The 72089-nt window shown below is 31.3% G+C and overlaps 2 protein-coding genes and 1 long non-coding RNA gene across 3 annotated transcripts; 1 reads left to right on the forward strand and 2 right to left on the reverse strand.

The window, feature by feature from the left end:
- Positions 1–3291: 3291 nt before the first annotated feature.
- On the reverse strand, positions 3292–41341 carry LOC123654544. Its single transcript, XM_045590443.1, has 14 exons — positions 41082–41341; positions 27465–27645; positions 22128–22189; positions 21845–22012; positions 20750–21723; positions 20367–20535; positions 8997–10233; positions 8790–8923; positions 8243–8393; positions 7260–7389; positions 4856–5022; positions 4440–4559; positions 4271–4341; positions 3292–3970 (listed from the first exon to the last, which is right to left on the reverse strand). The coding sequence occupies exons 1-14, from the start codon at positions 41339–41341 to the stop codon at positions 3292–3294; spliced, it is 4503 nt and encodes a 1500-aa protein (XP_045446399.1).
- On the forward strand, positions 28678–34457 carry LOC123654301. The gene is made up of 4 exons (XM_045590214.1): positions 28678–28937; positions 32092–32267; positions 33175–33341; positions 33980–34457. Exons 1-4 carry the CDS (start codon positions 28769–28771, stop codon positions 34173–34175), a joined length of 708 nt encoding a protein of 235 aa, XP_045446170.1. The 5' UTR covers positions 28678–28768; the 3' UTR covers positions 34176–34457.
- Positions 41342–48720: 7379 nt separating the features above from the next.
- Positions 48721–57341, reverse strand: LOC123654825. The gene is made up of 3 exons (XR_006743271.1): positions 57329–57341; positions 57038–57044; positions 48721–48814 (listed from the first exon to the last, which is right to left on the reverse strand). It is a non-coding gene; the product is annotated as an uncharacterized LOC123654825 (long non-coding RNA).
- Between the last annotated feature and the right edge of the window lie 14748 nt (positions 57342–72089).

Below are 72089 nucleotides of genomic sequence, written 5' to 3' on the forward strand. Positions count from 1 at the left end.
AGTTGTATATTAAACATTTTACTGTCTTAAAATAAAAATAACCGAAGATTTAAATTGATTGGTGATATTTTTAAAATTTTATGAAATTACACAAAAAACTTTAAATATTTCCTTAAAATTATTGAAAACGAACACTTTTTACATTATAAGAATTATTTTTAAATGTACAAAATGTTTATATACTGACCACACATATAATGTTTCAATTATATTCACCGATATGAAACATTAAATATACGTTAATGTTTTTAGATATTTGAAAAAACCTAAAACTTATTTAATATCGATGAATCGATTATATAATTGATTAGCGATTATTTTTAATGTAATTTAATGGTTTATGTATCAACTTCAGATTAAATTCATTGATCATACCTATAAGTCCAATGTGTGCAACCGAAAATAGACTTTATGTCTCGAATTATAATTAGTATCAAATTTAAAAAAAAAATCATACAGAATAAAATAGAAAATAGAAGCTAATTATCTAACCAGCAGGACTTTTAAACAAAATAAAATGTATTATAAATAAATAGAAATAAAATTTTATTATGTAGTCTTTTTCAGCAAACCGTTTTTAGAACTCGTAGGCATCAAAATCATAACGACTTATTGGTGTCAGGCCAATGACACACTTGTTCATAAACTACATGTATTATCATGCAGCAAAATTAGATGAGTTTGTTAAATGAGTACTTTTACGAGTAATACAATAATACGATTTACGCTATATATGTCATAAATATCGACAAATATTACTTCAATGAGTGATTTATCACCTAAGTAAAACTTAGTAGATTCCTTCAAACGTACCTATTTATATTTGTTTTTCATTTTTATCTACTAAAATATTAACTACTCTATATATTTTATATAGTATAGAGAGAAATGCATAAGACTTCAAATATTACTAGATGAATAACATCCAATTGAAATTTTAAATAATAAAATTTTACCGAAAATTTTTAGTTGGTCCAAATTGATTCAAGTTAGTTTAACCCGACCGATGCGACCCGACCGATGTGACTGGGTACTTAATAACCGACAATTTTTAAATTTCTAATAACTTTGAAATGTTGAGTTCTCTTAATACTTTAACTATTGTTCTTAGTGTCAATGCCTCTACAACGGAGTCCACAAGGGTCTAAAAATATACTTTTCCCAAGTTTTTCTGCAATGTTACACGAAAATGAACAAAAACGACTTTCACCCCTATTTTAACAAGCTTCTACCAATTAAAACTAAGAGGCCAGTTTAGATAAGGAACAGCTCTATCGTATTTCACATGAAAATAAAGACAGCTAACAGATATTGAACAAGAAGATGATAAGTAAGAAACGGTTATAACCAGCTGTTCTATGTAGAAAAAAACAAAACTATATAATAATTAATAAATAAATATCACTACCACACAAATACGATGATGACGTAAGTTCCTTAGAAAAATGGGCTTAATTTAATTTTGTATACTAAAAATAAAAAAATAAAAGTAAAACTAGGAAAAATTAATATTATGTCAGCCAAATTAACCAAGATTACAACTTGTTTTTGTAGTAAATAAAGTATTTTGTATAAATTATAATCATTATTATTGCGTTTTAATGTTAATACCCTAATATAAATTACTATTAGAGACATACAATCATAAACAATTGTAGTGTTACGTTCATGGTTAAGATATACCCGGCTACATCGGAAATGTTCTATTTTGCCGCCACATCGACGCCGAGTTAAACGCAAATCGGATTTTTGTTTATAAAAAATAATTTTACTAAAATAAAAATATACGTGCATAAATCAAATATATTAAATTTACATTAGGCACAATATAAAATTAAAAACTGAAAATCATAAATATAAATAAACAAAAGAACAGTCGTTTTTAATACAAGAACAGTTATGTGAAAATATTGCTTGTCAGTTTCATCGAGAACCATAAACTACTTAAAATAAGATTATTGAAAACATTAACAATCTATAAATAGGTTAAATAGTTTGAAAGAGGAAACGTCTAAATTAAAATCTAGGGTGCAAGTCTAGGATTAATTGTGTAACCTTATCTTATTTATTAACGTAAAATTGGCAGTACTTTTGCTATTTTACCTTACATCGTACGCTTGTTTTTAATTATACTAATATTTTTAACATGAATTGTCTAAATAAAATATTCAATATCTGTTAAGAGATAAGACCATTTTTTTAATAAATGTAAACAATACATAAATAAGAATATCTAATCTTCGTATAATAGCAATTTTTATAATTTCCAAAAATTACATTTATGTAATATTGCACACGTTTTCAAAACTTCAGATGATGAGAATAATTGTGAAAAGCTTATTAAATATAAAGTACCCTTTAACAGTTGATTGACTTGAGAATTAGTAACTGTTGCTATACAAATTCAAAAAATTGAATTATGACCTTACAGAAGATCACAGCTAAATAATACTGCTTTCAAGCAGTATTGTGTTCCTGTTGATAAGTAAGGTGACCAGAGCTCCTGGGGGGGATTGGGGATTGGGTTGGCAACGCGCTTACGATGCTTCTGGTGTTGCAGGCGTCTATAAGCTACGATAATCTCTTATCATCAGGTGAGCCGTACGCTTGTTTGCCGAACTAGTGATATAAAAAAAAATTGAATTATGAGAGTTTATTTCAACAAAATTTAGAAAAATATTTTTTTCCACTTTTATTAAAAATCATATTTTTTATAATAAAATTGAAGAATTGATGACTGGGACACAAACAATTTCCTGACTTAACAATAGTATATCAATAACTTCTCACACATAGTTTTGTCTTTATTATAATGTGCCTTTATTTCATACCTACAATAATGATTAAACTACGAAAAAGAAATATTCTATCGCCTACTAGACTAGGAATAGAATAAAGCACTTTAAATTTCCTGGTCACAGCTATAATTATTTTATATCAACACTTACATGAATCGAGCATAACCCGAATATAATTGCTACAAAATCTTAATAGTTTCTATGGACGTAAAAATCTCAAAATTCAGTATCTTTTACGTACCTTTATCATTATTTGACGCGATGTTATGAATAAAACCATTAAATAAGGCAGCATCTATTACACTTATAGCAAGACACTCAAACGAACACTAGTTGACTGACGCCTGCTAAACATTCGCATCAAAAAATTAAAGGTACCTTGACCATTACGAATGACTTGATAATACTCCTTGTCATCAGCGACTTCGATATCTATGAGAAACGTGATTTTTACTAAAGATTTCCTTTCCAGATAATCTTCTAAATTATTCTTTCATCCCGGATCTTGCTTCGGATCGAGATTTGCTCTCCTTTCTTGTAACGCTGCTAATAATGCTTCCTTTACTTCTCGCTCAGAGCTTCGCCATAATCTGATAAGTTCATCTTCTGATAATTGAGATAATTCTGACCTTGCACCTATTGGAGACATACGAGGATATGGTGGGGCTGGAGATATGTCAGATTCTTCAGATACCATTATTTCTATACTCGCTCCATGGCTCGTACCGTCTATAGTCAAATAATTAGGTGACGAGTCTGAAACATCCTGATAGGATCTAGTTGAAGAGCCCCCCGGTCTTCTTACCATAGGAGATGGTGTTCTAAGTCTAGTATTAATATCTGGAGGAGAGCTAGTTAAGAAACTAACGTCACGACTTAATCGCCTGCCAATATTTAAGCTAGTTTTTTCATATATAGATGCAGAATCTGATTCTAAAACGGAATCAGTACTGAAGCGCCGAACATTGAGTCCGGCGAGGCTACATCTTTTTCGTCGACTTCTCGGTGAACGAAGTTGTCGCGGAGATCTACTTTGTCGCGGCGACCGACTTGAAACTTCTGGAGACGGAGATAAGAACTTTGAGTCCGTAACTTCTTCAGAAACTTCTGACGTCTCAACCACAACGTTCTCTTTAATCGAATCTAAAGAATGATCACGTCCTTGCTGTACTCTGCAAAATGTCGAATGAAATAAGCTATGCACGATTTTTTTTTCTTTGTTATTTCTTGACGGATATAAACAGTTTTGCATCAGGATACGTACTTATATCAAGATATTTATCTAAAATTGTGAAGATAAATAAGCGTAATTTGTAATAAGTGTTAATAATCTATGTATAATATTTATATTCTATTATTTATTTATATTTTATTACAATATATATAAAACCATTGTATCATAGATATGTTTCTGTGTTATAACATATAAAAATTATAAAAAAAGTAAACGTTAAATACATGTTAAAGAATACCTTCTAATTTCTTGAATCATTTCGAAAAATTGGGCTTTACTTTTTCTTCTTCTGCGTTGTTCGTGTTCCTTCTGAAACAAATGTCATTCCTATCGTAATCTGATAATTTAAATTTGTACAACAACTTTTTCTTATTATAAATTTCATCTCTGATCAATTTAAGTCTTACCCGCTTTACGCTTTTCTGAAAAAGGGAAGTAAAATGTCCCTGACGGATAGTATTAACTAATTCTCTTGCTGCATGATGTGGTGAAACCAGTTCCACGCAGTTAATAAATCTATACAATTTCTGAAACAATAAAAAACTAATCTCATTCAAGAATGAATTGTAAATAGACGAGAAACCAGTAATAAAGCCGTTTCAAAGACTTTCTTGTACTTGTCTACAAGAACAAATGAGTCGATCAGTATCAAAAGCGGAATTTTTGTACGATTCTTTTCATAATATCTGAATAAACGTATTTTCTATTTTTACTAAAAAATCATTAATTTTAAGCGCTTTTAGCGTCTGTCGTATTACAAATTATTGTAAATTTGTTCTGTATAAGATTTGTACAATGTATAAAAATATATAGACGAAAATACCTGACTGAAAAACATTATATTTCTGCTCCTCCATATAGTTCCTTTTGGCTGATGACGTAAAACGGGAAGAGTATATTTGTAAAAAAGATGTTCCAAAATCAATATTAAGCATCCAACAATCATTCCCACTCCCAGCAAGATAAACACACCCGCTACCGCGGCTACGCCTAAAAACATAATTTTAGAAAGTGATTCATGATATTTAACAAGATTACCTTCAATTTGTACGGCAGCTCGTACAAAAATGTTTTCTCACATATAAAATTTGTAATGATTATAATAAAATATATTGTACGTGTGAATTTGAATGAATTTAAAGTCAAACACATGAGTTCACGTTATTTTTGGCGTAAACTTGTGGAGGCCTATGTCCAGCAGTGGACTGTATAGGCTGTAATGATGAAGAGAAGAATCTGGGATTACGGATACCAGTGCCACGGATTACGGGGAGGGGTGTGTGACACTAGCAGCTAGAGCAGTCCGGGTTCGCGTACCCGTAGCGGTTTCAACCAGTTATCGGATAGATATCTAGTGGCCCCACTCTCTGGAATTTAGTTATTTAGTCATGATGACGTTTGCATTCTAAGTACTTACCCATTTATATATTTTAATAGAATTTAACGTATGTAAATTTTAATCCGTGTTTATTTTAATATAAATCGTTAAAAAGTTATAATACTAACGTAAAAGCAACTTAGCATATTAATATTCTACTTTTTAATAAATATTTCCCGCAATATGTTAAGGTACAAGTGCTAAGTTATTCGGTGACCTATTTTACGTAGCACACTGACATATATATAACGCTGAGCTAGGCGACGTACTTATCCAACTCAACATTATCTATTCATCACATTTTTAACCTAAACACCTTATTTTCACTTGCCATTTCAATATGATTTAAATTTTTATCAAATTACAAGATTCAATCTTTACCATATAATGTATTGTATATATGTTAGTAGTAAGCGTCGCTCGCGATTATACTCACTTTGATATTTATAGGTACTATTTCACTTTGACGAGCCATATCATAATGTTTTACAGCCTATGTAACTTTTAGGTATAGAAGCTTCATAAAAGTGACATTATTATCAAAAAAAGATTTCATGTTTCATCGATTTTCCTTACTATAATATAATATTAATAATAAAAATGTATATATAACACCATATTTATACAAAATACTCGTGTATAACACCAATTTTAACCCAAGCTATGTTATATTTATTTTTTATCTACAGAAATAATCCGAATATATGCTATTTATTCAAAAGTTGAGAACATTTTTTGTATAGTTTTGAGCACTAAATATCAGAGCTATCAGCAAATTTCAACGTGCTGGAGCAAAACTTTAGTTGGCGAACGTACAATACCGCCGTAGTTAATACCAGTTGGAGTTTTATATTGTGAAGCAAGCAGTCAGAGTGGCAATTGCTATCAACTGCTATCTACGACTGACTGTACATGATGATAAATTCGCGTCCATAGCTTATTGCAAAGCCATTTTATCACTAATCAATATCTGACGATTACATCTTATTTCATTCAACAACAATTCTTATTATGTTGAACTTTTTATTTATAAGCAACAAAAATGTTATTTTAAATAAAATGTTTCAAACCCTAAAACGAAAACGAGATGGGCCAATCATGAAGTTAAGGCAAACAAGGTTGTCGTTAACGACATAAATGTAAATGATACTTCAACAACGTAATTCTGATTATAACACCACGTAAATTGAGTAATAACAGCCGTAAGCTTCATCCTTTCTACCATCAATCCTAAATTCTTAAGTTGGTCAAAATAAGAGGTAAACTTGCAATCACGTTTTTTCAACGATAAATTTAATGTTTAATCTTTTAGGTCGATAGGCAACACTCCCCTTCCTTCATCCGAAAGGGGCTGGATTAACGCGAGGGTGACGATAAATTCTAATGAAATTTCCTACAGAAACGAAACATCTGAGTACGTTAGTACCAACAAGATATTTAGATAAAATAGTTATAATAAAATTGATATATCAATTTAGGAAACTGATTCGTTTATTAATAACTATTTACCATTATCATTTTTAATCTAGTTAACAATGTAAGTTCAATATTAGTACGATGGAGTTCAAGAAAATATTTTCGAAACACAATCTCATATCAGAATCATAGAACAGTATTATTATTTCATATTTATTTCTAATACTCAGACCTGACAATCTGGTTATTTACTGTTAATTTGTTTTATCAAGGACGAACGACAGTTCACCCAATTCGCGATGTCAAGGAGTAATATATTGATATCAGTGCTATATTCGCCACTGCTTGCTCCAAAGATTTTTTAAGAATTGTAAAGAAAATATAGAAAATGAGTGAATTACACGATTCTAAGAGATTATGAATGTATACTTACCGAGAGGTTTCGGTTGAATGCCGTAATCCGGGCTCAGTTTGAAGCAAGGCAAAGCTCCATACCATTTCTCTGTTAAGATATCCATATACCCATTTGATGAGTACTTTGCTATTACTGCTGATATACTATCCTATAAAAATTAATACGTTAATTAAATTAATTTAATTACTGAATACGGAAATATTGATTAATCGATATTATATAGTAATCATAAAAAGAAATGTTACCAGTGTTCTTTGTTTAAATTAATTTTAACAAATTATGAGTCTAATAACGGTATAAAGTCTAATACTCGTAAATCTTTACAGATTTATAGACATCATTTAACTGTGCTAAGTATTAAATTATGTTGCTCATATAAAAGTATTTCTAAGTCTTCATCTATGACTATTTTTCAATAAGGTTGACGTAATATACGTATGTATTTGAAAATGTGAAACTTATAATATATGAAACCTAAATCTTATACGAAAAACCTTGAAAGTGTGAGTACACCAAGTAAGATAAGTTCAAACGCGAAATAAAAACTTATGATGTCGTTGATTTATACGTAGAGCTACATATTTCACAATGTCAAGATAAAATGGCGAGGAATCGAAGTATGAGCTACATGACACTCGGCTATCGATCACGCCATTAGGGCGCATCATCCATCAATCTTTCCACGCTAAGATCCAAAGTCGTTCCTGTCACTGAAGCCTATCTACGACCTAATTCATGTAAATGTAGGTAGATCTCGCTAGTATGAAGCCGTTACTCTGGGCGCCCATTAGCCGTGTACCCTTAAGAAATGATAAATACATTAACTAAGAAGATAAATACGACGTTTTAGACGATAAAGTGATTATTTAACTACTTATCAAAATAGTAATGAAAAATTGATAAATTTGAATAACCTCTTTTTAAGAGTAATTAATAAAATATATTGCAATCACAAAATTTACTTTTAAAAATTAATATATTTTAGTATGTGGTTAAGTTACCTTCAAAGGAAATCCTTTAGACATTCCTATTGCATAGGTATCTTGTATTAACGCGTGGTCCCCCACTCGCTGGAGTTTACAGCCATGGTCTGTGGCGCGATAATAGTCTAAAACAGTTGTGTCGGCTATCAAAAGGTCCAAAGTTCCATTCCTATAATACAATTTATGATTTGGTGAAAATTAGACTAATTAAATTTAGTATGTTCAAAACTTATACAGTAAACATAGAATAGAATAAAATACAAACATTATGAAAAAGTAAACTTAATCGATAATTCCTCTCAAATAAAATAGCGTTCATAAAACATCGTATAAATGTTATAATATTCGCATAGAGCACGGTGGGTACATTTAAAGCTATTCAAATTAACAAAATGAAGCTACTTAAACTAAGTAACAAGTTCCTGAAGAAACTCATTTAATATCGAGATTGGACGTTCGTCTCTTCCTTTACGAGTAATTTCTGTTCAATTATTTTATTCTTACGAATATTGTGTTTTGCAAAAACAAAGAATCAGTAAATTATTTGATTTATTAAAGTTCTTACCTAAGTCGCTGAATTCCTTCTTCAATATCTTGGAGGGCATAACGACGCATTTGTTGCGCCAGCTGTGGATTATTTCGTTGAACATAATATTCCGCTACTGAAGATCTAGCGGTTCCTACTCGTAAGGAGAGCCACTAAAATAAAAATATTTTGAATTAATAGCCAGTGCTCAATATAGTTATATATTTAAAATACTTCAATACCTACATTACTACGTCCTTGATAATCATCGACAGCATTGTGAAAAAATAATCCGGCTATAAGAGCGGCAATATTGGCAGTATAGCTGGCGACAAATATCACAGAAAATCCACCCCACACGTTTATGAGGAACTTATTAGGCCAACTCTTAGGTGCTTTAAACGCAACAAGATGTCCACAAAGTAAGCCCCACATTACCCACAAAGCGCTAGATATACTAAAATTTTTTGATCTTTGCCTTCCCCAGGGATTTAGTCCAAATGGAGACAGCCATTCATATATCGCTACAGCAATCGCTGTTACATTTAGTGAGGTGAATATTGCAATCCAAAGTTCTGGGGAAAAGGGTAGCAAGAATGCTAGTAAAGGTATATCTGGCCTTTGATTAGGAGCAGCTAGTATAGATATTCCACTAAAGAAGTATGGCTGACTAAAATCAATCACTTCTGCACGAGCGGCCGATACGCTAAGAGCTGCGAAGGACATATGAGCGGCTCCTGAAACTAAATCTCCAACAATGCCGTCCCATTTTTCAGATTTTTCGTCTTCATTGTCATTATTTATAATTTTTTTTCTGTCAGTAATTTTGTATTTATGAAATCTTTCATAACTATTTTCGGTATTATCATTTTCCTGATTAGACCAAATAATATTATCTATATTGTTTTCTTCGTAGATCCTTCGAAACGGCTTAACCAATTTTCTTGCACCATATAGACCATCTTCAACAATATATAAATGAAAATCAAACTCTAATTCTTGAGCAATGTTCTCCAGCAAGTCCATAGCGAAACCATAGCAACAGTGAGAAGCCATTTTAAAAAATGACTTAGGCTTTGATGTTGGAAAAAAGAAATCATCTGGGTCCTGATCACTTTCTCTCTCCAAGACGTTAAAAACGAGAGTAAGGTTATCACGATCGGAAGTTTGTGGGCGATGACAAAGCAAACCTCTTAGGCATTGACCATCTTCATCAAGTTCACCTTCCATAACGAAAGGAGGAGCTAAGGCAGTAACTATGCGAAATATAGTGCGGGCACCAGAAGATTGACCATGGGCAACAAGTCTACCTCCAGGCCATACAATCGTATGAAGTTTTACATTGCGTCCTCTAATACTACCGACTTCCCGCCATATGTTACCACGTTCGGGATTAGATATTAGATTTAAAAAAGAAAATGATGCTGTTAAGGCCTGCTCTGAGGCACCAGCTAACGCTGAAGCTGATGATAGTCGCATTTCCCTGTAATAAAATGCATTTGTAAATTATTTACATTTTAAAAGCCTGTTTAGAATGTATCTAATAATTACTGAATTTTTTTTCGTTATACATGAATTACATGCATATTATTTTAATGAGTTGGTTATGTATAAGTAAAATTGCTTCAGCCAATAGAGTTCTACTATGAATTGCCAGCTACAAAAAATAAGCTTTATATTAGATTTAGGCAGGTCGTCATTTATATAAACCATACCTGAAATAACCTCGTGTTTTAAAGGCATGGTTGCCACATTCGTTATTTGTTGGACAATCTTCAAAGGCATGTATAACATTTTTCGTCGTTGGTTGAAATTAAAATTAATGTGGTTCCGACACAATAGATGAGATTTTAAAACACATAAAAACCACTTTACTATTGACCTGACCTATATAGACGTCCTTAGTTTAAGAGGAAGAAAAAGGAAAGTCCGCTTCGAGTCATGTCAGTGAAAGGGCATCATTTTGTTGAGTCAGCGTCTTGAGTCTGGCTGTCGGCCAAAATTTGCTTCCGTTATTTCGCCTAATTTATGATAATGTGATCAAGTTGGATAATGTTAAGAAATAACAAGTTTTTTGTACTAAAATTTTGAACATTTAAAAAAAAATATAACTTGATTTTACGATGGTTAAAACCCTCAGGGTTTTATTTAGGAGTTGAGAAAACAAAGTTTTTTAGAGAGCTATCTGCTTTTCTACTAAAAAAGTTTTATCGCATATAATATATTATATTGTTAACGATTATGTACCTAATTGAAGATTAACAAAGCAAATTATAGATATGTCAATATTGAATCGTATCGTATCAAAAATTTTGGAATTGAGTAAAGAAAATATTTAAATTATATGTATGGCTATTAAAACTATGTATTGTTTTACAATTATACTATAATATTTACTTCATTATGGATATAGATTGTATATCTATAATCATATAAGGTTTCAGTTTATTTTTATTTAACTTGTCTAAAAGTAATCGGCATACTCAATGGCTTTCATGTTTAAATTACTTCGTAATGAAGTATTATATGTCAGATGATGGATGAACGATGCATAGATATTCTTTGCGTGAACGAAACTAAGAGTAAGGGATGTGACACCACAGTTCATGGGCCCTACACGGCATACTGGTCGAGAGTCCCCCAAACCAGTCGAGGCTGTCAGGGAGTTGGTGTGATTCTTTTCTCTCGAATGGTTGAATGTGTGATGGAGCATGAATGTATAAGCCCAAGACTCCTCTGGGTTAGGTTAAAAGTCGCACTCACTCGTTTGTTTATCCTTGGGGTCTATGCACTGACAGAGCTGTGCGGAGGTGGACCATCAGGAGCCCAACAAGACATAGAGTAATTTTTGGGTAGCATGAGAGAGATCTAGAATAACTGCGGAGAAAATGAACGGATCGTGATGTTAGGGGACTTTAATGGGTGGGTAAAGTATAAAGTAAAGCATGATGGGTACGTTTGGGGACAAGAGAGTGAATAACAATGAGAGAAGCCTGCTTGAAGTATGCTTGGAATGGAATCTTTGCGTGGCCAGCACAATGTTTGACCACAAAAAGATCTATTTATATACAAGAGATGAGGGTGAGTCTAGAAGTATGATTGATTTTGTAATAGTGGATGAAAGACTGGGGAAGAAAATGCTAGACACTCGGGCATACCGCGGTGTAGGCCTCGACACAGACTACTTCCTGGTCATAGCCCAAATGCGTGGCCTCTTTAAACGGTGGCGACACCGAAAGGCCGAGCCTACGAGTGTTTTGGACAGAGTGAAAGTGGAAAACCTACAAGAAAAGGAAAAGAAAGAAGAGTATGTAGAGAAACTGAAAGAAAGTTTTAAAGGCATAGAAGAGATAGGTGTGATTGAAGATTTGTGGAATAGATTTAAGAAAGGGGTCGTGAATGTTGCTATTGAGGTATACAGGGTAGATAAAAGAAGGAAGAAAGAACTATAATGTGTGGATGGATAAAGATGTACAAAAGGCTGTGCATGAAAAGAAGAAAGCGTGGTTGGATGGGTTAGCAACAAAAGCTAACCAAAAAGTAGAGAGGCAACGGATGATGAGATAAAGGAAGCAAGAACGAAGTATAAAAGATTGAAATTAACGGCAAAAGAAGTTGTGTCTAGAAAGAAAGAAGAACGAAAGGGTGATTTTCATAGAAGGCTCACTTAAGATTTCCAGTCAAACATCAAGTTTTTCTGGAAACTCATCAAAACAGCCAGAGGAAAAACCTCTACCGCGGAACTGAGTACAATCAGGAGTCAAGATAGGAGCATTATAAAAGGAGAAGAATGTGTGTTAAAGAGATGGACAGAGTATTTTGAAAGTTTGTTTGAAAGAGAGGAAGTGCAGGTACAACACCTTCTATGGAAGCGAGTATAAATGTTGATGAAAGTGAGATATAGGATGAAATAGTGAAAGCGTTAAAAAAGTATGAGATTAGGTAAGGCTGGAAGGTATGACAGGATTACCGTCAAAATGCTGAAGGCTGGACATGGTATAGTGGCTAGCTAGCTGTACCGCCTTTTCAGTTTGTGCTGGCGAAATGGGCAAGTACCGAGAGACTGGTGCAAAGCTGTTTTCGTCCTATTGTACAAGGGAAAAAGGTCACGGCAGAACTGCATAAATTACCGTGGTATAAGCCTCCTTAGCGTCGTCGGTAAATTGTATGCAAAAGTGTTCATTGAGAAGGTTGTGAATGAAACAGACGAAAAAGTATGGGATGCACAAGCGGGATTTAGAAAGGGAATGGGATGTACGGATCAGCTCTTTTCTTTGCGATGCATAGTCGAAAAGTGTTTGTCTAAAAACAAAAAAGTCTATTGCGCGTTCGTGGATTTAGAAAAGGCCTATGATAGAGTGATGAGGAATGAATTGTGGTCAGTATTGTCCGTGAATGGTGTGAGCAGTATCCTCATACCTGCATTGTAATCTCTTTATAGGGATTCTAGTGCTTGTGTGAGAATAAACACACACTGAATGGCTTAATATCGAAAAAGGTGTTAAGACAGGGGACAAGATGTGTAGCGCCACCGTCGCTGTTTAATATGTTCATGGACAATTGTTTGACAGATTTAAAAGAGAACGAAAGTGGGTTGAGAATGAATGAGTTACTTGTCAAATGTCTTCTCTATGCTGATGACCAAGTATTACTTGCGTCTTTGGCCGAGGAGTTGTAGGAGATGGTAACTGATATGAGTGGAGCCTTTGTAAGAAAGGGAATGAAGATGAATGTAAAGAAGACGAATGTGGTGGTGTTTGAAACAGATGAGGCAGTGACAGACTGCAATATCGTGATTGGAGATGAAAAAATTGAACAGGTGAATGAGTTTGTGTATCTGGGTTCAAAGTTTACAAGAGCTGGAACGTGTGAGAGTTATATTAAAGAAGAGTGAATGCAGGAATGAGTGAGTGCATGCTTTGCACTCCTTTATGAGCAGTCGGAAGGTGTCTAACAAGGCTCGTTTGGCTGTGCATGAGGGGGTGTTGATTCCGACACTCATGTACGGAAGTGAAAGTTGGGTATGGCAGAAGAAACATGAAATCAGAATATATGCAGTTGAGATGAGAGCGTTGAGAACTATGATAGGAGTTAAACTGAGTGACAGGATAAGAAATAGTGAGATAAGGAAACGTTGTGGTCTGAAAGAAGATGTAGTGACAAAAATTGAGAATGGTATGCTCAGATAGTTTGGTCATGTCGAGAATGAAGATCGATTGACAAAAAAGTATATAAGCGAGAGTGTATGGAAGGGTGGGAACGGGTAGACCTAGGCGGACGTTCCGAGACCAAATAAGGGACGTCTTGAAAAAAGGCCAAGTCAAGAGTTCCCTAAACCGAAGAGCATGTATGAAGGGAATAATGAAAGTGGACGAAGGGAAAGAAGTATGTAAGGATCGTAGCAAGCGGAAAGAAGTGGTCTCTACCTACCCCTACGGGAAAGATGCGTGATTATATGTATGTATGTATATATTACTTCGTAAATGCTAATTTAATCTGACTCTATTAAGAGCGATAAAAACATATAAAAAATTAAAAAGGTTATATATATTTCTTGAAAAAAAATTATAGGTAATTTGAATATAAATTAGGAATCTATATTGGTACAATTTAACTACAAGCTTTCCCTTTTTAATATCCACCCCTAAATCACATTTACTCATATGGAGCAATCTTTTTATATTTTCATATTTGCATTCGTATTTTGTGCATATATGGGCGGGGCAGTAAATATGTGACAAAGTTAAAGTTTTCCGCGGGACAAGCAACCCTTTTGCATATTTTATTATCTGTGATACCGAGAAACAAGTCTCATTGTACGGTCGTTGGACAAAGCATAACTCAATTCAAAATTAATTCTGATAAAATAAAATACAAATTTTTAAAATAGCTTTACGTTATTGCATGCTAATATTAAATGAGAATAACTAAAAATCAATCGGAAAAGCAGGTAAAAAACACACACACGGTGTTTATTTTTATATTCATACACACAGTCAAGTACAAGTCTTTTTATGATCAAAGACGTTAAAAAATTAAAAAAAATTACTCTTTTTAAAAACTTACTTATTTAATTAAAAAAAAAAAACTAGTTATATTCGCTTGCAAACGGAAACAAAAACCGACTTTATTTTAAATCGACCAGTAATAAAAGGAGAACATTGTCGACTCGAAAACTACTATAGAACTCTATCAAATAAACACATAACAAACACCAGGTTTCGAATAAATACGTGCATGCGATATAACATTACATTATAATGAACTTTAATTACAAAAAAAAAAAAAATTACACCTGTACATATGCAAAGTCACGAGCACTTTATTTGAAATTATTGACGTTATTTATACGCTTCAGCCTGTAATATCCCACTACTGGGCATAGGCCTCTTTCCCCATGTAGGAGAAGGATCAGAGCTTAATCCACCACGCTGCTCCAATGCGGGTTGGCGAATATACTCCCTACTATGAGTAACGATCGCTATCAGGTGTACATGATAATAACCGGGACTGACGGCTTAACGTGCTCTCCGAGGCACGGTGGGGAGACCCACAAGGACTGCACAAACACCCAGACCACGGCAAACACCTGTATGGCCGATAAAAATGTTTGTCATGTGCGGGATCGAACCCGCAACCGCCAGCGCAACAGATATAATCCATGGCTGTAACCGTTGCGCCAACGCGGCGTCACGGCCACGCCACGGCGGCGACCTTGTTAATTATATGTATTTTATATTTATTTTAATCTATACACTTCTCTGCAGATCTTGCTAAATTTAAATGGAACCACGAGACAAACACCAGCTTTCAAAAAAAAAATTCATTCATCATTCAAAACACATCGGTACGCTCGGTAATTTACGAGGTAATCTTTCTGTCGGTCTTCTTTTTTAATCGGTCTTCTTTTTTAAGTCGGTTATAACAACTTATATTATCATTTATTTAATAAATGTATATACATATGAAATAAATTTATAACTTTTTTTTTAAATTCCGATATAAAAAAAAATATTAGGAACAATCATAGAGGCATAGCCATAACAGGTTGAAAAAAAAAACAAAAAAAAGAGAATTAAAAATAAAAGTGTTTTAAGACTCAAATGGAAGTAACAATAATTTAAACGAGCAGTGTATACGGCGTAAAACTAGTGTTGGCAACATTTCACGAAACTGACCACGGAATAGGGAATGAAAATACTGAAAATAGAGTTTATAGCGTCACGTGATCTTAGTGACGTGATGTTTAAATCGTTTTATTTTATTTTTCCTGGAACCAATTTTATTTTAAAAAAAAGTAAGTATACGATATATATTTATACGAGATATATTGACGAAATACTTTTTACTCTAAATATAAGAATACTTTTAAATACGCAAAATATTTAAAATTATTTCTTGGCTCAAATTATTTTATTTTTTGGAGGTTTGCTTTCAATTCGGAACGCCCACAGTCAATCACTGCTCTGAATGAGTTAATTAATAAATTTCGTCCCTAATCATCGTCATCGTCATTATTTTATATAAAATACTCTAAACTGTTTCCGAATGTGCGATAACTTATTTTCTTACCCTCTTCTTACCCTAAAAATAAAGTTAGTTAAATACCTATAGTTTTAAAAAGATCTTAACTTTATAAACTTTAATTTTTATCACTGTTATTTACTTATAAAAACCCGAGCTACTTCTAAATGGCCTAAAAACTCGAAGCACAAAAGTAGGCTAAACATGACGTTCAGATATAAGAATTAAAGTTTATAAATTACCGGTAAAAAACTATAATTTGCAAATCACTTTAATTTTTTCCAGAACGTCCGAACTATTATTTTAGACCAAACATGCAATCACCTAATTTAGTTTTTATTTATTTTTTTTTTCTTCACACCATTCAATTTAAATTTTTCATACTATTCTTTTAAAAAGAGATCTGTCACAACTTTATTGCTACAAAATTAAACTACTTATAAGAAGAATTAAAAAGAGAAAAGAAACTTCAAAAAAAACTTAAGAAGAAAAAAAAAAATCTTATAAAAATTACGAAAAAATCCAACTATGTCTTTTGAAAGTGTACCTTTACAAGCGTTAAAAACATACAAAAGAAACCGCGACGCCAAGTCAGAAAATAATACACGGTTGAGTGATAACAGTCCAAACAATGAAAAAATAAAGCTTCAAAGGGAACAATTACGTATAACAAAAAAGACAAACAAAAAGTAATTAATAACCTAAAGTTTCCCCTTCCAGAAATGTCGGTCCCCGCGGAAGTATGTGACTAAAATCTCTGTTTCCCCAGGGAAGCCTTATACCCCGAGGAATCTTCATCCACTTGTGTATGCTTCACCAGCACAAAAGAACAAAAATATTAATATAAATTCAATGGGGAGGGACCACAATAAAACCATTCAAATACAGACAATTATAAATAATATACAACACATACATACAAGCCTATAAAAAAACTATCACGTGCGTATACCAAGCAATAAGAAATAACTTACGTTATGAAAACTACATGTAGGTACATGTACATGCACATATGTTATATTATAACAAATAATAAATATTATAACAATATTTAGAGATGATTGCTATACGTTTTATAGAACTTTACAAGACCATCTGTTTATATTTTAACACATTATACGATTTACGCTATTCCATTTTGTTTCATTGAAACAAAGCCTATGTCTCTCAGTGATTAAGAAAAAAAAATTATATTTGGTTCAGCAGCTTTTGAGTTTGTTTATTCAGTACAAACAAACAAAAAAAGGAAATCTTAGAATAAATTTAATTTGCTCATTTTTAGTTGGTTAACTAAAATAAAATCATAAAATAAAAAAAGTTATGTTTTTAGTTCCTATCAGGCAAGTTTTTTTAATTTTTTTCCTACATAACAACAACGACAGAGTCTAGAATCGATAAAATATGGTTCCTAACAAAAAGAAAATCCTTTCATATTGTTATTGCTCTCAGCAGTTGTTGTTTTTCAGTGTTTGGTCTTCATTTTCAAATAGTCTTATTTATTTGCTTTCTGATTAATAATTTTCAATAAAATGGATGGATTAGAACTTTATTTTAGCAAAAAATTTCTCGCCGGATGCCCTTAAAAATACTATAAATAAAATATACTTTTTAATATGCAACTATGAAAACTGTGTGGCTAGGGCAATAAAGCATATAGCCACCCTCTCTCTTCCCGTGGGTATCGTAAGAGGCAAGTAAGAAATAACACAGTTCCACTACTACCTTGGAACTTATAGAGCCGACCGATGGCGGGATAAACATCCAACTTGCTGGCTTTGAAATACACAGGCCGAAGACGGGCAGTAGCGTCTTCGGTGCGACAAGGCCAGCCCTGCGGTCACCAACGCACCTGCCCAGCGTGGTGATTATGGGCAACACACATGAGTTCACGTCATTTTTGGCGCGTACTTGTAGTGGCCTATGTCCAGCAATGGACTGCGATAGGCTGAAGTGATGATGAAAACTTGCAATTTTTTTGTATTTTGTTAAATGTTGTACCATCACAATGCACGATATGTTCAAAATATTCGTTATTCGATAAATTTACATAAATTACAGCAAACTATTTTATAGATACAATTACATTACTATTAATTAATTACATATTTGTTACTGAGTATTATACATTCTAAAAGAGAGAATGTCGTCATAAACTTTGTTTTTCTTATCACCTCGTACATCTCGACGTTCATGTAGTCATCTTTTTCATAAAATATGTGTATATCTGAACGTAACTTGCGATTTCAGTATATTATCGCAAGTCGTTTGAGCCAACTTAATGCTGGTTCTGATATAAACCGACCAACCTTCGCCTTTTAGATAGAGGGACGTAAAAGTAATCTCGTGCCGTTGTCGGACTCGCTAGTCAATTTGCTTTTATGATGATGCTCCACGATTGTTACCATTCTATTAAGTATTCTATGTATCTTTTTTTTTATGTGAAGATAGGAAAAAAATTTCTGGTGCTAAAAATTAAAATGTTGATAGATCTAATTTAGATTTTAAATATTGTACTAGCTGTGCCCGCAACTGCGTTCGCGTGGACTTTAACAAATAAGTTATTTAACAGTTCACAGAGTTATAAAATAAAAAATGTTTTAAAATAAAAGTAGCCTAAGGTACTCATTATTATATCAACTATCTGCCGGTGAAAGTCCCGTCAGAATTGGTTCAGCCCTTTCAGAGATTAGCCGGAACAAACAGACAGACAGACAGACAGACAGACAGACAGATAAAAATTGTAAAAAATGTTATTTTGGTATATGTACCGTGTATATCCATAATATGCATTTAGTAAAAAGTGGTTATTTTAATATTACAAACAGACACTCCAACTTAATTTATTTGTATAGATACACGAATATGAATATCTCTTTCTAATATCTTTGGAACTGTGTATCAAAATTAAAGATTTAATCGCGAAAAAAAGCTGTTATAAAATGAAGGGATATTTTTGTGTACATGTTATGTAATTGTAATTATTAAAAAGAATATTTTTACTTCTATATCTATATACTCGTATCAATTATATCAAATATACGAATATAATAAAAAAATGTCTGAACACACATTTTTTGTATATATTTTTACAGGAAAATGTCACCATACTCGTAAAAACATATTTCTAAATATTGCCTTGCCTTGTACATGTATCGCGCGGTAATCATTGTAAGTAATTTAATCTCGGTATGACGTGCTATACCCAAGGGTTTATAGTGAGTACACTTTGCAATGCAAGGTAATGAAAAGGTTTCACAAGAGAATAGTTAGTAGATAATTTCTGTATAGTAATTATTTAATACTAAAATTGTGATAAAACATTCGTAGTATTTAGTATCGTTAAATCTTAACCTTATTAAATTATTGAGATATTGTTGTTGTTGTTGTTGTTGCGAGATATTAGATTGAGATATTAGACATTCTATATTCGTTACTTAATAAGATTAATTTTCTAAGGAATTTAAATATTACAACTACTGTGACATCTTAGCTTATATCAGCATTCTATGGTAGAATAAATAAACTAAGTATTTTTATGAATTATAATGAAACAACTTTTTCGAATTTTATCGCGGTTTATTTAGTTTTTTAAATATCCGACGTTTCGAATACTTTACACTAACCATGGTCACGGGAGGGACTAGTCCTCCTAGATTTAAAAACTTAATAAACTGCGATAAAATGTAAAAAAGTTGTTTCATTATAATGAGTGAAATTCGTGTAAACTTTAAAAAACAATAGGCTCATGAAATTCTTCCGTAAATTCAAAGCTATTAGTATCTGTCCGTTATTATTAGTACAGATAAATGTAAGAGATATACATTACGCTTAATTATCTAAGCAATGTAACTAAGGGCTTAGGATAACAAAGGGCACCACTTTTATTAAGGATGGGGATTTCAAGCTTAATCCGCTACGCTACACAATTGAAAGTTAATACACATGTTCCAGATTCTTTTGCTTGTTTCTTGATGTTTTTCTTTGCAATAAATTAACAAAAAAAAAAGTGATAAAAATCTTAAAAGAATCTTTCATTACATATTGAGGACTATTTTTGTTAATGATTATAGTTTCTCACTGACATATACGCACCTAATAAATTCCATAGAAAAATCTGATGCAGCATCACTAGGTTCGTCCCAACATGATGCTGCAGCGTCGCTAAAAAACTGCGCTTGAGCAGACCACGCATCGCAAGCACGTAGCACACGCCGTAGCCCTCCGACCATCATTAGTAAAGCAGCGCGCGAAAATGTATCATCTAATGGTTTAAGATTTAATTAAAATTATGTCACAATATCGCTTTCACTTATAATACACAAAACTTATTACGATTTGCATTTAACAAAACACATTAATCAAAACATTGTTATGAACAACCGTCCAAAAATAGTTTCATTGAAATAAAGTTAGTTAGTTCAAAATAGTCTAATTTCCATAATGATAACAGAATAAATACTTTTCTAAATACTTACCAATTTTCATTGGATGCGGATATAAAGCCAGTAAACCGACTGGTAATGAATTGAACATATCGGTGATACTGTCATTCACTTCAGTAATTGGTTCATCGTCTTGTTCCATTCGATACTCATATTTTTTTTCTTTTTCTCTAACTTTATTCATTGTAGATGTATGCACCGTGGGATTCATTATGAAATCACTAATATCACTTGAAAATAATACACTATCTCTTAGGTCTTTATTATCAATACTACTTATTATTTCTTTATCGAATATTACTTTTTTACTCTCATATAATTCATTCACATTTATACTATTTACATATTTATTAAAAGATTCATTTTTTAATTTACTAAAACTAGTACGCCTATTCTTATTTCTATTTGGGAAGGATTTATTTTCCTTCTCAATTGAATTGATTTCAAATTTAGAAGTTTCAACGCCTTTATTTTTTATATTATAATTTCTTACGATATCTTCACTAATATTGCGACTACTATCATACGATTGACTAAAATTTACATACAATAATTTGTGATTTGTGTGCGTTTCGAATTTATTTATATTCCAACTACCACGACGAAAAGTAAAATTTTTCGATTCGTTTCTAACAGAAGAATTATTATTATCAATATTATTATTATTCATAACCTGACTAAGTTTTCTTCCTACACTAGGAGTTTCGACATTCTCTATCGTATTATTGTCTGCGTCTCGTTTTTTCCGTTCTATAGCCTCACTTTTTAATTCTTCTTTCTTAGGTCTAGACGTTTGAAAATTTTCCTTGATATCTCCATCGAAATTTGTTCGGTTACTGATGTTTTGGAAGACATCAAAGTCGCTTGAAGCGTCAATCCATATCCAAAAAAAATGTCCATCAAGCATGTTAAGACGTTTTGCTTCATCCATCACGAGCTTTGTGTAATGTATTTTACATATCAAGACGACGACACCTCTTGTTAGCCTTGAGACCTCAGCAAGACGCCTGTTGTGAGATAGCAAAAATAAATATAAAAACGTTTACTTCCATTTCACTGTACTGATTGCTTATTTGTAAATTCTCGAGCACTAATAAATTGCGCTGGATGATAGATGATGTGATTTACCTGAAAATAGCACGGCGAGTATACTTGACAGGAAGTGAAAGCCATTTAGGATTAAGCGGTTGTGTGGTAAGAATTGAAGACAGATCCTTCCTTAGTGATAATGTTGTATATATATCTTCCTCAGCGAGTAAAGTAAATGAATGCCAGTGTGTGTGCAGAAGAGTGGCCCTGTTGAGAGAGTGTTACCTCATCGACAATAAATATTTTTACGAGTATAAAAGATATATTATTTATTTACAAATATTTAATACGCTAACTAATAATATAAATTAGGCTTACTAACCTAAGTGCATGCAAAGTTTCTCGTGCGGTTATCTCCAAACGAACCTCCAAAGGCAGCAATTCCTGCGAAAATAGAAAGCAATTATAGCCTGATCTGTAGATATACTTACCTATTACGAAAAGTAGTTAATTGTTTACGTTGCGTTAGTGTTATTTTCAAAATATTATATGACTATATTTTTGCAACAACAACAACCACTATGCGAGTAGTCACCTAAAATACCAACGGTTTGCGGGTTCGATTCCAGCTCGGGATAGATATTTACATTTGTACAGATATTTCTTTCCGGTTTGGATGTCTGTCCTTATAAGTTTCTCATCGTGTCTCGAAGAGCTCTTTAAGCTGTTGGTTCCGGATGTTATCTTAAATACCTGATGGCGATCATTACTCATAGTAAGGAACATATCCGCTAAGCTGCAATGGAGCAGCGTGATGGATTCAGCTCCTATCCTTCTTCTACATGGAAAGAGGCCTATGCTCAGCAGTGAGATGTTAGATACAGGCTGAATGCGAATGCGATATTTTTGTAACGGCAGGACCAAAGTTTACATGAATACATTGTGAGAAGTACGAGCAAAAAAAAATTGTTTAAAAATAGAGCAAAGAAATTTCTTTTCGTTTAGAATAGACCCGATGAAACCATTTTATGCGTTCAAATAAAATTTGTTATTGAAGGAGTTTTCTTCTATAACATACTTACATGTTGTATACTATATAAAAGACACATGAGTTAAATTTAAATAAATATTGTTTTATACGTATAATACGTATTATACTATATATAAATTGTATTGTAAACATTATTTAAGTCTCTTCTTCAATTCTTATTCATGCCCTCGAACTAATTTCTTTATTTTAGCTATAAATTTAGTTGTTGTTCTTTAAAAAAATTAATAAAACCATTTATTTGCTTTGAAATTTTGAAATAAGAACTTAATATTCTATCTTAAATCCATTATTACCCGCAAGGTAGAAGTGGTACGGATAACTCAGGAAAATTTGACCATTACACAGTTGTGTCCTTAATGTGACATGAAATGTGAGACGATTCATTTGAAAGTTTTTTTTTTTGCAAAAGCACATGGTTTTTCAGTATTTTGGATATATTTGTGACTGTATACGCAATTTGTCAATTTTTAAATAAGCAAATTATATACAAGCAAAACTAAAGTAGTTTGCTAGTTTTCATCATTACAGCCTATACAGTCCACTGCTGGACATAGGCCTCCACAAGTTTACGCCAATAATACGTGAACTCATGTGTTTTGCCCATAGTCACCACGCTGGGCAGGCGGGTTGGTGACCGCAGTACTGGCTTTGTCGCACCGAAGACGCTGCTGCCCGTCTTCGGCCTGTGTATTTCAAAGCCAGCAGTTGGACGGTTATCCCGCCATCGGTCGGCTTCTTAAGTTCCAAGGTGGTTGTGGAACCTTGTTATCCCTTAGTCGCCTCTTACGACACCCACGAGAAGAGAGGGGGTGGCTAAATTCTTTAGTGCCGTAGCCACACAGCACAGCAGTTTGCTAGTTTTAAATTAAAGTATTTTAGTAGTTAGAACTCTCTTCTTTTCTTCCTGGGACTACTAAAGGAGAAAAATGTAAGAGAGAGCAAAATATGTTAGTTACTTTTTATCATCTTAGCACATCTAATTAGCATCTGTCAGAATAAAATATCATTATTGTTATTTATGACGCGCTTATTTATACGAGTATATACAACAGAAATCAGAAGCAATTTGGGATGTCAGTGTCAAGATGTTGTAAATTACATTCACATGCGATTTATTACATGACCTAGCTACAACGTAGCAATGCATACATTCCCTGTATATGAATAAAATCTTCTTAAAAAATATTTTACTTTACAGTAGTAGCAGTTTCTCTAACAAATTTTCATGATTGATGGATCAAAATTGAAATAAATTCTTCCTCTAGTTGGATCGTTTTTGTTATTGAAAATGCTATCCATTTTTTTAAGCGAATCTGATGTTTTAGCTTTATGTTGTTGACTGAAATTAAAAAGAATTTTCGTTTTGCATAAATTTATTTCATTGAAAAAAAACGCTTTCTTTTAAATTTATTGGGAATCATTGTTATTTGGGAATTTATACTGAGCTATTTACGTATGTATCCTACTAAGGCTATTTTTATTTTTAGTAATTAAATTTTATATAACACATTTTAGCGTATAAAATATTTATAAAAACACAAGACATTTTGTGATGCAGAAGGCGAATGAGATAACATCCGAGCGCGAAAGCCTCAATTATGAAACTGTTTTAGAAGTTATATCACGAATTTTGTATGCCATATCAGAAATAAAAACATTTCTTGGAACAGATACATAATAATAGTTCTTTATAATGTACGTATAATAAATTTTACGACTATTAACAAATTTAAAAAAAGTCTTAATATAATCTTAATATACATGTGTATGTTTAACACCAACAAGTTTCAGCCAGTAATATCTCACTGCTGGTCATAGGCCTCATTCTCCGTGTAAGAGAAGGATTGAAGCTTAATCCATGAAGCTGCTCCACTGCCGGTTGGCGAATATGTTCCCTACTATGACTAATGATTGCTATCAAGTATTTATGATAGCACCTAGGACCGACGCGACGGCTTAACATACTCTCCGAGGCACACTAGCCAAACCCACAAGCACAGATATCCAAACCGGATATATATATATATATATATATATATATATGTGTGTACTAACATACGCACGTAAGAAGTTATACTTCGTTGGCTAGCTAAATTCACGTTGCTAAATTCTTATCCGATGACTAGCTAACTTCAGGATATTTTTGTGACGGATTTGCGCGCGCATCGTAAAAATTTACCCTCATATTTTTACCCCACATGCCAAAAGAAGTATAACTTCAAAATAAAAGGAAAAAACACTTGACGGAGTGGAAAAAAATGGCGTCGAAGAAGAAAGTCGTAAATCGTGAAAATAAAGATATTTTTAAGTGTTAAGCGTTTAATTCGTATTTTTGAATTATTTATTATTTACTGCAGCAATCCGGTGGACCATTCTATTTTTATTCTGACTGTGCTAAAATTTATGATAGTAGGCACATACAGATAATTATGTACAGTAAGAAACTTGTTCTAGTTTTTTGTTATCACAAAAATAGTTGTGTACCGACTTGATAAAAAACGGTTCGTAGTCCATTATTATTCGATACAAGTAATCAAATCATTTGTTACAATCAATCTGTGACTAAATGCGTAAAAAAGACGAAGGTTGTTTTATTGTCTTGATATCGTACATGGTATTGTGATATGCCTTTAAATACTTCTTTTCATTCATAGTTTTAGTACATACTTATACCATATTTTTTTATCTATACAAATATATAAAATTTGAGTGTCTCTTTGTAATATAATAAAAATAGGTAAAAAAACTTTTTAAGTTAAACGGTTTTATGTTAAACATACATTGCAATGTTTAAGATAAATGTACTAAAAACCAAAAAATAATAAAATAGATACAGTCGTGGGAATTATAAACATATGCATAGACTAGACTAAAATAAAACCGTGGGGCACGTCAATTGTCTACAATCGTTGATTAAAATGTTTGTTTTGTAATGTTACACTATAATTAGGCAGTTGTTCAACCGACAACGATGGACGTGTGATAAGTAGGGCTAGAATGTGGAAACAAGCTAGCAAGCTCGATTATAAGCGAGTTTTAGGGTTTCATAGTGGTGAGCGAGTAGTACTTTTATCATATGTTTTGTTGATTAAAGACAAACTACGAGCAGTGAAACGATTCCTCGCCAGCCAGCAGTGTGAATGTCCAACGATAAACTAGTTGAAACATCTCTTTTATTTACATGGAGTGTATAACTATTGGAATTTCCATGAGCAAGAAAATAGTAAGTAATTTCCTCACCGTCTGCGGGCCAACTGCCTATTTTAACGACGAATTAAACGATTCTTCTATCGCACATTAAGTCGATAATTTGTAGACAATTGACGTGCCCCACGGTTTTATTTTAGTCTAGTCTATGCATATGTTTATAATTCCCACGACTGTATCTATTTTATTATTTTTTGGTTTTTAGTACATTTATCTTAAACATTGCAATGTATGTTTAACATAAAACCGTTTAACTTAAAAAGTTTTTTTACCTATTTTTATTTTCTAGTTTTTAGTTTTTATTTCGCATTCTGTTTAATTCATTTAGTGCTTCATTATTGCAAGGCCCATCTTAAATATTGAGGTTGTATAGTGCACTGTATTCTTCTTGTCAAGCCCTTTTATTTGATACCCATATTGGTGGGATTGATAAAAAATTGTTATCAGACATTTGGTAGCGGCGGCCAGCTTAGATTTCAATTTTGCATAGTAAATTGTATTCTACTTGTTGAGACCTTTCATTTGATACACATGTTGATGGGATTGATAAAACCTAAGTTATCCGCCATTTTGTAGAGGCCGCCATCTTGGATTTTAATTTTATATAATACATTGATTATACTGGTTGAGCACTTTCATTTGATACCCATATTGATGGGATCGATAAAACCTACGTTATCCGCCATTTTGTAGCGGCCGCCATCTTGTATTTCAATTTTTTATAGTATATTGTATTCTGCTTGTTGAGCCCTTTCATTTGATACCCATGTTGATGGGATTGATAAAACCTACGTTATCCGCCATTTTGTAGCGGCCGCCATCTTGGATTTCAATTTTTTATAGTATATTGTATTCTGCTTGTTGAGCCCTTTCATTTGATACCCATATTGATGGGATTAATAAAACATAAATTATCCGCCATTTTGTAGCGGCGGCCATCTTGAATTTATAATGATAATGAATAAACATAATTGTATTGTCACCAAAATCCAAAGTGTATACAAAATTTCAGATTAATCGGTTGACAGGAAGAGGGTGAAATTTGAATTACTAAATTTGACCCAAGAATAAATAATAAATAAAAAATAAAACAAACGGGGTGAGCTAAATAAAACCGTTTAAAAATAACTGCGTTTTACTAAATGCATATAGATACACACGGTACATATACTAAAATAATATTTTTTAGAATTTTTTCTCTCTGTCTCTGCCTGTCTGTTTGTTCCGGCTAATCTCTGAAACGGCTGGACCGATTTTGACGGGACTTACACTGGCAGATTGCTGATTTGATAAGGATTACTTAGGCTCATTTTATTTTAGAAAATATTTATTTTGTAACTCTACAAACTAAATAATATTTTTTTTAATTCCACGTGGTCGAAGCCCGGGCAGAGCTAGTTATTAAATATAATAAGCGAATTTTGAATATTGGTTCAAAGGTTTAATTCAGTTCTTACTCACATTGGCAATTGTATAAGAGAAATGCAGGTTAGAAGGGGATGCGCGTAGCACGGGTACACCAGCGCGCGTGGCGGTCGACACCATAGCGGCGGCGGCAGAGCCACCACCGCAGACCAGAAGTGCCGCCACGCGACGACCATCGAACGCCGCACACGTTTCTTCCAGCACCCGCGTATTGAATCTAAAATGTCATAATCAATAAATATATGATAAAAATCTTTCAATATTTTTTTTTTTTTTTTTTTAATATAATATTAACACAGTGGTATCGCGTAGATATTTCATTTAATACCTACTCAATTGTTACACAAATAATCTTGTTTTATACATATATAAATAAATAAAAAACCCTTAGCTTAAATAAAAGCTAAAGAAGAAAAATTTAATCCCAAGACTAAACAATAATTATTATATTAGCAAAGGTTAAAGCAGAGAGTATATCAAGCTACTTAAATCAGTCTGTAACACAATAGTATTGTGTATTTCGATATAACCACAGTATCAAGGGATTATTAGCAAGGATACAATACTTCGCAGTGACCTTTTTGCGATTCATAACATGATACAGGTTGTTTTCTGATTTAATATACGTTCAAAATATCCTAAAATTAGGAATAACAATGACTGTTTCTGTACAATATAGTCAAGCCGCGTGATTGTACCAGCATTGATATGAGTGGTTGTTGTTAAACTTGTAATAAATACCAAAATGGTGCTTTGTTACCTAATAATAAAAAGGAAAGTAAGCAAAAAGCTATAAAAAAGCTATAAGTCATTAAAATTTATTCAATACATTTTTAGCTTACAGAGAACAGTTAAAAAATGGTAACGTTGTATGTGTATATACATAATTATATATAAATATATTATTTAAATTTTTATTACACGCAACCACCAATTTGTCTACCACTCGGCTTAGATATTAGTATGAAACTTTTAGGTCTCCTCTGTCCCTGAGTTTCGTCTCTGTCCTTTATTTAAAACAAAAAAAAAATCATACCGATAATGTTTACACAGTGTAAAACAATATTTCATTTGTCTTCATACAACTACTATTTCGGTGTAAGATGTTAACCGGCTCTTATTGTGAATAAACATATACTGATTAATAAAAACTAAAGATTTATGAATCACCCTTAAGATATCATGTTAGATATATAGATGACAAATCATTGTCTATATAGACGTATTTCTACAAAACCTCATTGCAGATACGATTCAGTTTCAATTTACACCTTTAGTGCACTAGAAGTGTTCTCAAATTTAGAGACTTAAAAGCGTAGAGTTATTTTCAATATAAAAGGATGACTTCGCGTGAATACCCTAAGGTTTGGAGCACGTTTGAGAGAATAACTAAAGATGGAAAGACATTAACTTTTGTGATAGAAGATATTCCAGAAGAGGAATGGAATAATGCCGTGGAATTTATGCTGGGAAATTACATACGCGAGGACGTTTGGTGGACTACAGCCGGTAAATATATATTTTTTTAAGATAACTGAGTAAAATACATTTATTGAACCTCCAATAACTGACTACCTGTCTCATAATCTACACTCTACAATATAAATATCTGGATATAATAATTTAATAGTAATAACTTATCTCTATGTCAACATTATATGTGATGATAATAAAATACGTGACATTCCATTTTAAACACTTTGACAACCACGTTTGAGCCACTTCGCCAAAGCACACCCTAAGTTATCGACTTTAACTTATACGCTATTAAAACGTGTAATCTTTTCTGTCAGCATGTATTTTAATAATTTTTTCATGTTGATAAATGATCAGCTTAAGAATGTCTTGTTCGCGTTACGCCAGATGTAAAACATTAATCAAGAGAGTCCCCCTGAGCAGGACGTGAAGACTTTTTGCAATTAACCAAATCCCGTTTTATGTTATCGGGTCCTTCACGCAAGAAAATACCAAGTCGTCAAGAATATTCGCTAAGAACTCCCACCACCCAATTATGTTACCGCAAGCCTCCACCCTGTTTTATTATTTCGCTCTTCACACAGACGCGAAAAACTGTTGTGAGAAGTAATTAAAAACCCACTTCGTACTTTAAAAGACACAGTTCACGTTCATTATTAATAATTTTTGAAGTTATACTTCTTTTGGCGCATTTGGGAAAAATTATGAGGGTAAATTTTTACGATGCGAGCGCACACCATCACAAAAAAACCGACACCCTCAAATTAGCTAGCCAATGAAGTATAACTTCGTACATAAGTACACACACTTTTTTTTTATTTTTTAAACAATTTTACTATCCTTTATAATTTAGTTATCATTTTACAAACAGGTGATTTTAACATTTATTATTAATTAATTATTGTAAAAAACAATGAACATGGTTCATTGTTCAACTACATGGGTTCATTATTCTTTGACAACATTTTATTTTACTAAGTTACGAGGTCAGTTCTAGCTTAAGCTTCCTAATCCATTGTAATAGTTACCCAGAGACCAAAGAGATTAAGGACTTAAAGAGGATATATTGTCAGTTTAAACAAACAACCAACTTTAACATCAGAAATCTATGATCATGAGACATTGGATAAAATATATGTTTATCCTTTATTCACAGTAAATATTGTAGCAAATAGTTAGGGACGTAAACATTTTTTTTATGTAGCTTCTTTTGTGATGAGCAAGATTGGATTTTTCTGATTTAGCTGAGATGAGCATATTTGCATTTTTTCTGATTTTATTTAATTTCCCACTTTTGAAAGAGTTTTTTGAAAAGCTGTGCTAAGAATTTGTTGGAAAGTGTTATTGCATGAAAAATTTACAAAAGTAAAGAAAATTCACAGCGTTCAACTCATCAGCCCCTAATTTATTTTGTAAATAATAACCGACTTTAGGAATTAAATCCCAATTTCGTCAAAGCTAGGAATAAATGTTTTTACAAGGTTTATAAACAGGAAACTCTTAAACAACCTGGCCGTTAAAAAGGTATAATGGAAGTCGGTCCACAGTTGACGAAGATAATTAAGAAGGTTGAACAGATAGTCTCTTCTTCTTTTTAACTCAATTAAAATAGGTCAATTCTTGGTACAAATAGATTTTTTAATATTATTTTTTAATAAGACTTTTAAAATTTTATGAGACTCCTTAATTAATTTAAAAAATCTATACATTAATACAGGAAGCAAAAACTTTGTATCCCTTTTTACGAAAATTGGGCGAGCAGAGGAGTATGAAATTTCGCACACTTATAGTTTATATAGAGAAGGATTTCAGAATGCTAATATTTTTTTAATTATGCATAGAAATATATTAAATTAATAACTACCATGTATTTTATACACACACGCATATATACTCTTTTGTTTATTTTTAGTCTGTGGTTAAATTATGGTCAAATTTCAGCCACTAGGCGACCATTAGTTAAGAATAAATGCTATATTACTTGTCATTGAGATTATTCGAAAAAACCGAATTAGTGTTAAACATTTATTCGCATTTATTTGTCAACTAACCCTAAATTTGAAATATTTTCTCTCTTACCTAAAATTTTTATAGTAAAGCACTATTTGTAAATAATAATTAATCAAAATTTATAAGTAATTAGCATTTGTATTGTTATCTTCTAATATCAAACGATCGACTCAGCAAACCTCTTTATGAGTCGGTGAATAAAAATATTTAAAGAGCCATAAATTTAAACTTTCAGCTAAGTTTTTTATCTCCTTTAGCAACTGGATCTGTCATCAATTTGCAAAAAATATTTTACGTAGAATTGATTTAGTAAACTTAAAATAAATGTCACATAATTTTTGACATATTCCTTTTTAGGGTTTTTAGTGTTTATATATTTATGTCCCGGTTTGACTTGCGTTTAAGTTTTTGTCTCTTGTTTCGATTCCTTCTGGTTGATGATGTATATAGCTTGTGTTATCTGGACAGCGAAATATTGTAATGGTAGTATAAATAGTCATAAATGAGAAACTCCCTTTTATTTTTAACCTCTTCGTAAGAAAATTAAATACGAATAAGCTATACCGTTTTGTTCTCCTTGCCTATGAAGAACAGCGTTTTATACTTGAATTACTTTACTTAAAAGGAGAAAAGATTAGAGATGGAATATTTGCAGTTGATGTGGATTCAATCTATACGGCTTTAACATTTTTTTATTATTAATATTATTAATAAAAATAATAAATCGTAAAAGCGTCATTTTCAAAATTTATTTGTGTTACACTAAAGGTCAATTATAGATCAAAAGTGTAATATATGTGTACCAAATACCATGTTAGAAGAGGTTAAAAGACTCCTAAAAAGTTTCTTGGCAGTCTTATTTAAAATAAAAAGATAAATCAAAGAATGAGAATGAAGATACTCATAAGAACTGACTCCAATTTTTAGTTGAAATTTAAATTTGGATTCTTAAAAAGTCACGTAAATATTGTTATCGTTAATTTACAAAAATTAATATTCGCTTTGCTTATTAAATATGTGAAATCAATAAAAATTATATATTAATTAATTGGCATTAATTCGTTAAAAGATTAAATTGAATTTAAATATCATATTATAAATTAATTGCTCCATGAAAGGGCGTCACAAATCCGATATGGTGCAGATAATAATTAATGATAGTCTTTTGAACTGACAGGCACAGCAGAAGACCCGGATGCTATACAAGAGTACCGATTATTACTAACGTCTATCGTGAAGCAAAAGATGAGCTTGGCATGCTTTCTCTCAGAAAGCGACGGAAAGGAACGTACGCTCATCGGAGTTAACATGTGCATGATGCAGGAGAAAGACCACTTCGTTGATCACAATCCGGTAGTACTTATTTTAAAGACGACACTTATTAAAATACTAATTATTAGCTGACGAGTGTTATCATCACAGGGCGTTAATTATTCTTACTTATTAATTACGAATTTAACAACCACTTGTCCATGACTACTAATTATTATCAATTCAATTTCGATCCATCCTATTTTATATAGCATCATAGCTTTATATTTAGAGTATTTTATAAAAAAATAAATTATTAACCAATATCATACTCCATATTTTTTTCGTCTAAAATATTACAAATAAAGTATTACTATAAATTCAGACTCGTAAAAAGTTTTGAAGAAATATTACTTTCCCATAAATGGATCCTTTGCCATTTACGATAGCGAAAAAATTCTTTTCACGAAAACCTCATAAATTCACACCTTGTCTACAGGTTACAACTTACTGTGTCGTTTGAGTAATATTTTTTTTTTTTTATTTTGTAATGGATTTTTCCATTCACATTGCATTCTAAATCATATTAAGTGATAGCAACGAGAAGCAGTAATCCATTTATTTAAATTAATTTTTATACATATTTTCCCTAAAGTTCAAAAAAATGGAATTATTTTAAGCTATACTTTTGAAATCATGCACTGAATAAGCTTAATAGTAGAAAGTAGTGTGTAGCGTAGTGTAAGAAAACAAAAAAAAATCATGTTGTTAGTTTTAGATCCACGCGGTCACGATCTGACATAAATTAATTATCCTCTTCGCTACTCCGCCCATTGTACTACACCACATGTAACTAACTACAGTTTAGATTTATTTAATTCATTTTAGTGCATAATACGGTATAAATAAATAAGTCAAAGAGTGAAAATATATAAGTATAAACATATAACATGCTGACACAATTTTATCAATTTAACTAAATAATGTGATTTTTTTTAATTTTCAACAGCCTAAATCAAAAGCAGGCTTACTCTCGCTAACCATGTTCAGCGAAGCCATGAAAGTGACAGCTATTTACGACAAGTACGACGTAAGTAAATATCTCATGGGAGCCGGCCTTTCTGTATCTCCGGAATACCGAGCCCATGGAGTGGCTGTTGAGATGCTCAAGTGCAGGTAAAAAGATTTCAATTCTATATATGTATATATATATATTCTTTTCTTGGATTAAATGAGAAAATAGCTATAACAATTTGCAAACGCGCACAGCGATAGTTTAAATTTAGAATAAAATTAAAAAATCAAGTGATCTACGAAACAAATGTAACATATAAATCATGTTTTTTATAATCATAAATGAGCAGTATTATGAGCAGTGCTGTGTGGCTACGGCACCAAAGAATAAAGCCACCCCCTCTCTTCCCGTGGGTGTCGTAAGAGGTGACTAAGGGATAACAAGGTTCCACTATCACCTTGGAATTTATAAAGCCAAACGATGGCGGGATAACCATCCAACTGCTGGCTTTCAAACACACAGGCCGAAGACGGGCAGCAGCGTCTTCGGTGCGAGAAAGCCAGCCCTGCGGTCACCAAGCGTGGTGACTATGGGCAAAACACATAAGTTCGCGCAACTTGTGGAGGCCTATGTCCAGCAGTGGACTGCAATAGGCTGGAATGATGATGAGCAGTATTATTTTGCAAAAACTTTTTAATAATATAAAATGATATTTTGGTAGTCGTGAATCAAAGGGCTAATTTTCTGAGTGTTTATTGACTTTAGTATTCAAATTTATTATCATGGATTAAATTTTCAGAATGCAGCTAACTAAAGAAGTTGGTTTAAATATAACGGGTGGAATATTCACAAGCGCTTCAGCGCAGCGTTCCGCAGAAAAAGCGGGAATGGAGTGTGTTTACCAAGTTCCGTATAAAGAGTTCGGAGAACAGTGCAAAATCGACTTTAATACGACCACTGAAGATCTAAAAATATTCGCAATTAAAGTGGAATAAACTTAAAATGATATTTTAAAATAACCATAGAAATATCTCTCGAAAATATTAGAATTACGCTTTTATCGTAGTTGTAGACCTTTTACGACTTTATAGTGCGAGATTGTGGAGTACTTTAAAATTAATGTTCTTATTAAAAGACAGACAAGTATTCGTTCCTATGCATACTATGAATACTAATGGATGTTTTATGTTTAATGCAAATGCTATAATGGACTTTGTACAACTACAATATTTTTATTGTTAAAATAAAAATGTCGTCAATAAAAGAGTAAAAACTTACTTGTGCACATTTTTATGTTCGAATATTATATCTTCAAAAATATTATTAATATTAATATATATGTAATTAACATAACATTGTACAAAATAGCAAAACGTATAAAAATTATAATCATTTTATTTTATTAAAGTTAAACACGGAGTGTGTTTAGCGATGTATTTTATTTAAAAACAAACATTTCAAAACTAATGTTTTATTAGTAAAAGAAATACTTGAAGCAGGAATCAATCCTGCCAGTGTCATCAACAGCTACAATCAACAATGGTACTCTTCATTCAACAATAGTACTCTTCTTCAGCAGATCGGAATTCTTACTTACTTTGCCGTATGTAACTGAGTTTTGATAGTAAAATAATACAAAGATCTAGAATAGGTCTTATATTCAAAGGCTTTAAACATGTCTGTGTTTAATTGTCCGCAGCCGGCTTTAGCTTTATGACGTTGAGATTGTAGAAAGGTATGATAAATGGTCGCTCGTTTGACATGTAAACGATTTCTTGTTATAAGGAACAAATTATAATATGAATACTAGCTGACTCGGCAAACGTTGTCTTGCCGCTAAACGCTATTTAAAAATAGGGGTTGGTGGTAGAAGAGTGAAAATTTAGGGTTGTATGTATTTTTCAACACCAAATCATATAAATAAAGAATAAATAATTTATCTAAAAATTAAAAAAAAATAAGGGTGGACTACCCTTAACATTTAGGGGGATGAAAAATAGATGTTGTTCGATTCTCACACCTACCCAATATGCACACAAAATTTCATGAGAATCGGTCAAGCCGTTTCGGAGGAGTTTAACTACAAACACCGCGACACGAGAATTTTATATATTAGATTGTATTATTAATACAATGTTAACTTACTTCAATTTATGCTCATTACGCTTTCAATAAAATCATTTCGACGGAATATTAAACAATGAGGCGAGTGACAAACAACTTTTTCCAATTGTTCAGAATATAAAATGATTAAGTATAATTTTAAAATTATACTTCACAGTAATAATATTAAAATTAAAAAAATATATAATAACTCAAAAATTATAAAATAATTTTAATCATAACATAATGACATTGCGTCTGCTCTTTTGATTTTTTAACAGTATAACTCAATATATATTACAAAATCCTAATATTTCCTACTCAAAATATGCAGCACCCTGACAGGGATAGTACCTCAACATTACAGAAGATCATAGCTAAAATAATGCTGTTTTCAAGCAGCGTTGTGTTCCTATTGTTAAGTAAGGTGACCAGAGCTCCTGGGAGGAATTAAGAAAAGGATTGGCAACGCGTTTGCGATGCTTCTGCAGTTGCGGGCGTCTATGAGCCACGGCAAACTCTCACCATCCGGTGAGCCGTACGCTTGTTTGCCGACCTAGTTATATAAAAAAAAATATCCCCAAAAAAATATGTAGTTATATAACTTATAGCGTAAATGTCGTTACATAAAAAAAAATAATTTCATCAAATTCAAGAAGTTTAATAAAAACCAACTGAATCATACCCAGAACAATTATTCTAATATAAAAAACTGGAACAATTATATTTAGTTTTATTTAAAAAAAAGCTATTTCTATATGAAGCTCTATTAATACTTATTAAAGACGTTCTGGTATATAACCAATAAAAACAACCTGTAGGTATTATAAGCAATTTAGTTCAAGCGATAGAAATTACTTAGGCATTCCATTAGCAAACTACCAGCGAATACTAAATGCGTAATTGATTCACTCCAATGACGTTTAATGGAGCCATGACCGACCACTATTTTCTGAGCCATAATATAAAATTACCAAATTTTCAAATCATGTATTTTAACCGGCTATTGTGGGTTCAATTATTTGTTTCTAGACTAAGTGTACATCCTTGTGAATTTCACATATGCTATCAGTACCGGTTGTTGTATATATACCAGATAGCGATAGGGAAAGAACGATAGCGAATTGAATATTCGCCAATCTGCAATGGAGTAGCGTGGCGGCTTATACCCAACACAAATCACACCGTCCCGTAGTTGAAATGCTATGTTGAATACTAAGCACATACATCTACAATATTAAAAAATAACCTATCACAGAAATATATGCTTTTAATGTTCACAATTATACGCTTTTACTTAGTTATGAAATTGATAAATATATAAATATTAAAACGATTATTTTTCTTCAAGATGTGCTCCGATTGACTTTGCGCAATATTAAGATTTAGATTATTCTTACTTTTACATATAAAATCGATATGTACGATAATATGCCAAATACTGTCGTAACCCCATTTTACTTAAAACATCCTACATAAAAACCTCGAAGTTATACATAAAGCTTGAACAAATAATTCACACATCACCGAATTCTTTCTCAAACAAATACAGTATAACATAGTTTAGCTTGTCCACTAAATAACAATAACCATTAAAAAAATTGGGGCCGTGTTGTGTCGATATCATTTAGTTGTCCAATGTTCATATAACAACTGCGTACCTACTTTACGGAACCAAGTTTCCCAATAAGTTATAACAAATGGGAACTTCGTCAAATCTTTCCAATGTAACTCTTATAAATACTGCCGCACTAATTACATATTTTAGCTATAGATTTAGTTAATTAATACGAGATAAAAAGCCAAGAATCGTGGTTAACCTCTATTGAACTTTAACACACCTTTGTTACTTAGTTTCCAAGAGTTCTACTATTTTCAATACCCCATACGAGGCTCTGCAAGTACGTTCACTGATAAATTAAATCTGAACTGAAAATATAATTACAATAATATATTTTTACTTTTTTCTATGAGTTCAGACAAAGTAAGTATTCGCAGGAAGAACTGTGAGCAGGCTTCTAAAATATCAACAAAAAAATCCGAAGTCCGAAATCACTATAGTATATTGTATCATTACATTATTAATAGGTATACCTTACTCAAAACTGCGATGTAAACTTTTCACATCATCCAAAACGCTGAGTTGAGTATTTCGAAAAAAAAAACCGTAAAGACAGATATGAGACGGAAGGATAGAAGCAAAATTTTAGACTTTTATTAATAATAGTTTCTATTAGCACATCATCATTATCATCATCATTTCAGCCAATCACAGTCCACTGCTGAAAACAGGCCTCCATAAGTTCACGACAAAAATAGCGTGAACTCATGTGTTTTGCCCACAGTCACCACGCTGGAGTTAGTCACCGCAGGGCTGGCTTTGTCGCACCGAAGATGCTGCTGCCCGTCTTCGGCCTGTATACTTCAAAACCAGCAGTTGGATGGTTATCCCGCCATCGGTTGGCTTTATAAGTTTCAATGTGGTAGTGGAACTGTGTTATCCCTTAGTCGCCTCTTACGACACCCACGGGAAGAGAGGGGGTGGCTATATTCTTTACTACCGTAACCACACAGGGAAACTTGAACTATTGGCTAATGTTACATAACTGGGGCAAAGTATTCATTTATATAAAAAAGTATGGGTGGCAGTTCCTACGCATGACTGAAGTTTACTCAATCAGATCGCCTGTCTAAATAGGCACAAAAGGGCTTACTAGTCTAAGAAAACGATGGATACCATATCAAATGGTAAATAAAAGCATCTAACAAAGCCACCTCCTATTAGGTTCGTTACAAAACGTCGACGTCTATCGGCGTTAGATGGCGTTAGAAACATTATGAGGTCGTTCAGTAGATTTCACTCCTCATATTTTTATCATACCGGGGGCCTTATATGAAAATCAATTCTTAAACTTAAACTAAAATAAAAAACCAACATTTTCGATGTATGCATAGATATTTTCGCACGTAAGCGGCACGGTTGCAGCATACACATACATATATATAATATACACTTAATACGTTTGAATAATTAGATCCCAAATTGCAGAAATTAAATATTGTCTTACATGTTATTGAAAAAAAAAACAACATTATATAAAGAGATAAACAAATAAATTAGTATATCAATAAATAAAGGCTTTTGCACTGGGATGAGCAAAAAACTTTCCAAAATAATTACTACGTTGACATCGTACTATTTCTCTTAACAGACGCCACAACTTCAAAATTGAAACAAACTTATCTATGTATACACATCAATTTTTTTTTTAATTATCACATAACAACATTTTAGCGTCTCGATACGTTTACCAATATCCTTCACCTTGCGATTTTTTTTACATTACAATATATAACAAAGCAAAAAGTAATAAATAAAAAAAAAAACAAATAAACTTGTTCAAAGAAACTGATTTATTCAAATAATTTAATATTAAATTATTTTTGCGCTGAAAAATGTAGTAATTGTTTACGCAAAAAAAAAAAACAGTTTTAATTATTTATTTGCATTTTTAATCAAAACTGAATTAACTGCTATACTGATATTGGAATAATATGAACGAGATTAACAACGTTGACCTCAATGTTGAGCTAAGCTATTAATTAGCTTATCTTGTTTAACTTTAATAGCTGGCACGATTTCGGGATTTGGGACTTAATGTCTTAATTTAACGCGCACTTCCTTGTTATCCACTTTATTGTAAAATACAAATACATTAAAAAACATTTGGTGAACACATGATCACAATGACACATGACAAAACACAAAATGATTATTGAAACTTATAATAATAAAATTAAATATATGGCCAACTGTGATAAAAAAAAATTATGCATTGAATTAATTTCAAAAACATGTTTATATACTTTAAAAAAATATATTGTCTCTAACATTATTATAGTAGAAAAAGTCTTGATTCTTATCATACAGATTTTTGCATTCTTAACTATATTTACCATTTTAGGTTGAGTATTTACTGTAAGCACAGCTGCACAAGCCTGTTTTTCTATTAAAGAGAAATTACTTTAGTTATCATATATAAATACTCTTTAATTATTAAGGAGTAAATATTCGACTTATTATGTGGTACTTCTCTACTTCAGATTGGCTGAAATGTGTATCAGAATTTTCCTCGAACATGAAACTTTCATTTGATTTTTTTATTACTTTGAATAAAAATATGTGTATTATTTGTAAGTGTGTATACATTAAATAAATTTAAAGAAACTACCATGTATTTGACACATACACGCTTAGATACTCTTTTATTTAATGTTCAAACTTATAGCTTAAATTATTTATGGTCAAATTTCGACTACTAGGCGACTACTAATTATTTGAATTCCACTAAAAAATCATTTAAATAAATGTACGAAAGCGTACCGAATTTAAGTGAATTTGTATATCCATTGAAAGAAAAAATAAACGAAAGACAAGAAATTGATATCATGAAGAGCAATTTTGTCTCTACTATTATTATAAAGCTTAAGAGTTTTATTTGTTTTTAATATCGGGAACTACTAGTTTCAATAATAACGGTCTTATTTTTTTTATTGAAATAATTTTTAACCCTTATATTTTGTCTGTGCGTATTTTGTGTTGCGTCTTTATAGTTTTATTCAATTTCTATAAGCTCTTATTAAATATTTTCAGTTTGGATAGTGATCACAACTAAAAAAGTTTGCAATATTTTCGTTACAAGTAATTACTATTAGGTATTCAATAAATATAAGCTGCAGCATACAATTTTACTATTGCTGGAGAAAACAAACTTTTATTAGTTTATTAATTTTACTATATTTATTTATTTATTAATATTTATTGAAAATCTTTCTTTTTTTTCGTCAAGATGTATTATTGTTTACTTATGTATACGTTTCAATAACCTTTTCTGGATACTAAGTGTCATAATTTTTTGATACCTATATTTCTTAATCGTATATCTTTATATAACGATTTAAATACCCTTAATTAAACTGTATTTTACGTACATAATGTATACCTATAGGGTATAAGGCAGGTACAAAGTAAATACACATAGGGATATAAGTAAACGAAGTAAGTTTTCCTTTCCTTGTATAAATACAAAAGGCTTTAATAATTTCGACAAGATTTAAGGTTAGGAATTATCTAAGTTCTATACATAATTACGACGGTAACTTCTCTCAGAAAAAGGAATTTATTTTAGTTAGTCACATTAATATATTCTGTTGGATATTTCACTTTGAGATTTGTATGTTATAGCTGAAATACAGTTGAACTTTAGTCTCCCAAGATCACCTTCTTGTTATACAAGCATGAGAAAAAATAAGTAAGTTTATTTTTATACAAAAAGATGACAAACTGGCGTGCGGTCCGTCTGATAGTAAGTAAATAACATAGCCTACGGACGCATGCAACACCAGAAATATTGCAAGCGTGTTGCCAAGCCTAACCCTTTACCCTCCCCCGGGAGCTTTAGCTACCTAATTCATCATAGGAACAGAACACTAATTAAAAACAGAATTATTTAACTATGTTCTTCTGTAATGTCGAAGCACGTCCCAAGTCGGACTGCGGCTAATTTTGAGCAAGATCTTTCCTGCCACACCTCAATTAAGTATAATAAGTTAATTAATATACACTGCATACGAAAATGTATATTACATACTACATTAGTAGTAGATTTTAAAATGGTAAAAATAATTAACTATTTTTAAACGTGGTTTTTCCTTTATAGGAAAAAAAACATTTATCCAATAGTAGGACGCTTATACACTATTATATAGCAGGATATTTTCGTTCTGCTCTTTCTTACCTTTCATCTTCTGGTAGCTCTATGTAAAGTGGCAGCAGCGTGATATTGCGCAGGTACAGTGGGTAATCGCCTGCAAGGTAGGTTTTCGATATCTCGCTGAGGGTGCGATTGAAGGCGCGCACGACAGCGGCGGCTGAAGGTGGTGCGGCGATCGCCAAGTAGAACGCGGTGCGCGCGTCCTCTTGCAGCACGCGCAATTCCCGCGCAGCGACCACAGCGAGCGCCAGCACTACCAGCGTGAGCACCGCGCGCCCGCGCATCGCACCCACCCCCCTCACCGCGGCGCCGCCCGCCCCCCGCACCGCGCCATGCCCACCGCCCCACTAACACCATCCACGCTCAGCGCCCCCACCCACCCACACAATCCACCCCTACGTACATTTGCCGCCAAAGGTTATGAGGTTCCTTTGTATATCAGTCAAACACAACTTTATTTTTACTTTTCGAACTAGTTTAACTCACTTAGAACACAAACAATAGTTGTACAGATGACTAGCTCTTCTTGAATGTGGGCGAAAGATATCTGTAACAAAAAGAAAAAATCTAATAAACGTACAATAATTTTGTATAAATATATATTATCGTGAAACCCTTGCACGCTATGATAATAAGTTAAGTTAATGCATATATTCTGCTTTGACCTTAGCGAAGACATGTGATACAGAATGACATAATGCATCTAACATTTTCGGTATACCGTTCTATTGTGTTAAAACGAAAACCTTTACGTTATTGTTATTGATAATTTCTGACTAAACTTAATAATAGAAAATACAAAAGTAATATAAATACTTTTTTTTTATCTCAAACACTACTAGTACAGTATGAATATCGACACCCATGAATCCTACGTCAAAATAATATGTCGTCATATTTTATTCAGGCCAATGGTGACGGACTCAATTTTAGTGGCTTTTTTGCATTTTTAGGGTTCCGTACCTCAAAAGGAAAAAACGGAGCCTTATAGGATCACTTTGTTGTCCGTCTGTCTGTCAAGACTCTTTTTCTCAAGAACACGTGGAGGTATCAAGCTGAAATTCATATCGAATACTCAGGGCTACTGTGCCTTGGAGCTGTGAAAAAAATTAAACTTCTAAGTGAAGGCAACCAAAAGATATAGCCGTTTATGCTACAAATTTTATCGACAGTCGCAAAGGAATCAAAACCTACAGGGTACTTCCTGAACTCAGAATCTTGAAATTTGGTACTAAGGAACGTCTTATAGAACAGATAAAGGAAAAATTGCGGAAAACATATATTTTTAGTTTTATCATAATAAAAATATGTTTAATAATTTTCGTACGGAACCCTCGGTGCGCGAGTCCGACTCGCACTTGGCCGTTTTTGTTTTTATTACTTAGGTTAGTTAAGTACAATATTAGGACCGTCAGGTATCGGGGGACATAAATATAAGCAAATTTGTATCACATTCACTGTATGTATAATGTCTACTTCAATAAATTTATGTAACACCACAAACCCGAGATCTTTGTAGCCACCGTTTCACAAGCCAATATGTTAAATATATGTTTCTATATTCATCATTAAATTATCTAGACCCCTACAGTAATACCCGTGTAGTCGTACACACAGCGGTATCCACAATCTTCTTAATTAACGTAATGTATAGCCGAATGGGAATGTTACAATACAATTAGCAATAATGCAGTTCTGGTAAAATTCTGAAACTACCAGCTATTTCGTTTAGAATTTTACCAATAATAACTTAAACTAACTTTTTTTGTATTTCTATTAGATTTAGGGTCTTTTTTCAATGATAATTGCAAGAAACCGTATTAATTTTTAGCTAGTTTATAAAAATCATATATTTCATGTAAAAAATTCAGATAATAAATTACGATGTTACTTAGGTAGCTAGTTTATGCCTTTAATGATTTCCACTCGTTCCGTGAAACAAGCTTAACGAACAGCTAGTCGTTCTCGACTTTCTTAAGAAACAATAGGCGACTAATAATGATGACTTTATTTTATTCTTATCTCGATGTTGCTAAAAACGTTGTGTTTCGTGAAAATAGAATATAGCTATATGGTATACTTTTATAGCGTAAATTTATTTCGTAACTCTCGTAGCCCCTAATACCTTTTGCGAGTGTTGTGGTAGTCTTTCAGACACCGCTGATTAATCATTAGCTTAAGCTAACCGTTACCATTTCTAAATGAAACTAAACTGTAAGCTATTGTGTTATACTGATTCAAATAGAAAAAGATATCTTGTATTCAAAATATATCGTCAGAGAAGTATCGTCAAAGAAAATGCCTTAACATTATTAGAATTGGAATCAAAAGTTTTGTGTCATATTTATATTATATTTTTAAAATTTATGTGACTGCCTAGTTTTCTTTACAGCTTTTATATTTTATACTTTAATATTACGTACGAGTGAATAGCCTTTGATGTATAAACGCGTATGTTCATTCAAAAGACTTGCTCTAATGATTAAATCATTGGCGCTTACAGATTAGGCCTCGTGCAAACAACCCGACTTGGGAAATAAACTCATTATCGTTATGGAAACCAGCATTTCTCTTCGTATTAAGAAATTTTCATTGGCTTGTTTATTAATAACTACGAAGTACCAATTAGTCTTTTCCCCGACCCTGAGTTCCCAGCCCCGAGTTCCCGAGTCACGCAATGTTCATGCCATCTTTCGATTAAGATCGAGAAAAAATATAAGGAACAAAACGCTTTTTTTGGATATTGCACATTCATTTGATTTATTTCAGTACATTTTTTATTTTGTAGCAATCATATTGATACGCCCTCTTTGGAATTTCAAATGTCTATCTTTTCAAAAGAAACAACTCGTTTGGATTGCCGAACATATGTACTACCATAAAGACCCCCGGGGCGAGGAACAGTAGAATTCTCTCGGCAACCTTTGGGTGTAAAACTTTAAAACGTGTATTTAAGGTACAGTAAACATTTTAAACTCAAGTTAAAATAGTGTTTACAGCATATAGCACCTCTTTTAAAAAATTTAGTAGAGTCAAGTACGCTATCCGCTTCTAAAAGTCACCATAGTACGAATTTCACAATATTAGAGTACCTATTTTTAACTATTTTATAAATCAGCCCGTAACTTATTTATAAGATATGGATTTTTCGATATTATTAGGCGATAATGTATTTACGTACTAAAATTATTTGTAAAATTACGAGGTGAAATAGACACTTACTCATAATTCACTTATGTAATAAAGCTACTTTTAAAAAAATATACCAAGCGAATTGGTAACCTCCTATTTGGAGTCGCTCAAACAATAAGTTTTCTACCTTTAATTTTAGATGAAAAAAAACATCAAAACATTTCTTTTAATCGATAATGAAACAAATTACAAAAGACTTGGTAAAACTTTTGTAGCAATATAAGAATACTTGTCAATATGTTTTAATTTTTACTCAAACAAACAATTTGTTAATTATCTAAATACAAATCAAAGCTAAACTCTAGTAGTAAATCACTAATATGTATTTACTTTTGCCTTTGTTTCTACTTATTATTTTACTCCTGTAATTTGTACTATTTAATCCCTGACCCGTGAGATAGCATCAGACGCAATGCGTGCGTGTAATTTAAATTCAGCATGACAAAATTTTATTATTAAAGGCAGCATGGGGATCCGGGCAGAGGCTACCCGTTTATAGAATATGCTCCATTTGGATATCAAGTGTCCTACTTCTCTAACAAGATTAAAAAGTCAAGTAAAAACTTCTTGTCACACTTCTAAGAATATAATAGTACATTAATTCTAATACGAAATAGTCGTATGTATTGGTACGTTTTAGTGATTATTGTGGTTTATCTTTCACGTTATACGGTCTTGTGAAAAATAACGCAACAAAAGTATATATTAGTCAACTCACGTATGGAGCTCAACAGTTGTTGTACCCTATTTAATTTAATTAAGTACAGCTAAAAGTTTAAGGTTAAACGTGTAACTTCTTGCTAGCGACCCGCCTTAGGAACTCCAAGCGCGGGTACTTGTCAGCGGAATGCGTAAAAGCATTTCCCAGCGAAAACAACCTATATCTGTTACTTTAACGTATAACCCATACATAACCCTTTCTATATCTCATACTTTTTTTTCTATTTCCTTGCTTGTTTCACCGATTGCCTTTTTTTCTTTTCATACGCATTAAAATTAATACGTATGTATCATATTATGTATCGTATTTGTGTATCCGTGTATGTATAAGTATCGTATTATTTGTATCTACGTGTGTATACATTATTATGTATGTGTGCATATATATATATATATATTTTATAATTATGTATTTATTATATATTATATTATTATTCTCAATATGTTTAGATTGTACACGCTAATTTTGCGACTGTTTTATAAGTTTCCTGTGGCAGGACTACTGGAAGAGATTCCATCATGGGATAAGTAGTGCCTTTGTACCAGCATTGTTTATAAGAGCTATTTTCTTTTGCTATCCTAGTGTACATAAATTGTTAAAAAAAAAGTTTAAATTAAAAATGAATATTATTCAAAAAGGCTTTCATATGCACTATATAATCGTATCGTTAACTGATAAAAATCGTAGAGCAATTTAGTAGCATTTAACACTTTTATAGTTTGTAAATACAGTTTTTCTAAATGCTGTAAGAACTTATAAATTGTCTTCTACTTTCTTTATTTTTAAATCATGTTGAATTATTTGCTTTTTACATTAATGATCTTTCAAAGTATGTTTTCGTGTTCTAAGACAACGCTCCTGTCACTTGTCACATTTATCAATACTTGGTTGTACAAAATATGGTTATATTACAACATACTCGTTTTATGCTACAATCGTGACAAACACCTTGATTTGTTTAATTTAACTTTTCCATCTCAATATATTCTATTATTCATTTGTTTTGCTAAAATATTTTCCTTACCCTTTATTTTCATAATCAGAACCAAGCTGTTTAAAAATACGCACTTGAACACACAATGAGGGAAAAATTTATTTTAAAATGTTGGTAACTAATATAGTAGTAACCCTTACTTTAGTGTTTCAAAAAAAAATACCATTTTATATAATTATGTAAACTACGACCACAAATACATTTTTATGTGTATTTGGTTAACAAATATTTTATAAAGTTATGAAAACAAATTAGATGAGATTAAATTAAGTTTTATACGAATAAAAATTGCAACATTCAACTTTGGTTACCAGACAAAGAATTTGCTAATGAAAAAAGAAAAAACTTTGAACGGGAATTCGTGGAACTCAAGAACCTCACTTAACCTGGTTCTATTACATTGTATACTATAACTAAGAGGCGGATATTGAGGGCTTATAGTTGAAATTTCTAGTGAAAAAAACAATTCTGTAAAATATCATCGATCATCAGGTCACCTCGACAGTTTCTAACAAAATTAGCTACAACATTACTGCAGCACATCTGTGCTGTCAAAAACAATACAGAGGAAAAGTCCTGGTTAACTTTTCTTTTTTTCCTTTGTGTTTTTTAATGTTTTATTATCTGGTTTTTATTAACTGAGGCATAGTAGGAAGTTTCCTGCTCAAAATATGGAGCAGTCCGACTGGGGTATTACGTTAACCTTACAGAAAATCACAGCTAAATGATACTATTTTCAAGCAGTGTTGTATTCCCGTTGGTGAGTAAGGTCACCAGAGCTCCTGGGTGTAATTGGGATCAGGTCGCTAATGCGCTTCTGGTGTTCCAGTCGTCTGTTAGCTACGGGCTTACCATCAGGTGACCCGTACGCTTGTTTGCTAACCTGGTTATTAAAATTATTACAGCGTACTGTTACAACGTCATATTATAATATCTGTATATAAGTTTAAACAGGTTCTTTCAGCATGCAATTCTGTATGTTCTTATAATAGTGCCAACGATTTGTCATAGATCACACAAAGCTTGGCATAAGTAATAATATTCACCAAGAGCAAACCTGTCCAACGATTGATTACCTGACGCTTTATGATGAGTTCTGCAATGTCGCTTAACTAAGATAGTTCTAAAGAAAAAAGAATAAATGTGTAACTAATATGGATAGAAAAAAAATAATAATACAATTATATTGAAACAACTTTTTAGAATTTTATCACGGATTATTCCGTTTTTTAGATGCCCCACGTTTTTGATACTTTTAAGCATGAACCATGGTCACGGGACGACTGATGGGAGGATTATAATGAGTGAAATTTGCTTAAACATTAGTAAACGATAGTAAAATTACTGCTTCCTATTCATAAAGGGACTTGAAAATAAAAACGATTTACAGGGCATAGAAGACATTGTCGTGGAAAGCCAAGCTCGATACTTCGTATTAACTATAAATACATTCATTAAATAAAAATTAAACATGCATAAAACTAAAAATTTCTATTGCTTTATAAAATTAACGTGAATTGTGATATTTACAGTAAAAAAATTGCTATGATTTAAGGGTCGAAACGCGGTTTACCCTTCAAAAACTTTATAATGTTTCTGGTTTTTTTTGGATACCATTTAATTTACTTTGTTTTGTTATTTAGTATAAAATACGTACCTATTTAGTAAAAATTACGTTTGTGTTTATTTTAAATAATTGAAAATTTAAAATCGAGCTAAATTTCTATAACCTTTTTTAGATTCAATATTTGTTACTCAGTCATACTTCAACTAATTTAACATACTTAGACGACAAAAAACAACAAAAAATACAACTAAAAAAATTACTAAAACCGAACGTCACGTAGCATTTAGCTAGAGGCTATAGCAATCACCGTGTGAGAAAATCAGTAACATGCCAGAACCCTCTTGGAATAATAAGAAATATCAAAATGATATGATATATATGATATAAAACAAAAGTAACCGCTTGATACACTAATTAGAGCTCAAAAACCATTCAAAGAATGTTAAAATATATTATTATATTCTATGATAATAATTTAATGTAATTACTCAAACTCAAATCCAAATTAAGGCTGTAATGGAAACGCAAAATACTCCACCCCGATGTATTCAAACGTCTTATTAATCGCAGGGGATGAAATAAAGGAAAGCTAATGTTCACATCATTCGGAATCATTAGCAGCTTGAACAAACTACAAATGATCAGTGTGGTATTCCGATTTTTGTCAATAATTAATCTATACAAATAAATAAAATTGGAGTGTCTTTTTGCAATATTAACATAACCACTTTTTACTAAATGCATATGGATGTATACACGGTACATATACCAAAATAACAGTTTTTTTTTTAATTGTTGTCTGTCTGTCTGTTTGTTAATCTCTGAAACAGTTGGACCGATTTTGACGGGACTTTCACCGGCAGATAGCTGATATAGTAAGGAGTACCTTAGGCTACTTTTATCTTATTTTTTGTTTTTGTTTTGAACAATAACTTTTTGTTAAATTTCACGCGGACGAAGTCGCGGGCACATCTGATTATTTAATAAAACAGAATTTACTGATGGAAGGTATAAGACATATAACATAATACTATAACAGAAAAAAAATCAAGATCCAGAACTTTTTTAATAACAGTGATATAATTAAATCTATAATCTATACTAACATCATAAAGCTGAAGTTTGTTTTTTTACGGGACGAAACTTTCACTGACAGATAGCTGATGTAATAAGGAGTAACTAAGGCTACTTTTATTTGCGAAATGTATTTATTTTATAACTCTGCGAACTGAACAATATCTTTTATGTCAAATTTTACGCGGACGAACTCGCGGGCACAACTACTCATATAACAATAATAGCAGATGTATGTTACACAATATTGTAACGCATATTTACATTATAAAACATATTTTTAAAAAATATTTTAGGTCGAAAATTTATAAATTACTATTTAATTTGAAAGGAAATCAAATTATTTTACTAAAACATTTTTTTATCTATTTAATATTTTAAGTGTACTAAAACAAGCCTAAACTACAAAAATGTATATATTTTATTTATAATGTATTTCATCTATTTATTAAGTACTATATTTTTTATGCTGAAGATGTTGATTAATTTTTACTTAAAAAGTTAAAGCACGCTTAGCCGTGGTCTCGATTGTTATCATGAACACCTCTGATAGTGATCCTTACTCATAGTAGGGAATATATCCCGCCAACCCGTATTGGAGCAGCGTTGTGGCTTAAGCTCTGATCCTTCTCCTACATGGGGAAAGAGGCTTATGCCTAGCAGTAAAATATTACAGTCTAAAGCATGTGCATAAGCATAAGTATGTGTTAATGTTATGTGCTTTTCTAGAAATATTTCCTAAGTGATTCTCAATTTTTTTAATTTTATAATTAAAGCAAGGTACAATTTAAATAAAATTACTCTTTCACGTAACCAAGACTTTGCAACTAACGAGCTTTTTCAGCCTGTCGGGAAAATACCTTGGTATAAGAAAAATGAAAGTCGGAACTATGACTATGAAGTTTTAGTTATTTTTAAAAATTAATACACTGATATAATAACACACAATTAGAAATAATTATCAAATTATAATTAATAATGTTGGTAGTTTCAAAACAAATAATAAAATGAAGTTTAACAGAAGTCGTTTTATTGCAAACTAGCTTTTTCTCGCCGCTTCGCTCGCTTAGGAAACTTACCTGAAGAAGTACCTAATGGTTAAGACTATTTATTTTTTCTATATATATTGTTTCGGCTTACAAATTTTGAACCACCATTTTACCCCTTTAGGGGTTGACACTCTGTACAAAATGCAAAGGTTTGGGCTGGGCGTTGATGAGTGACCCCAGACTAGTCTTTTTATACATAAATACTTATAAAAAAATATTGTAATTTGATAATAAAATCATTATGTTAAAAAATATTTTGCGAAAATTCGACAATATTACCCAATAGAAAATATAATGATGTAAGAGGTATAATTATAGGTCACCATTACAAATCTACACAAAGTATAAACAAATTACAAAAATAATTTCAAAATTAATTATGTTTATATAAAGTGAGACTGGTTAAACAAAAAAGCAGATGGGGCATTAAACGAAAACCTTTATATAAATATAAACTGTTTATAAACAGTTTATATTTATACAATAGTGTGGAGGATTTTCGTTAGCATTCTGATAACAAGTACCGGTATAGACTATTCAACCTTATATAGCTAAGTCGCCGTGGTTTGTTGAATCCACATTGCCCAGATCAGATAATATGACCACCCTACCTCTTCAATCCGGTCACCTCCCTTTAAACAGGTTTTTGAATCTTATAGGTGAAGCCAGTTGGAAAATTGCACCGAATGTAATTAAAAACAAGACGTATGTTAGTGGTAGAATGTGTTCGGAACGAAGCCGAAAGATCAGAGTTGCAAGTGGATTTGTAAGAGGTTGGCAAATATAACTGCAATCTGACTTACCCTCTATCTCTATCATAAGAGGCCAGAATGATGTATAAAAATTGTGAAATTAGCTATTAAGCGTAGATAGGCTAAATATTTTGTAAAACGTATGAATGTAGCATCGTGAAACCGAAAAATCCATAATTAATTAAAAAATAAAAATAAACAAGTACCGGTATAATGAATGAAAATTTTTGCAATATCCAGAATGATATTCTTTGAGACGGATTTAAATAAAAGGCGAAAAACATTTTGGCTTAAACTCTATTATAGGTTCAAAAATTAGTATATATTTAAGATCTTTTTATGTATATAAATTAGTCTTACTTAATAATATAAGTTTTATTTTTAAAATATTTTTAATTGATAAATCGCAGTAGAACATTACCAATGCAGAGGCCAAAACAGAACAAATAGTCTATTTTAGTTTGTTCATAGAAACCACTTTTATAGAGGAAGCTCGTAATGGTAACAGCTTACACCCAATATATTGAATACATTTTTATCTCGAGAAATATAAAGGCTCCATGATGTTAGTGAAACACACTATAGTAGAAGCAACGAATAAAATGTTTTTTTCTCGAAAATATGTACTGAATAATAATACAAAATCGCATGAAATTTATGATGAAAAATTATCACTTGAAAATGGGTTGACTAAGGAAACATATACCAAAACAGAAGAATTAAAATTTAATTGAACAGTGGTTACTTGAAATATTTTATTAAAAATGTTTCAATAAAACATGCATGACACACGATACTTTAATTTATTGCAACTAACGACAATGCAATATTTGAAATCATTTTAATAGTTAAAGGAAACCTCTTATAACTTAAAGATATCTTTAATCTATAAACTTAAAGCCGGAAAATATCTAACAAAGTAAGAACTTAACACACATCCTCTGAATTTTAGGATTTAATAACATTATTGATTTGTAGGTACCGTACATTCGATTTAATCTACAGTTCTGTAATTTTTGTTCATTTATATAGTATATATTATATTTAATTTCTCAGCTCATTCCAAGTGAGAATTTACGTCTGTCTGCGCGCATGTTTTAGCAGTAGAAATTAAGAATTCGTTGTAAAAACGTGGTAAACTAATCATTTTATAATTGTAAAAATATGGTAAACTAATTATTTCTAATTAGTTTTTACGGGTTTTTCTAAAAAGTGGTTTAATGTAACGCAAAACTAATATTGACTGAGAATTTTAAGGATTTAAACAAAATAAAATTAAATGGTTTGGAATAAATTGTTCTTTAAAATGCATCACAAACTACCATTATTAATCATGTATAATTAGTCTTCGTTTAAATATTTCATTAATTTTTTTACGAAATTCGCTAATTGTGACCTAATTTGCTTCTTCGCTAGCTCAATTAGCTTGTCCTAGTAAACTTTCTGAACATTTTTAAACACACTTGACACTTCTCATTTTTTTTCTTAGTAAATTCCATTCGACAGAGCTAAATTAATTATGTAATTATGAATTTTAAAAGCAGTAAAATATAGTTATTTAACAAATGTTTAACTTTTTCTCATTTATAAATATAGTAAAAAAGATAAGTTGTACTGGCAACGCCACGTTGTGATAAAAAATCAACTTAACGAGGTCACAAGCAAAAGCCTGTTGACGATAAATTTTCCCGCAGCTCTAATTTTGTCAACTTTTATATCTCTAATTGCTTGACGTTGTAAATGGGTGTGAATTAAGGCTTAGAAAAAAATAAAATAAAACAAAAAAACTTTATCCATACAAAGAAAATTTTCAATATAAGTTGATCATGCTGAAAATACCTCAATAGAAGGGTTTTTTGTGTATTGTTTGTAAGTAGATTCTAAATTAAGTTGTACATGCGAACATTCTTGTATAAACCTTTATACCCGTAGGTTTTCTTTCTCTCAACAAAACTAAAATAATTGCTTGTAATTACTGAGACTTCTTTATTCCAGTCTACTTTGTTTAATTGTTGACTTGCAGTAATAATCAAATTTCAGCAGCCATCTCTTGAAAAAAAAAATAATTAAAATTCTTATTTCCTCTGCTGCAATTTATAGATATAATTTTAAATACGTCATCACATTGTTTGTCTTCGTTTTGATATCAAAATAAATATTAGCAGCATAAACATAAGATAAATGTAACAGTCGTGTCTTAATGCTGAAAGTATTCGGCAATAACTGATTGCAGATCTTGTTAGAAGTATTTCTTCTCTTTTAAACTCTTAGTTTTTACAGTAAAAGCTTCAATTTTGTTAATACTAGAAGTTGTAGTAAGAAATTATGTATTTAAAACGATTCATGGAAGATTTATTCCAAAATGAAAGGTATTTTTTAATTACTTTTTCTTATTGTGTCACTACGTAGACCTTAATAGATCCGTAACTTAATTAATCTTAAAAATGCGGAGCATTTTATTTTAGAGTATTATTAAGTCTTATTTAAAAAAAGCCATATTTCTCAATATTACCGTAATGAATAACGGCAAATTCGATTTATCAAATTTATTTTTGAAAGCACTGAACCGAAGTTGGCTCGTCAGGTTGAGTCCCTGAAGACAGAGGCAGCACAAGCATCGAGCTCGAAACTCGACAGGGCTTCTTGTTAATCGGATTTATTTTATATAAATTGTTGAGATCACTTAACATTTATTGCAATTAAAAGAAAAAAAATCCAATAATAAATTAAAAAGAAAAATAAATGTTTAGATGTTTTACAAAGTTTTATTTTATAATAACTTGTAGCGTAGTCGACGCTAATAGAAGTCGTGTGTATCCACCAACGAGTATCACGAGTCCCAATTTATAAAACTTTATATATTAAACGGATAACGGAATAAAACGGATATAAACGGATTTAAAATAGGTACATGTGCATGTTTTTAATACAAACCCTAAAAAAAATATGAATAGAGAGCCAATACATACATATTGCCAATACATGAATACCTTTAGATTTTTGATTCAAAATTCATTTTACTATTTTTAACTTAAAGCACTACAATAGAAATTTTGATATCAAATTCATACATATGTATATTCACATTCATTCATGTATATATATTAGTAGGAAAACCAAATTGTAGATGTAATATCTCACTTTAAATTTCACATCACGTTTGTTCACTTTCTCATTCTTCCTTTGATTTATTCTTTCATTCACTTTACACATTTATAAACGAATTCGCTAAAATTGTAGTAGTAAAAAGGTACTTCCTTTTTATTTTTTATTCAGACTATCAATCTCATGTCGATGAAACGACTGAATCCAACTAACCTTGTACATCTCTCAGTGTGATGAAATTTAACTACTGTTCTATTTTATAAGACTAATGTAATAATACTATAATATATGTAAACTACTTGCTGTTATCAATTTTGTTTGCTTAGAAATTTTAATCTAAAAATTAATGTCTTTTGCTTTTACTTTTAAAATATCTTTTCAAAACTATAGTTTCGGTGGAATTCCTTTATAAACTATATCGACGTAACGACATCGATGCCGCGTTGACGCAACGGTCACAGCACTGGTTTGTGGCTGTTGCGCTGGTGGTTGCGGGTTCGATTTTACCGTGGTCTGGGTGTTTGTGCAGTACTTGTGGGTCTCTCCACCGTGCCTTGGAGAGCACGTTAAGACGTCGGTCTCGGTTGTTACCATGTACACCTAATAGCGATCGTTATTCATAGTAGGGAATATATCCGCTAAACCGCATTAGAGTAGCGTGGTGGATTAGGCTCCGATCCTTCTCCTATGTTGGGAAAGAGACCTATGCCCGCAACGGGATAATACAGGCTAAAGCGATAAACTCTACAAAAAACCAAAAACGAATCTATCTCAGGGAATAGGGCATTTTTTCCGAAATAAAAGTAACCCGTTCCAGGCCATCTAGTTGGTGTGGCGTTATTGAGTTCCAAATTTCCATTTAGTCTACATCTCAAAGTACAAATAAATATAAGAAAGTTAATGTCTTTTCCTTATTTCAGCCTTTATTTTATTTTTCCTTGTAATACTGAAATGGAGTAGAAATATGTATTCATAACTGTAATCACATTATGATTTTTAAATTACAGAACATCGTATTTCTGTTATAAAATAATTAAAGCACGAAATGGAATGTGTATCCCATCTTTGTGTCTGTATTCCTGTGGGATGTAAATGGTCCATTTTCTCAGTTTTGTTTACCGCCTGCTACGTTACGAACGTTCGGTGTTGAAAAATAACTTTGCTTTGAAGAGTCTACAAAAAGCTTTTCTTACATTTTGCTTGTTGTACTCGCTAAACTTGATTTCAACTCTTTTAAAAGTCATTAGCATGTGATTTACGCAAAGAAAAAAAGACATACTTTTTGAGCGTTAAATTCTATTTTCAATACTTATTTAATTTTAAAAATATATAACCACTGTTAGATTAAAATTAATTAAAAAAAAACATTTCCGGCAATTAATAATATAACATTAAAATTATATAGCACTAATGAATTATCAAACAACAATTAATTATTAACAATAAATACACTATAATAAGCGTCGCTAATTACTTCACAGATTAATTAAACTGTACTCATAATAAATTAGTTAACAATGTTTATATATTTTTGCATCTTCCTGCCTGCATATTAAATTCCTTCCAGCTTTTAAATTTACTAAAAAATAAGATTCTGATGATTCTTTTTTTAATCGAAGTCATATGCTTATTTTCACGATCATAGACGGAAATACGACCAATTGAATCACCCTGTATGCCTAAATATTCCATAATTATACGCTGCACCGAGGCACCACCCCCGGGCGATATGATCTTGAGAACAAAAAGACATGGCTATAAAGACTGTGTGATCATAATTTAATCATTTGTTTCGTAATATAGTATACACACTCAGTATAATTAGTTCCATTAAAAAAAAATATTTTAGTACATTTTCTTTTTTGTCTCATAGGTAATTTATTAAAAATATAATAGGTATTACACATTTTTCGATCGATTTAACATACTTCAAGAGCTAAAACGATCTTGAATTATCTCTGTGAAGTATCTCCGTGAAGCCATTTATGCATTTCATAGATTTGTTTTCTATTCTGTCTGTCCACAAAGCATTTTTACGACATCTCTGAATAAAAGAACACAAAAAGAAAGATTAACACATAATTCTTTCGGTGACAGATTATACTCGAGAGACGCTATATCACCGAAACTATCAGTACCAACAGATGCTCATGATAAAAATAATTTACGTTTGACAATAAATCTATTAAAAGGACAATTTATTTGAGTAACATTTTATTAGAAAACAAAAAATAATTGTTCTTGCTTTTTTCAACAATATTTAATTGATCGTTTCATAAATCTCCGCCGCTATTTCAGATTGGTGAGTTTTTCTGTAGTGAAAGAATTATTTAATGAATATACCTACATAAAGTTTAATTAATCAGCTACACTTATATTTATAGTCTGTCTTTTCATACCGGAATAAATTTAACCATTTATAATTCACACTAGTTATTTTTTTTATTAAATAATAAACATAAACAACCGGATCTGCTACATAAATGTTCATAAAATTACATGCTATTTATCAAAACTATCTTACTTGTAAAGTTTTTATTACCGCGCCGCCTTCATACTCGCTTGAAACAAACTCATTTGAATTTCAAATCTTTAATTTTTTTAGTACAAGGATCCTTTTTAGATACTTGTGTTAGTAGTCTCTATCTGTACTTATGTACATGATACCTACTAGAAACAAGTTTCCCTTGCGCGTTTCTTATCTTCGAACTTTAAACAACATTACTAAACTTAGGTTACTTGTAATTTGTTTTAAAAAACATTGTTTTAGTTGTATCGATTTTAATTAACAAATCTTGTACTAGACTCTCCAGTAAAATAATTAACAATTAAAAACAAATAAAAAGAAATTGTTAACACGGTATCTACTTCAATATCTTTCCTCGAATAACTGACGTCTTACATAATATATAATTATACATGTGTAAATTTAAAGTTAGTCATATAAATGAAATATTTGCAATGAATGAATGTCAACAACACTCTTCTTCAGTTAAGTTTAATGTACAGTTTTATTTTGTACGAAAACTACTTTAAGCTGAAATCACAGAAACGAATAACTTGAGAATAAAGTTAAAAGTACAACTCAAATAACATCCCACCAACGTCGATATAATGTTAGCGCTCTTTTAAAATAACTCATGAGAATGACTGGAGCTTCGTTTCCGACTGTTTGCTGAATACTTTAAAGTGCAAAGCAATAATGGAAGAATTTTTTTTAACACTTCACTCTTTTTAAGTTTTCAATCGATGCAGCTGAGTTGTTACATTCTTCATGCAATTAATTATTACTACCGCGAGTCAGGAGCCGTAAATAACAGGGATGACCACAAGTGTAAACTGTCATTAATGGCGCGGATGATTTTAATATTAACACATTATACTCTTGGCTACGTTAAACACTTTATGTATGCTGCTCATTGTAAATAATATTTACCCTTTTTTTAATGCTGTTCATTAAAATTATTACATGTTATTATAAATATACCATAAAATTAAAATATAAAAGTACATGTATATGAAGAACGTTTTTACTTCAGTGTTTGATATGATCGCTGATTAATAACAGATTTTGATTTATCTTTCAAAATAGATTAAATTAAATAAATATAAATCTAATAAAAATAAACAACGGAAATGGTTTTTACTCAACGATTAATGGAACATTGGAACGATAAAAAAAAATCTTGATTGAGTACTCGTTGTCAAACCCCAATTTTAGCATAGATTGACAATTCAATTAATGTCAGCAGTTTAAGAAGAATGTTCGTCAGCACTGAAATTCTGCACACTTTGAGATAGAAGCGTGTACTCTTACTATAGTAATTAAAGCTACGAAGATATAAGAATATGTAAAGTATGTTTAATCGAGAAAACTTTAAATAGAGAACGTGACTCACAATCAAAAATTTTCGAATCTTAAAGCACTAGTCTCGTTATAGATTCTAAAACAAATCAATATGAACAAGCTCGTAATAAAATCTAACAAATGGAAAAATGACAAATATGTTATGAGGACATATGTCTTTGATATGGGATTGTATTACAGTACAGTCATGTTTGGAAATCTAATACATATTTATAAATTATAATATCGCGGACCCTTTTAGCTCACTGTCCGGATTATAATTTCATTCAATACCTCCGTTGTTAACAGGGACAGATATACGAGTAACTATTGATACTATTCTTAATAAGTTCGAAGTTGAACTATAACTTAAGAAGTAATCGAAGTTGGACGACGATTTGTTGGGATTGCCGTTTCCGATGTCATTCCATTAGCACCCTCTAATGGTTTGCGTAAATCGATGACAAGCGTATTGTACCGTTCTCTTGGTATTAACAAAGTACGTTTCTTACAAAACGAGAAATATATATGTATAGTAGTATATATGTATATACTTGAATAGCTACACTGAATTAATATACTTGAAAACTTTTGTTATAATTTATTTTAATTTACTACTTGTTAACGAGTATACCTATACATAATTATAAACCAAACCTCACTAATAATAAACACAGCAATACCTAAGTTATTTTAAAACTTTTTCATTGATTTGTATTCAAATGACAATAATGTTTGATTAATCGTTAGGTGCTCAAAATAAATATTATGATGTTAAGATTTTATTATACCGGTGTGTGTATTCATTGGGTTCATTGGATATTTGTTTAACCCATATGACTATTATTATGTAGGTGATTTTTATTGTCAATGTGAATATAAAAAATTCATATAATTATTTTTACGTGGTTTATTTTCTAAAACACACAAATACTTTCTATGACTGAAACTTACGTTCGTATACTCCGGAGATTCAAATTTTGCCGCAATTTTTTTGTTTGTAGTTATGTTGTATGTGTTGTAAATAGTAGCGCCAGCAGAAGCTATATGAAACAAACTTTTTTAATTCCGTAACACTGGCTCTATATTTTCACAAAATCTGTAGATATACTCGTATAAGTCTTCTCCTATACGTTGTTTTTTACAAAAGAGTTATCTTAAAATAAACATCTAAACCTCAAAAAGGTACTTCTTACGAAATGTGTACATGAAATTCTAAAAAAAAAAAACATATTATTAATTTTAATTCTCTGAAATAGATGTGATGATTGGGTGGAATAAGTTATTGGAAAATCAAAATCCTCTTAGAATCCTAAATTACTTTCTATTAGATCTTTAAGATAACATTAAAAATGAAACAAAATATCAATTAACAAATTCCAGAAAGTTAATAGATTTATTTGCTTTGGATTATAATTTTGAAGTTAAAATTAAGTGTCTCGTATTTATAAATTACTAGCTGTTGCCTGAAGCATCGCTCGCGTAGTAATGGATTTTATTACAAAGGGGTAATAAAGAAGGACCTAAATGTTATATTACAATAATTTAGGACTTTTTTGTGGACTACATTTATCGAATTTTTTTGCAACCGACGTCCACCAGATGCATGGCCACAACTGTTGTGCAAAATACTATCTCCCTTAGTTCTACTTCAGCCATTTTTAGGTAATTTCAGTAAAAAGAAATAATCATCTTTTAATTTTAGATACCGTTCAAAATTAACGCAAACGCTGGATTAATAATTTATTTAATATGCAACCAAAATTCACCCCGTTAGGGATTGAATTTTAAAAATACTTTCATTATTTACAGTATTTAGTAGTACAAGTTCATTTGTCATTAAAAGTCTAAGGATAAGTTTCCTGCTTTTGCCTTGAGAAATGATAGATCCTAATTTTTGGTTAGCATCCTTAAACAATGTTTTGTTTCCTTAACATAAAAAATGATGATCTTCCACACACTTTTTGCTCCCCTATTTTAGTTATGTAATTATTAAATATCTGAAACACGTATTCACTCATTTTTAATCAGTAGACCAAAATGACGATATAAAAATGGAGATATTTTCGAAAAAACTTCCAATCCCTATTTTAACCTTATAAAGGTAGAATATCTACAAACATTGAGTTAATTATAAACTAATTTTTAATTAGGAAACCATAAATAAAGTTTCATGTTTCTAACCTTTGAAACTATGAACATGGCGTAGAAACTTTCAACCCTATTTCACCCTTTAATTAACTAATGTTTAATTTTTCAAAATCCGTCCTTAACGGATATGTTCTAACTATAAATTTATGACATTTGTAACATAAAAAGTAAATGTCTTTCTTAAAGACTTCCGAGAGCGCTACGACCTCATTAATTCGGTCCTTTAGAAAAATCCATTCTTAGCTCACGTCTACTAACTATAAACTACATCTGTGTTTAATGTCAAGTTTGTAGCACAAAAAACTGAGAAATTTTATAAAATCTTTCGAGAGCCCTTTGATCTTCTTAAGGTGGCCCTATCACGAAATTAGTTCTTAGTAGACGTCTACTAACTATAAACTACACCTCTGTCAAATTTTATCTTTATACGTCAAGTGGTTTTCGAGATTTCGTGGTTGTGTGTAGATAATTCATACTATGTGTTGTCTTATTTTATCGTAATATAATAATTGTATTTGCTCGCAAACGAAAAAAAACCGACTTCAATTACATCGACAAGTAATACAACGTAGGTAGACGAAAAAATAGTCAATAAATAGGTACGCGTTATCAAAGATTACTCAAAAAATTATTATCAGATCTCGATTAAATTTAAATGTGACCACATGATAAACATCGGTTTTCGATTAAAGTAGGTACATTAAATTAAATTAAAAATCATCAAAATCGGTACACCCAGCAAATAGTCATGCGGATTTTCGAGGGTTTCCCTTGATTTCTCTGGGATTCCATCATCAGATCTTGGTTTCCTTATCATGGTACCACACCTGGGATATCTCCTTTCCAACAAAAAAAAAGAATTATCGAAATCGGTTCATAAACGACGAAGTTATCCCCGAAGATACATATACACACACACACACACATATATATATATAATATAAAAATGAGTCGCTGAATGTGTTGCTAAGCGCAAAACTCGAGAACGGTTGGACCGATTTCGCTAATTCTTCTTTTAAAATATTCCTTGAAGTACGAGGATGGTTCTTACGGAAAGAAAAATTCTAAAAAAAAAAATTAAAATTTCCTGAAAAAGTCTAAAAACAACACTTTTCTATACTGCCATACAAAAGATTTGTGATAATACTTAAAAGTCAATTTGAGCTTTAATACCATACGATAAAGTTTGTGTTAGGCGATACGAAGTTCGCCGGGTCAGCTAGTATATATATATATATATATATATATATATATATATATATGTCGAATTGAGTAACCTCCTCCTTTCTTGAAGTCGGTTAAAAAAATGACGGTAAGTAAATTAAAAATTGATACAAATTACAAAATTACAAGGTTGAGAGTAATTGCCTATCAAAAACTGATAGGCGCTCCAACAAATCGTGTTTATTGGAAATCATATTTAAATATATATTTATAAAATAAGAATAATATTTTTTACCGACAAAAATAAGACATATAAATAAATATAAAAAATCAAAAATAAAAAAATAATTAAGAAATAATAATGATAAAATATGAATTATATTTCTGGATTTTACAAACATATTAATAAAAAATAAGAACTGGCTATTTAAATAAAAAATAACGAGTGCAATTAGAAAAAAAAGCAAAAAATAATAATCGATCTGGCAATTAGAGGATTTGATCCATGATCTTTTCGGTCGATCGCGACCGGCCGATTTCCCACCTGAGCTATTACAACTTTATTGACGAGTGCGAAATTTACCTTTGTATTCTAACGATATTGTAGCCATTTTTCCATTGCCTAAAAATAGGGATAAAACGACATTTTTTAAAAATCAATACTAGCTAGATTTATTTATCTCCCCCAAAATTCCCTGTATACTAAATTTCATGAAAATCGTTGAAGCCGTTTCCGAGATTCAGATTATATCTAATATATAAAATTCTTGTGTCGCGGTGTTTGTAGTTAAACTCCTCCGAAACGGCTTGACTGATTCTCATGAAATTTTGTGTGCATATTGGATAGGTCTGAGAATCAAACAACATCTATTTTTTATCCCCCTAAATGTTAAAGGTCGTCCATCCCTAAATTATTATTTTTAATTTTTCGATAAATTATTTATTTTTTATTTTATTATGATTTGGAGTTAAGAAATACATACAACCCTAAATTTTCACCCTTCTACCACTAACCCCTATTTTTAAATAGCGTTTAGCGGCAAGACAACGTTTGCCTAGTCAGCTAGTATATACATATATATATATATACAAGAATTGCTCGTTTAATTGTATAAGATTATATTTAATATAAAAAGGCCTTCCGAAACTAGCGTAATTAGGTACTACAGGTCGGTGTATTACCCAAGCGTTTACACGAGCTATCACAATTATGTGTTACTGGCATTCGTAGCATACTATTGCATACTGCTTTGTGCCCAGTATTCATTACATATTAACTTAGCTCTAAAACTTTACACCTGCATTGTATAACAAACTGCTTTGCGCGTTTTTATAAACGCCTGTAACGCCAGAAGCATACCAAGCGTGTTGTCGATCCTACCCCCAATTCCTCCCAGGAGCTCCGGTCACATTATTCACCACAAGAAACCAACTTTGCTTGAAAGCAGTATTATTTAACCGTGATCTTTTGTAAGGTCGAGATACTTCCCCAGTCGGGCTAGTTCAGATTTTGAGCAGGAAATTTTCCTATTGTGCTCTACTCCAATTAATAATATACATAACATAACATAATTAAAGGCGACAATGATAATGATCATTTTTGTATTATATTTATGTTTTTATATAAACCTAAGTATTATTAACAAACGAATAATTCAGACATTAGTTTTATGTTTAAAAGTTCTTACTAAAGACGCAATCTAGATTTCCTATATTAAAAAAGTATTTTTTTCTCTAAGTCTTGCTTTAGAAAAGTTTATCAAATATAATAGTTAAAGCTTAGCAGTAAAAAGATTATCAACCTATAAGCTTAATAAAAACTTTCGGTGGTGATTCACAGGAGTCAAAGAACAAACGCAAGCAGAGATTAATTATTTTTTAACTTTATTTGTCTCGTCACTAATAATAATTAATTTATTATCGTTGCGAAGTATTAACAAAAACTTAATTATCGTTTTGTTTTTTCTCGATATACGGACAGATTTTTTAAGTCCAATAATGCCTAAAGAATACTAAAAATAATCCTGCTTTAATTACAAACTGAATCTTGACTACATTGTATGTATAATAAATTTGGAAATACGTGATAGTTTAGGAAACTTATTTAATTATTTCAGCATTTTCTACTTACCTGTATGAAAAGCTGATGAATGAATTCAGAATGAATTCTTTGAGAGTAGATTTCGCTACAAAGGGTACTACAAACATACCGTAGCATTAGCAAGTATTTCGAAAGAAAAAATTGGATTTGAACAATTATTTTATTAACAATTTTAGCTGGTATTCATTTAAATTTCACCGCGACCATGTATAAACACTTCAATAAAGAGGGAAATTTAAAAATTTATTCATAACTTTTTTTTTATTGTATTGAAATATTTTATGCTCATACTTTGTATTTTTTTTACTTTATTACAAATTATTGTTACAATACAATATATTACCTGCAATTTTCGGCTGACTCGGTACTAATAGTTATTCATTATATGTCAGACTACTTAGTGCACTCTTCAAAGTGTACATGTCATTTTAGTTGTAATCTTAAACTTTTTATCATGTTTTATCCATAAAATACATTTGTTATTTTAATAATTTTTAGTAAATGATAATAGTTGTGTAATCATACAAAGAAAAATAATTGTGATTGCATGCAAACACAAAAAAAAAACCGACATTAATTACATGTAATACTAATCTGGCGCGAACTTGGGGAGGCCTATGTCCAGCAGTGGACTGCAATAGGCTGAACTGACTGACTGACTAGTAATACAGTACGTAGGTTGACAATAAAAAGTTGTCAAGTAAATACCCATTATTTATAGTAAGACAACTCAAAAAGCACTTGTCAGATCTCGATCAAATCAAATCTGACCACACGACAAGCACTGGTTAAGATTAAAATAGGAATGATCTAAATTAGTACATCCAGTAAAAAGTTATGATATACAATACAACGTTGCTCGAGGAAAAACAGTCAAGTAAATACGCATTATTAGCGATAACTCTAAAAGTAGCTAAATAACCCCCCGTGGATTAAGTTACTCACTACAATATCTTTCTAAATTGAAGATGCATTGACCGTAATAAGTGAACGTACCCAGTAGCGGTGATTATGGAAATAAGTATTAAGATTCTCCCAGTCTCTGAATAATTTTCTAAGATCAAGAGGTACCTATTTGTTTAAAATAGTTATAAAGGCAAGGTAAGCTAAAATTATAAAAAGTAAAGTTGTTTTAGTTCTTGTGTACATTTTTAAAAGTAAAAATTCTATTGAAAATCGACTTTTATATTGTTTTTTTTTTTTTTGTTTGTTTCGAAGACTAAGTATAAAACAATTTATGTTCATAATTTGAATACTTTCAACACGACAGATTGAATAAATTATTTGATACTTTCAAACTAGATTAATATGTGTTTGTAATAGCCTATCAATACCCGGCCCCCCCTCCCCCACAACTGAGAGTGGTTAGACTAAGAGTGGTTAGTATACATTCACGTATTAAACACTAAATTATCTCAACCATATTTTTAAGATTATTGGTTCAGTTTGTATGTGATAGTATTTTAATGTCTTCAGTAGTAGCTAACGAAAATGTCATCGATGTCAACGAAAACCTACTGCATTCATTTCAATATTTTTTACTAAAAGCAACACTCTAGAAAACGACCGTGTATTTTCCTCTTCGAATTAATAACCAAGAGATTACCGACAGATAATCAATAGATGGGAAAGATTGCGAATTAAACCTCGTTTTTAGCGTAGTCGTTAATTATGCATATTCTGCACGAATAGACAACGGACACCATAGTTTCCAATACTACTATATACTCCACTAGCCACAACCATCATGTAGCCTATAAGGATTGAGTGAGAGAGGAACTCATCCAAATCTGTGCCGAAGGCGAATATTTCAAAAAATTTAAAGGATACTAATCCCACATAACTCTGTTTCAACCACGGGTCTTTTTGAGATTCATTCTCCTGCGTATATCCAGCAGACTTTTTTAAGAAAGAGATGAACCGCCGGATACGCTTTACCTGGTCATTCCCCGAACAACAGAGTCATTAAAAAAACTATTTAGTACTTAAAAATCAGTCAAATAATATATCTTGCCAGTCATTACTTATAGTGTGTAGTTAAATTTAGACCTCAAAAGAAACTTCAGGATAACAGCATACGAATAAATTCGTAACTACTTCCTAAAAATTCACAGACCAAAAGAACTGAAAATGTTGGTATAAAATGATTATATAAAAGTTTTAATGAAACCATAAATTATTATTAGTTTTATATTAACGAATAATCTATTTCAGGCGATATAAACTTATAAATCGCCATAAAAATTGTGCTTCTCGTTCCAACGAATAGATAAGTTATCGTCTCAAAAATAGTTCGTATTATAAAGTATTTGTAGTTATTGCACCAACGGGTTTTAATTACCGTAAGAATACTGAAGAATAATGCGATGCTTTTATATAAAGAGCTCTGCGCTTGATTTAAGTGCCATCGTGAAGACACTAAAGGCGCTTAAATTCAAGCACATTATGCAAGCTGAAATAGCGAATACTTGATTTGTAAGATATCTTACCAGATATTAATAATGATAATAAATCCCTTGTTGAAAGTTCTGGGACACCAGGTAGGAACGAACTTTCTTCGGATAGTATAGAAGCAACACAATTTAAAAAAAAATGTTGAATTTTATATATATGTTCTAGTTTTGTTTTGTTTTTCTAGTCTTGTTTTTTTTTTAATTTTGTTGATTTATTTTTAATTAAGCACATAAAAGTATTTAGGAAATTTAGTATTTTAGAAAATAACAAATACCGTAAAATAAAATAAATCAAACAAAATAATAATTATTATTATTATTCAAACTATTAAGTGAAATTAAAAAACATGTGTCTTTATTTATTTTTATCGACAGTATAAAATTACATAAATAATTTTTAAAAAAGTTTACTAGTAATATTTTAATTTTACAAACGTCATATCATACAGTCGTGTGCCTGATATTACGTCACTTCCGGTATATATTTTTCTTACGGTTTTAGTATCACATTTTTTTTCAGTTCGGTCGCCCAGCCAAATGTCAAGCCTGCCGTAAGGAACTTCGTTCCAATAATTAAAAAAATTTAGACTGCTTAAATGTGAGATTTCTTATAAAATATATAGACAAATAAATCTGTAGAGTTCATTTTACTTTTACTGGTTTTTATTCTCTCAAATGCCATTTAAATATCCATAAAGCATTTGTTATACGCCTCAAAACTTCTCTCGCTGTTCAAAGCGCGCAAAGTTAAATACTTGTACAAAATAATAATGTACTCAGAAAACCTCACAAACTTTCCTGCTACCCTTCATGCATGCACAAGTTCGAAATAAGTGGGTAAACACATTTTGCTGTCACTAACCTATTAAATGAACATTTGAATTTCTTTTACTACTCTTGCCAGAAAATTCCAAAAAGTCCATGCTATGTCCGATGTGTTTTTTGTTTTTATTTTTAACCGTCTTCAAAAAGGAGGAGGTTCTTAATTTGATAGTTTTTTTCTGACGAGTACTTTTTAAGTTCTTCTTCTTCTTTAGGATTAATGGCTTTTAATAGTGCCAAATAAATACAGATGATTGCTCCAATGTCACGTAGAATGGAGAGTACACGAAGAAGATTAATCGGTGCGATCGAGGTTACAACTTTCGTTAATTTATTTAAAAAGTATGTAGGAAATAATAGTAGTCAGTTGGTAATAAAATATCTCTTCACATAGAATAACACAAACATTAAAGTTAGTAAGCAATATACATTATACAACTATGTTATGCTAGGATATGCACAAAGATGTATTTACAATTTAATTCTCTTACATTTGAAATATTTACATAAAAATTTTCAAAAAGGACTGAACACAAGCATCGATAAACATTAAATATTTAAAAGACGGGGATTTTGCGAGGAAGGACGTAGTATAGGGGATAAAGGAGATTAGGACAAATAATATTTCAGGTTGTATGGACGCATAAAACTTTTCCTTTACCAATTTTGATTCAACCCAAAACAAGTTCAGGACTATTTTTTGAGTCACCTCTAATAATGCGTACAAACTTGACTATTTTCGTCTAACTACATTGTATTATACCTGTAACTTTTTACTGAGTGTACCGATTTTGATAATTTGTAAGTATTGTATTACTTACAAAATTACTAATGTTTGAGCTCAGATTAAATATACCCATAGATAACTATTTATTCTATTGTATGCGTAATTCGGTAAATGTTGTTTTTTAAATAACATGAAACATTAAATTTGTAACTTTTACGTATCAGGAGTTTGTAGTCTAAATCGACACTTTTCTAGTTCGAACACTCAGCTTATGCAAAGCTCGGCTTACGACTCGTCAAGCATATTCAAAAGTCTAATGAAGTGGCGACTATTTCCAACCATAGCTTAATTGGACTAACTTTTTTTATGCTTCACAACAAAAAAAACTTACTCATCTATTGTAGCTTTTCAGCTCTTACTTAAATATTACGATCGAAGAAGACGAGCGACGAAGATTACAGCTTAATAATACTGTTCTCATTTAGAATTGTGTTTCTGTGAGGAGTAGGGTGGCCAGCGATCCTGGAGAGGATCAGGGGTACTTTCAGCAACGCAGTTACGATGCTTCTCGCGTTGCAGGCGTCTGTGCAGGTTACAGTATTTTATGTTAAAAACATAAATTAAAAGTTATTTTAAAGAACAAAGACTTTCTATTGAAAAAAGCACCTTCCTAAAATATTCTTGTTATCTCAAACAGCTTTTAGGAATATTTCTTTGAAAAGTATAAGGGAACAAATACCTACTCCAGTAACGTATGCAACTTGTACTGAGATATTAGCATATTTATGGCAGCTAACTAATTTAAGCAAACTGGATGACTAGCCATTATTTCCACATTGCCATTTAACTACATGTTTAATTTTGTAATTAATTCATTTTATATAGTATTTAAAGTGTATAGCAGCTTACAGTTTCAAGAGTTAAAAGCTGAACTGAAAACTGAACGTCAGTATGTTTCTTCGCCATTGTGTCTTATATTTTTTACCAAAAGGCCTAAATAGCATATACTACTACTATACTATACTCGTAAACACTTTTAACCCGTGCAAGCGAAACTAGCATAAAAAGTCGTAACGTGCTTGCACGAACGAAGTTTAGACGAACGAGTAGAAGTCAAGTTTGTAGTGGAGGCAAAAGTTAATCCTTATTGATATTTCATACAAATTTTTACAAAAGTTATATTTTGTTGTTAAAATATACTTACAAAATTGTATTCAATGGAATGTTTTCAAATGCAGTATTTACAGTAGTCAGATATACATCATGATGAATAAAAATCATATGATGATAATAAATGATGATCAATAAAATATGTTTGCCATGTGTGGGGATCGACTCTGCGACCCCCAGCTCAACAGTCTCGAGCTACAGTCGTGATCGTTGCGCTAACGCGTCGTTTAATATATATACAGTATATATTCTATGAAATATACATATATAATAACATTTGAAACCTGATCCCAATCGATTTAATCCTATTATTTTCCAAGTGCTGGCGATTTGTGAGCATAAAGAGAAAGATAGGTGCAAATATCCACAACTGAATGAACAGATGGGGCCATAACTCTCTCCCCACGTAATATAAGGAATTTTTGCAAAACGTGCCGTGCAGATAAAGAGCTAATATCAAACAAAATTTATCGATGGGCTAACAATAAATCTATACGTAATTAAGTAAAGATCATTTAGAAACAAAATACTACGTTCACATACATATATTATAAAAAAAATATAAGTAGATATATTAATTTTATCTGATTTTCGTATCATAAAAAATAGTTAACTTCGCTTTTATAATAGACCTTATAACTTATCGTCTTTATAAACGATTATGGCTAATATAAAACTTAATCTTTAAAACAATAAGTGTCTAGTATCTGTAGTACCGGCCCTTTAGCCCAATTAAATCATGAAGAATTCATGGAAGAAAGTGTCTAGTGGTCTAGACTTAAGTCGTACCAAATTCATACTAGAAATAATTTGACGTTCATGAAGTTACATACAAAACATTCGTGTCTTACAAACATAACACAAGCTGTATTCGAAATTATCTGGAACAATTTCGCAAACTCAAGCGACAAAGCCTCGAGTCAGTTTAAGACCTCCAGGCGCTCAAGGCGCGGGTCAAACATCAAACAAGCCTTCAGCCTATGATATTCTGTTCCATTAACATAAAATGAGACATGAATTTCTTCTTTTTAACAGAGACCATGTTTTGTATCTTTAATTTAAGTATAAAAAATTATTTTGTACATTAAAGATAACAAATTTCAAAAAAGTAAGTAAGCTTAAAGTTATTTTAATATTAGTAACCTTCTGCCTAATTTTAATACCATAATCATAAGTTTATTTTTTATTACGATATTAAACAGTCAGTCAGCAAGGATACGTTATAAAAGATAGATTAGATTTAACATACAAGAAATGACATTTGCTGCGAAAAAAAAATCTTATACATATGTATATTATCAATGTGATCATGGTGAAGTTCAACAGTAATTATTTTTAATCGATTTTATTTAGTACAATTTTAATACAGTGCAAGTCCCATACAGCCCAATGAACTCAACGACAGTTAGGTTTTCAACGTACAAATAAGACAAAATTTATCTTTTATTTAGTTAATTTTTGATTCAACTTGTAATACCCCACAGCTGGGAATAGGCCTCATTCATTTTGCACGAGAATTGTCGGAGCTTAAGCAATCACGCTCCCCACTGCGGTTTAGCGAATATATTCTTACTACAACGATCGGTATCAGGTAAATATCAGAAATAAATATTTGTAAAAATACAAATATCCACTTCGAGTTGGAATAGAATTGCTACGACCAGTGCTTAGGCGCCTACACGGTACACGCACCACTGCACTAGAATGATCATTACTTTATATAAAATAATACTTTAACACAGTCCACACTGGTTTCTATTTAGAATAAACATTTGTAACAATTTTCGCATAAAGAAAGAAATTAATTTGTATTTTTTTTTTTTTTTTTTTCTTATTTCAGACTATTATAATTAATACGCCAGACACGGAACACATTAAAATCATCGGATGGTTTTTATTGGATCTGGGGCAGGTACTTTTTTTTTATTCATATAGGTACAATGCACAGGTTGGTTTTTAAACAGAGAAGTATAAAAAGAACTGTTGATACACTTTACTATCACATTTCATAATTATTATGTAAAACCGAAAATTTATCAACAACAATTTAATAAATGTAATATGTATATCATTATTCGCGTTATACATATTAAGTCCTTTGTGATTCCATCATGTTTTAAAAATGATTAAGCAAGCACGCAATTGAGTCATTTAAATAATAATTTGCTTAACACTGTAAATAAATTTTCTTGTCTAAATTGGGTGATATTGTGCTATAAGCATTTGCATAATTCTCTTCCACTTTAGTAAAATGGCAGAGCTATAAGAAACTGCTAAAAGTATAATTTAATACTTTTTGTACGAAACAAAACTTACAGTTATTTAATTATATTATTTATTTTTTGGTAACAAAAAATATATCTCGGTAAGATTATATGTATTTTAATCTTATCCAATGTTCATGCGTTTTTAACTGTCGGAGTTGATAGAAAACAAAGATATAAAACTGTAAAATTGACAAATTCCTATGGATGTATAAAACATGATGGCTTAAAGTTTTCGACGATACGTATGCATTATATATTTATGGATTGTTTTAGATGATTATGACTATAAACAGATTTTTATATACAAATAAACATTTCACGAAGTAAAATTTAGTACAACTCTTTTTATTTCTTCGACTGAATACAACAAAGATATTGATTCGCCGATGTACGAAAACCCGATGTGAAAATCTGCTTAAACAGCTTAAATAAAGCTAACGACCCAAAATAAGGTTTATATGAATGGAGACTTTCAATCGAATGAAACGAGGGGCATTTACAACGCAATAAAATTACATTGCTCGTATCGTTTTGATTTCGTTGGTAAAAATTTTACTACAAATATATGGCAATTGCTTCGATTGACACTTTATACATGAATTTATTAATCGTTGAAGATAATAAACCAGACACTTTACGCGTATATGAATTTAATAAAGCAGATGCAAGACATCATTATGATTCTTTTAGTATTCTGTACATGTTTTGTAGAGTACTTAGAGACGTGAGGTAGTGACTTTAATGAGAGATTCCACTTTCATACCTTAATGTTGAGTGTTTACGATGGAAATGTTTTTAACAATTCAACAATTGACAGCTAAAATCAAAGAAGCTTAAATATAAAACTGAAGCTGTAAGCAAAAACAGAGACAGTAGAATCCACTTGAAAAAGAATTAGGTCAAATAATTTATAGATCACAATAACGATGTCTTGAAATAAAAGTGATCGCTCATTCATCAAATGTGTTATTCTTTTGTCACTTTTGAAATACTAGACTCGAGATAAGTAGGTTTTACTAACATTTTTTTGTAATATTGCAACGTAGTTTTTAAAACGAACGACGGTGTGTTAATGATATTATATACACTAAAGTCTACTACATACACATTTGAGGAATATTTAAAAATAGAACACTATAAAGAAAGAATTGAATAATTTATAAATAAAATTTAACTGTTATGTTGAAAAGTTAGAGTTTGATTTTAGAGATTTTAGAAAACTTCCAGTCAAATCAGATCAACAGAGAACATGAGAGACTAGCCTCATTACATCTTTAGATCAATTTAACAGCGTGTGTAGGTTAAAGATATATATTACAAAAATATATTTGTTACGTAGACCTAACGGTTACGACGGCAGTTAATATCTGTTTGGTTAAAAAATTTGACATATATCAGCAAGCATTAGTGTTACATCCAGTTGCTACTACTACTGTACCGACCGAGCCATCGTTGAAGTTAAAAAATTAATCATGTCCTAATTATTTTCATATAAAAGTGTAATGCTTTCAAAGAAGTTTCCTGTATTTTCCTATTTCATATTAAAAAGTGTACAATGTCAAGTTGAATACGAGATTGTTACAAACATGACTATGACAATTCATTTGTAACTAGAAAAGAGGATACTTACAAAAAGCCTACTAGTTATACAGATCGTTTAACTCATCTTGAAACGCGACTGCTACGTGTGTGTGTGTGTGTGTGTGTGTGTGTGTGTGTGTGTGTGTGTGTGTTTAGTTTATTTTATTTTTTATGTAAGTGATATATCCACAGGCTTATAATGCCCGTGCATTATGCATTGGTATTTCACTGCAACTTTAGTAAACTTAAGAACTAGCCTTAGAATCTCTAAACGACGACGTGACGTCGACGTGAG

The sequence above is a fragment of the Melitaea cinxia genome, chromosome 6 (genome assembly GCF_905220565.1).
Source record: "Melitaea cinxia chromosome 6, ilMelCinx1.1, whole genome shotgun sequence".
NCBI classification, from domain to species: Eukaryota; Metazoa; Arthropoda; class Insecta; order Lepidoptera; family Nymphalidae; genus Melitaea; species Melitaea cinxia.

Coding starts and splice junctions, on each gene's coding strand:
- LOC123654301 (XM_045590214.1), top strand. CDS start 28,769: ATGACTTCGCGTGAATACCCTAAGGTTTGGAGCACGTTTGAGAGAATA. Junction 32,268..33,174: donor ACTTCGTTGATCACAATCCG/GTAGTACTTATT, acceptor AATTTTCAACAG/CCTAAATCAAAAGCAGGCTT. Junction 33,342..33,979: donor GTTGAGATGCTCAAGTGCAG/GTAAAAAGATTT, acceptor TTAAATTTTCAG/AATGCAGCTAACTAAAGAAG.
- LOC123654544 (XM_045590443.1), bottom strand. CDS start 41,341: ATGCGCGGGCGCGCGGTGCTCACGCTGGTAGTGCTGGCGCTCGCTGTG. Junction 8,394..8,789: donor GAAGGAATTCAGCGACTTAG/GTAAGAACTTTA, acceptor ATTGTATTATAG/GAATGGAACTTTGGACCTTT. Junction 5,023..7,259: donor CATTCAACCGAAACCTCTCG/GTAAGTATACAT, acceptor TTATGTTTTTAG/GCGTAGCCGCGGTAGCGGGT.